Here is a 72089-nt window from a genome sequence, read left to right as displayed (position 1 = left end):
ACTAAAAATGTCATGCTCATCAAAACCAGCTTCCCCAAGCTTAGAATTTTCCATATCATTAACAACAATGGTGTTCAAAGCGTTCATACTAATATCATTGCTACTAGCATGCAAATAAGATTCCATAGGTTTTTTAATTTTCGCCGCAAACAATCCATGTCTTAACTCAGAAATAGAATAAGAAGCTCATTGTTACTTTCCATTATGCCTAACTAGTGTAAACAAGAAACCAAAAGATGCAATTGCAGGATCTAAAGGAAATAGCTTCGAGTACTTACAATGGCGCCGGAAAATAGCTTAGTAGCCGAGATCCGGAGTGTGAGTACCTTTTACCTTTCCTCCCCGGCAACGGCGCCGTGAAAATAGCTTGATGTCTACGGGTGCTTCTATTCTTGTAGACAATGTTGGGCCTCCAAGAGCGAGAGGTTTGTAGAACAGCAGCAAGTTTTCCCTTAAGTGGATCACCCAAGGTTTATCGAACTCGAGGAGGAAGAGGTCAAAGATATCCCTCTCAAGCAACCCCGCAATCACGATACAAGAAGTCTCTTGTGTCCCCAACACACCTAATACACTTGTCAGATGTATAGGTGCACTAGTTCGGCGAAGAGATAGTGAAATACAAGTAGTATGGATGTATATGAGTGGTAATAGTAATCTGAATAAAATATGGCAGCGAGTAAACATGCAATAGAACAATAAGTAAGCGGTGTTTGCAGTATTGGAAACAAGGCCTAGGGATCATACTTTCACTAGTGGACACTCTCAACATTGATCGCATAATAAATAATAACTTCTCTCATTTGTGCTACATACACTCTTGTTTGATAATGAACACCACTAATTGTGTAGGATTACACGAACCCTCAATGCCGGAGTTAACAAGCTCCACAACATTCGATATTCATGTTTAAGTAACCTTAGAGCATAATAGATCTTTGCAAATTAGACCGAGTACTAACATAGCATACACACTCGTCACCTTTACACTATGAAGGGGGAATAGATCACATCAATACTATCATAGCGATAATCAACTCCATAACCTACAAGAGATTATGATCATAGCCTACAACAAGAACTACACGATGCACACACTGTCACCATTACACCATGCAAGAGGAATAGACTACTTTAATAACATCACATGAGTAGCACATAGACTAGTAGCGATACAAAGCACATTGCAATCATAAAGGGATATAAATAAGCACTTCACTATGCCATTCATAACAGTGAATAAGTATTCTGTGAAATATAGCCTAAGAGACCCACACGGTGCACACACTGTAACCTTTACACACGTGGGACAAGGAGTCTCCGGAGATCACATAAGTAAAACCCACTTGACTAGCATAATGACATCTAGATTACAAGCATCATCATATGAATCTCAATCATGTAAGGCAGCTCATGAGATTATTGTATTGAAGTACATAGGAGAGAGATGAACCACATAGCTACCGATACAGCCCCGAGCCTCGATGGAGAACTACTCCCTCCTCATGGGAGACAGCAGCGGTGATGAAGATGGCGGTGGAGTCGATGGGGAAGCCTTTCGGGGGCACTTCCCCGTCCCGGCGGCGTGCCGGAACAGAGACTCATGTCCCCCAGATCTTGGCTTCGCGCTGGCGGCGGCTCTGGAAGGTTTCTCGTACCGTGGCTTATTCATATCGGGGTTTTAGGTCAGAGAGCTTATATAGGCGAAAGGGGAGCCTCGGAGGGGCCTCGGAGCCACCGGACAACGAGGGCGCCCCCTCGGGCCGCGCCGCCACCATGTGTGGGGCCCACGGGCCTCCCCTGCGGTGTCTCTCGGGTGTTCGGAAGCTCCCGATGAAAATAGGGTGCCGGGCGTTGATTTCGTCCGATTCCGAGAATATTTCCTTACTAGGATTTCTGAAACCAAAAACAGCGTAAAACAGAACTGGCACTTCAGCATCTCGTCAATAGGTTAGTTCCGGAAAACGCATCAAAACATCATAAAGTGTGAACAAAACATGTAGGTATTGTCATAAAACAAGCATGGAACATCAGAAATTATAGATACGTTGGAGACGTATCAATGACACAACCACTGCCATGGTTTGGCTGACAAGACGTGACCTGAAGGGCCCACCCTAGTTCTGCGCGGGCAGTTTTTAGGAAATGACCAGTGCATGCGCATTAACCGAGGTGCCTTCTCGATTTCCGCACATCGTGGGAATAATGGGCCGCTGGTTCTGTTCTCTTCATAGCGACACGTGTACGACCAGATCTCATCCACCTCCCACGATGGCTTTAAGGTTACGGCCACGATCTCCAACAGTCTTGCGGTATAAATAGAGTGCCTTTGCCATTTTCACTTTTTACGCCTCTGTACTGCTCATCTTCCTCCCAACCTTTCTCTGTGAATCTGTTCCTTTCCTCGAAAGCTCCTGACGCCATGGGCAAGAAGAAGAGCATCAGCACCTCAGGCTCCTCCAAGGTCAGCCGTGACTGGGGCGCCTCCACCATCACCAGTCGCGAGGTGAACAAGCTGCGCACGCTTGGCTTCATCTCCTCATCCGACGGTGACATCCGTCTTCCAGGTCCTGCCTCTCGCCTAAATCCTCCAAAAGGTTTTACCGTCATGTTTGTAGCTTTTCTTTTTCGTGGGCTTTTGCTTCCAGCCCACGAATTTCTTCGTTCTCTCCTATTTTTCTATGGGATCCAGCTCTGGCAACTGACCCCAAACTCCATTCTCCACCTTTCCATTTTCATCACTGTTTGCGAGGCTTTCCTTGGCATTGATCCCCACTGGGGTCTTTGGAGGAAAATCTTCTACGTCAAACGCCATAACGACAACCACGCCCCCCCGTCATTGGCGGCGTTGGTTTTGTTGTTAGAAAGGAGGTTGACTACCTCAATTTCCCGATGAAAGAATCCGTCCAGGGCTGGCGCCACAAATGGTTTTACCTGCAAGACACTCCGGTGCCTGGGCGGCGTTCCAACCTTCCCCCCTTCGAGGATGTCTTAGTGGCTCAGCCGAAGAAATCCTGGCGAAACGTCCTGTCTCCCGAATAAAGCGCCCTAGCTGACAAGCTGTTCGAGCAAGTTGTAGACCTGAAGAACGCAGGAGGCTTGAAGAACGCAGGAGGCTTGACGATGTGCGGCACTGAAGTAGTTTCAGTGTTCCTGAAACGTCAGCTGCAGCCACTGAAGTCCCGCCCCACCAGTCGTGGATGTACACTGGAGAAGGCGACAAGTCCGAGTAAGCTCTGCCGACCTGTCGGATGATGAACTTCACGACAAAGTACGTCGCCTTACTCACTACAGCATGAGGGACACCATTGCCTTGACTTCGGCTCGCTCCCCATATGATTTATCACACCTTCCAGCTGAGGTAATTCTTACGGCATTTGCTTCTATTGCTAAGAGCTTGTTTCACTCCAACTTTCCACTGATTTTCTCTTATCAGCAGGCTTCTACCGTGGTCTGATGTTATCCTCCCACACCCGAAAGCGGTGTGGAGCCAGAGGATGATGATGATTCCGAAGAGACCGAGGATGCTCAACATGCCCTTGAAGACAACGATGTCCAAGAGGAAGAAGCCCTCGAGGACGACGCCCTTACCAGGAGCAGGCGACGTAGGAGGATAAGTGATGAATTGATCACGACGGCTGAATCGAGTCCCAGCGGGCGAGATGATGATGCCGATGAAGCTGCGTCGCCTCCCCCTGCTCCAAAAGGTTCAGCAAACCTCTTTGCTGCCGAAGATGACTTAGACACTGTAAGTAATCGCTTGTCCTTTATAAATTGCTTCCTTTATTCACGTATGATTGACATCATTGTTCTGCTATCAGCTCTGACGATGAGATTCCTCTCGCAAAGAGGGCTAAGTTCTCTTCTGGAAGACCTGAATCAGGCAAGGAATCAAATCCTTCGCCTGCCAAACGAACACCGCCCACAAGGACAACTGTGGAGAAGATCCCAGTGTCGAAGGTCATCCCTTCTGGCGATGTCTCCACTCCATCAACTGCTCGTGATCATGTAAGTGATTTATCCAGCTTGGTTTCTCTCTTTTTATGATGAATTTTAACATCCGACTGAGATTTCTTGGCTTCTTTGTTCTGCAGCCAATTTTCGTCACAGTTGACGCTGTGGCAGATTTTGCTGATCAATTCATTCGTCTAGAGTCTGAAAATGCTCAACTTCGGAAGACCATCAAGACTTCGGCTGATCAAGTCCTGGAAGCCAACAGGCTTGCTACCAATGCCCAGAATGAAAACACTTTGCTGAAGGATGAGCTGAAGAAGTTGAAGCAAAAGATGAAGGATGATCAAGACGCTAAACGCAAGGCGGCAGCTGCTGCTGACGAAAAGGAAGGCGTCCTCCGTGAATCTATTGTGAACTTGATGAGTAAGTTCCTCCAGATGCGTTTGTGTTCAGTACTTTTCCCTTCAAACTGCTTATCCACCTCCTTTCAGGTGCTGCCGATATAAACATCAACCGAGCCTGCAGGCTTCGAGAAGACTCTATGTCTGACGCCATGTCACTTGCTGCTGAATCCAATGTCCAAGTTCTTGGACTTCTGCAAAAGACTAAGGGAGAATTGTCGAGGCTGTACTCGATGATTTTCCCAAAGATGAAGCAAGTCAAGACCCTCGGCGAGATGGCAGAGAGCTTCCTCATCGACCCTTCTGAACCTGTGGAGGTACTTAAGCGTCGTTCCCATTTATTTGGGGCGGTACTTACTTTCCAGCTGTTGATGGGTCATGGGCTGGGCTCTGAGCTAGAAAGGTTTTCTAAAGCATTGCCCGTAGATGATAACGGTCGTCTGATCAACCTTGAGCCCTTCAAATAGTCAGCAGTAACATGCGCCAATCAACTTCTCAAGCTTGTTGACGAGGAAAAGACCAAGACTGCGCTCGAAGCTGCTCCAGGATCATCATCAGTCGCTCCTTAAATGATTTCTTGTTGTAACTAAGGCCCGATACAATTTTAGCTTTTAGCCCTGCTTTACTTTTGGCTTTGTTGCCGGCATCGACAGCTCCTTTTGATTGTAATATATTCATGCTTCAACGCTCCCGATGGGGGTATTTACTAATGTTGTTTCGAACTACGACTTATGCTGCAGATTCCTTCGCCTTCTTCTTATGCTGAACCTTCTTTGAATCCTTCGGCTAGTGACGAGTCCGACCTTGTTCGTCGTTTACGCGATCAGATATCCCGACCGAATAAGGACATAACCAATCTTAATGCGATGGCAGCATTGATAAAGAGAAAGGGTGAGATTGCAACCGCAGCTTGAGCGAGCATGCTCTAGATCGTCTCCATGTTGCTACCGAGAGCCCGAGTCGTAAGTGTTCGTCCATCCATTGATATTTGTCCGAACTTAAGTGTCTTGTAATTAATCCTCGCCTTTCAATAGTCGCATCTCCCGACGCGTCAGAAGAAAATAGAAGGATCCATGAGAAAATTAAAGCAATGACCGATGTTGCTCATCCGAAGCATGAACTGTGGTCCCATCGACCAAAGGCCGTTATCGTTGCCAAGTTTGAACATCGAGCGGATAAGGTGCATTATTACTTCGATAAGTTCCATAATCATCTCTCGATGGTTTGGAGAACCTTATTTCCTTTAGATCAAGCACCCGAAACTTTGTCTGCTTTGTTCACCCGATTCAAGACTCCGGAAAGGATTCGTCTCGTCGGTGCGGAAGAAACTCCTGGCTGGTTCTGAGCTTGCTTTTGCTTCAGTTTTGGCATGTCACCCGACCTTAGATTTGGAGGCCATAGCAAACACTGACAGGAGTTTGAACCAATACTATGATGCTGCTAGAAATCCTGCATACATCATCGTTTCTCGGATGGAAACAGGCATCGAGAAAGACCTGAAGGCCCGGGAGGAGCAAGAAAACCTGCCATAGAATTAAGCATATATATATGTATGTAACGACCTTATTTTCACAAGGGGTAATTTCGAATGTACGCTAATGCGTGTTTTATGCGTCTGATAGTTTCTGGTGAATTTGTTAATTCAGTTGATGATTGTTTTGTAGAGGGGGCTGAGTGATCAAGTCATCCTGCTCACTCGACGACTCTGTTATATTTGCAATTTCATTGCGGAGTCGATGCGCAAGTTTTGTAGGAGCGATACCCGCCGAGTTACCGAGGGATTTAGACGCCTGACTTCGTCGCTCGGTGCACCCAGAATAACCATCAAGAAAGCAGAAAATAGTATTTTTAGATAACCTTTCTAACATTTGATCAATAAAGAGTAAAGGGTAATGATCTTTCTTAGTAACTTTATTAACCTTACGAAAATCAATGCACATTCTATACCCTACAAATAGTCTTTGAGGGATGAGCTCATCATTATCATTAGGTACAACATTTATTCCTCCTTTCTTAGGAACACAATGCATAGGACTAACCCATCTACTATCAGCAATAGGATATATAATACCAGCTTCAAGAAGTTTCAATACCTCATTCCTTACCACATCCTTCATCTTAGGAATTAACCGACGCCGATGTTCAACAACGAGCTTTGCATCATCTTCCATATTGATGGCATGTTGGCAAATAGAGGGAGAAATCCCCTTCAAATCATCAAGAGTGTAGCCAATAGCTCCTCGGTGTTTCTTCAATATTTCCAATAATATTTCTTCCTCAAAATCTGAAAGCTTAGCACTAATAATAACAGGATATGTTTTCTTATCATCAATATAAGCATACATAAGATTATCAGGTAACGGTTTCAAATCAAAAACAGGATCTTCCTTTGGTGGTGGTGTTGTACCTAGATCTTCGACCGGTAAGTCATGCTTAAGAATGGGTTGACGAAGGAAGATTTCATCAAGCTCATTCATTTCTTCCCTAAAGACTTCACTCTCGTGATCCTCCAAATATTGCTCGCAAAGGATTAGTAGGAGCAAGAGCAATAGATGCAAGTTGTTCAACTCTAAAGTCATCATTAGGCAATTCAGCTTCATAAGGAGCTTTGGCAAATTTAGAGAAATTAAACTCATAAGATTCACCAGCAAATTTAGTCACAATTTTCTCTTTCTTGCAATCTATAATAGCTCCACAAGTATTTAGAAAAGGTCTACCAAAAATGATAGGACAAGTCTTACTAGCAACAGACCAAGTACCAAAAAGTCAGCAGGATATTTAATCTTACCACATAAAACTTCCACATCTCAAACAATACCAATAGGAGAGATAGTTTCTCTATTAGCTGGCCGAATAACCACATCAATATCTTCAAGTTCACAGGAACCAATTTCATGCATGATTTCCACGTAAAGCTCATAAGGAATGGCACTAGAACTAGCACCAATATCGCATAAACCATAATAACAATGATCACCAATTTTAACAGAGAGCATAGGAACGATGGCTTTCCTAGACTTACTAGGATGTGAAACAATATTAGAAGCATCTTCACGTGAAAATGATGTGACCATCTTCTACATTTTCAGATCACAAGGTCTCTAACTATTGCAACAGACAGAGTTCAACATTTATTTGCTCCTCAGGTTCTATAGGTTTCTTTGCACTTTTGCTAACCACACTAGTTATAACAGAATACTCCTTCATTTTAGCAGGAAAAGGAATTTTCTCGATATAAGCTTCAGGAAGAATGTGATCAACAGTTTTAACTTCAATACATCTACCTATAGGTGAATCAGTTTTATCTTTGTAAGGTTCATGATACTTATTAAAATTGTTCCTAGGCAATTCAAAATGAGAGGCAAAAGCTTTATAAAAATTTGCAACAACTTGAGAGTCAAGACCATAAGTAGCACTCATATTTCGAAATTTATCAGTATCCATAAAAGCTTCAATGCATTCATAATCATAATTTATACCTAACTCTCTACCTTTGTCGTTCTCCCATCCTTCAGTATTCTCCTAAATCCGATCAAGAAGGTCCCATTTAAACTCTTCTTTATTGCGCGTGAATGATCCAGAACAAGCAGTATCCAGCAAGGTTTATCTTGAAAAGAAAGTCTTGCATAGAAATTATCAATGATGATATTACCAGGAAGCTCATGAATGGGACATTTGAGCATTAAAGACTTCAATCTCCCCCATGCTTGGGCAATACTCCCTCCATCATGAGGCCGTAAATTATATATGCGGTTTCGGTCTTTGTGAATTTCACTTGGAGGATAGAATTTAGAATAAAATAGAGGTATAATATCCTCCCAATCAAGAGAATGCCCATTCCTCAGCAGTTTATACCAATGCGCCGCTTTACCAGATAGCGACATAGAGAATAGTTTCTTCCTAACTTCATCCATAGATATACCTGCACACTTGAATAACCCGCATAATTCATGTAAAAACAGTAAATGATCTCCAGGATGGACAGTTCCATCCCTTCATAGTGGTTATCCACAACACGTTCAATTATTTTCATAGGTATTTTATATGGAATCACTTTCTCACCTGGCGCCTCATCCACTACCTTTGTAGTAGTAGTAGATTTCCCAAATAGGAATTCAAGAGAAGATCTATCCATAATGAATTATAGCAGCAGGCAGAAATAAAAACAACACGTACAATAAAAGTTTTCCTTACCAATTCCACTTACCAATAGCGCTTCACTCCCCGGCAACGGCGCCAGAAAATAGTCTTGATGACCCACAAGTATAGGGGGTGTATCGTAGTACTTTTGATAAATAAGAGTGTCGAACCCAACAAGGAGCAGAAGGTGTTGACAAGCAGTTTCGATGAAGGATTCACTGTAAATGCTCACGTGACAAGTTTTCGGGAGGTTTTGATATAGCGGATAAATAAAATACAAGTAAGTAAAATGCGAGAGTAATAATTGCAGCGAGTGGCCCAATCCTTTTTAGCACAAAAGACAAGCCGGTTTGTTTACTTATGATGACCAAACGTTCTTGAGGACACACGGGAATTTAGTCTAGTGCTTTCTCTTCATATAGTTAATTAATCTTCATTGTTTTGATAAGTGTTGTGTGGGTGAACCTATGCTAATGCACCGCCCTTCCTAGGACTAATACATACTTGTGATTAAACCCCTTGCAAGCATCCGCAAATACAAGAAAGTAATTAAGATAAATCTAACCACGGCCTTAAACTCTGAGATCCTGCTATCCCTCATGCATCGATATACCAACGGGGGTTCAGGTTGCTGTCACTCCGGCAACCCCACAATTAGCAAACGAATACAAGATGCATTCCCTAGGCCCATAAAGGTGAAGTATCATGTAGTCGACGTTCACATGACACCACTAGAAGAATAACACCACAACTTAAATATCAAACCATTAAATATTACTCAACACTAGTTGAATGCCCGTGCGTTGCTACGGGCCCTCAAGTTTTATTTACGATGGTCATGCAAATGTCATTTGAATATAAAGAATTTAGCATTTTATTTTTACGTGCTTGTGCGATATATCCTCTACTACTACACATCTGGATTGTTTTGAAACGTATAAATAGGACTTTTGAAGTTTGGAACGGGATTGAACAAAAATTCCAGTGTTAGTCGAGGGCGCGGTCCCACGTTCTCGTTTGATAGCGCAGTGCAGCTTTGCCCGCCCCGACGAAACTTGTTGGCATTATGGATGTGTTTGGATTGTGACGAAACTATACCTTACCAACTTATTGGCTATGGCCAAAAGGTTGGTGTTTGTTTGGATGGCCAATTTTTTGGCATGACAATACCCAACTGTCAACTCTAGTTTTACTTTTTTATCTAACATTTGCCAATTCATGGGCAAGCAACACACCCTATGCCTTGCGTTGTTGAAGGACGTGTCCATCTTTTTTGCATGGAGCATACACGAAACTTTTCCATCAGGCATGGTTGATGGTTTGAACATGCACGTGTATTAGGTGGTTCGATAGTGCACAGCCCGAAGGTTGTGTCTTTGCCCACACTATCTGCTACTGCTCTTGAATATATTTGTACGCTGAGATATCCCTGCATGCCGAGCTGTAAGAGCATCTTCACCAGTGGCCTCCAAATAGATGCCGGTAGGGTTATCGGCACTGCTGTATGGAGGTGTCGGCAGAGCATTCTATATTTGGGAACGTTGTTCCCACGCCGGCGGCCCCATACGGCTACCCCAATAGAAATTCAAACTTAAAATGATATTTTGAAAACTATATTCATACGAAATTCAAACGAAATCTATAAAAAAATAGTCTAATTTAAACTAAAACTAAAAAAAAGCTAGCGGCGGCGTGCGTGCGTCAAAGGCGCTAAAGTCGAGGTTGTTGCTGTCGTCGCTGGATGTCCCGAAGGACCAGTCATCGTTGTCGTCCTCCTCCTCCTTTGGCGCCGGCTGCTCGGAAGGTCCGGCGAGATCGACGAAGTTGGCGCCGTGGTCCCTGGGGGACCACACCGCCGCATGCCGCGGGTCCATCGTCATCTGCCAGTAGTCCTCCTCGACGGGGCGGCCGACGATGAAGTTTTGGCCGGGGAACTCCTCCGGGTCGTCTCCGCCACGGAGGGCCGCCTGCGCCTCCGCCTCCTTCTCTCACCATTGCTTCTTCGCCGATGGAAGTGGTGGCGAGCCCGCGGCATCCTCCTCCTTGAGGCGGCAGCGTTGGCCCGACCCCGTCATCCGACGGGCCGGAGCCGAAGACGCTCGCCTCGCCCCGTCATGGATGACGACGCCACCCGAAGGAGGCGCGGCCGAGCGCGTGCGGTCGCCGGCTGCTCGACAGTCCGGTGTGCGAGCTCCCGGACGCCGTCATCCTTGCCGGCGTGCACCGTAGTGACGGCGCCTCTGGCGCCATGCACTCCGCATGCGGGAAGTACAGTGGGATGCGCAGCGGGTCGTTGCGGGCGCGCTGGCGGTAGCCGTACTGCTACATCGTGTCATTGATGTCGCGACCGTGCCACCAGACACGGCGGCCGATGCTGTTGAAGCGGTCGTTCGCGCGGCCGGCCGCCCGCGCGAGCTCGATGGCGCACTCCTCTTCAAAGCGCCGTGGCCACGCTGGGCTGTTGAGCGCGTTCGCCGGCAGGTTCCTCTCCGCCGGCGTCATACGCTTCCGCCGCTCGTTGATGAGGGCGCGCATCTCTGGTCCTGCCGCTAGCGGCGGTGGCACGGCGAAGCCGGTGTTGCAGACGTACCACCCGTGCGGTAGCTTGTATTGTACTGTCACGGGGATGCGTTGCCAATACAGTGCATCCGCTTCGTCGTAGGTCAGTTGCAGCGAGAGGAGCACGCCGTCGCCGCTGCCGTCGGCCTCGTCGTTGTGTGCCATCGCGTCGATGGGTTACGTGGGAGAGGTGGGTGTTTGCGCGGCGTCTATGACAATGGCGGTGGCGGCGGCTAGGGTTGAACGACGGGGAAGAAGAGAGGTGCGCGCTGGTGAGGTTTCAAGGGAGGCGGCGGACGCACATTGAAGGTGCGAGGGGAAGGTGGGTAGACATCGCGTGAACAGTCGCCGCCCTCGTTGCTGCTTCGGTTTCCATGCGGGTGGCCATTAACGCCGACGACCAACCTTCCCGTGTCGTTTCTAATGCGAACCGTCGCGTCCGCTCGCTGCCAAGGCGGCCCCACCCGCCAAAACCGTCGTGCCGCGAGATGCCGGCGCGCTCGATTCGCGCCCTTCGCGAAGGGGCCGACACAGGGTTGCCGGCGCTTCTATTAGGCTCGAAAAAGCGCCGGCGCTTTTTGAGCCGCGTTGGTAGGAGCCGATTTTCGATGTCGGCTCCTAAAATACTATCGGGGCCGCCGGCGTGGCTGATGCTCTAAGCTTGTATCTGTAGGCCGATGAAACACATCAGCTGATCAGCCTGACGAGGCATCCCGACGACCTGACTGATCAGAGTGCAGTATACGCTGGCATTATACCCGTTGATCCTAGCCTCTACCCTTCAGCCTCCGGCGAGCGACACACGAGCGACACATGAGCTACGTCATCGCCAGCGTAGACGGTGCCTTAGGTGTCGAGGTTGTGCTGGCGAAATTGGGGCTGTGCGTCCAAGTGTTTGCCTGGATGCGACACCATCTTTTTTTTGAAACAAATTGGCTGCGGCCATCTTTAATTATAGGCTAGATGATAATAATTAAACTCCGAGCTTAGAACGTGCCGGTAAAGACTCGGATTGGACTTGTATTTGAGTCGTGCCTATCAGCCTTTGCACCTTGAGCAAGAGTCACGTTCTAACCAAACCACATTGGATTCGATTAGGGACATCGGGCCTAAAAAAACTGGCCTATCTGTGACACCAGCCGGTCACCTATTGCAATTTAATAGTAAAGATAGTTCACTACTAACATTTAGACTTCACCCATGTCCTCAAGAACTCGACGAACTACTCACAAGACACCATATGGAACATAATCAGAGGTGATATGATGATGGATAACAATCTGAACATAAACCTTGATTCAACGGTTTCACTCAATAGCATCAATAACAAGAAGTAATCAACACCCGGAGAGTTCCCCTATGAAATACTCAAGATTCAACCCAAGATGTTACAGCGGAGACGAGGTGCAGCGGTGGAGATGACGGTGTCGGTGATGGAGATGATGATGATGATGATCCCAATGAAGTCCAGCTCGATGACGGTGACGATGGCGATGATTTCCCCTCCGGGAAGGAATTTCCCCGACAGATTTCTGCCTGCCGGGAGAGCTCTTTTCTCTCTGGTGTTTTTCCGCCTCGAGGAGGCGGCGCTAACTATCTAATATGTCCATTTTGCATCACTATTTTATATCATAATTTGCTGTTATTCATTGATATATTTCATATTTAGAGATGATACTTATGTTATTTCATCTATTTTGCATGATTCATGATTATTGGAGAATTATTCACCGGAGTCAGGATTCTGCTGGAAAAAGCACCGTCAGGACACCATATTTCTGAAGATCAACAATTGACGGAAATTATACAGAACATCTTATTTTTCCAGAAGACGAAGCCATCCAAAAGGAGGGACCGAGGAGGGCCGCCATGGGCCCCCCCATAGGCCGGCGCGGGCCCAGGCCTGGCCGCGCCGCCTTGTGGGGAGGGGGCCCACAACCCCCTTCGGCCGCCTCTCCTTCGCGTACTTCTTTGTCCCGAAAACCTAAGGCACGGGGGATAAGCCAGAATAGACACAGCCGCCTCTGCGGGGCGGAGAAACACCATAGAGAAAAGAGCTCTCCGGCTGGCAGGAATCCGCCGGGGAAATTCCCTCCCCGAGGGGGAAATCGTCGCCATCATCACCGTCATCGAGCTGGACATCATTGGGATCATCATCATCATCATCTCCACCATCTACACCGCCATCTCCACCGCTGCACCTCGTCACCGCTGTAACATCTAGGGTTGAATCTTGATTGTTTGATAGGGGAAACTCTCCCGGTGTTGTTTACTACTTGTTATTGATGCTATTGAGTGAAACCATTGGATCAAGGTTTATGTTCAGATTGTTATTCATCATCATATCACCTCTGAATATGTTCCATATGATGTCTCATGAGTAGTTCGTTTAGTTCTTGAGGACATGGGTGAAGTCTAAATGTTAGTAGTGAACTATGTTGAGTAATATTTAATGGTTTGATATTTAAGTTGTGGTGTTATTCTTCTAGTGGTGTCATGTGAACGTCGACTACATGATACTTCACCTTTATGGGCCTAGGGGAGTACATCTTGTATTCGTTTGCTAATTGTGGGGTTGCCAGAGTGACATCAACCTGAACCCCCGTTGGTATATCGATGCAGGAGGGATAGCAGGATCTCAGAGTTTAAGGTTGTGGTTAGATTTATCTTAATTACTTTCTTGTATTTGCGGATGCTTGCAAGGGGTATAATCACAAGTATGTATTAGTCCTAGGAAGGGCGGTGCATTAGCATAGGTTCACCCACACAACACTTATCAAAACAATGAAGATTAATCAACTATATGAAGCGAAAGCACTAGACTAAAATCCCCATGTGTCCTCAAGAACGTTTGGTCATTATAAGTAAACAAACCGGCTTGTCCTTTGTGCTAAAAAGGATTGGGCCACTCACTGCAATTATTACTCTCACATTTTATTTACTTGTACTTTATTTATCTGCTATATCAAAAACCCCTGAAAACTTGTCTGTGAGCATTTACAGTGAATCCTTCATCGAAACTACTTGTCAACACCTTCTACTCCTCGTTGGGTTCGACACTCTTATTTATCGAAAGTACTACGATACACCCCCTATACTTGTGGGACATCAAGACTATTTTCTGGCGCCGTTGCCGGGGAGTGAAGCGCTATTGGTAAGTGGAATTTCTAAGGAAAACTTTTATTGTACGTGCTGATTTTGTTTCTGCCTGCTGCTATAAGTCATTATGGAGAGATCCTCTCTTGAATTTCTATTTGGGAAATCTACTAGTACTGCAACGGTAGTGGATGAGGCGCTAGGTGAGGAAGTAATACCATATAAAATACCTATGAAAATTATTGAACGTGTTGTGGATAACCGCTATGAAGGGGATGGAATTGTTCATCCTGGAGATCATTTACTGTTTTTACATTAATTATGCGGGTTATTCAAGTGGGCAGGTATTTCAATGGATGAAGTTAGGAAGAAATTATTTGTTATGTCGCTGTCTGGTAAAGCGGCGCATTGGTATAAACTGCTGAAGGATGGGCGTTCTCTTGATTGGAAGGATATTGTGCCTCTATTTTATTCTAAATTCTATCCTCGAAGTGAAATTCACAAAGACCGAAACCGTATATATAATTTCTGGCCTCATGATGGAGAGAGTATTGCCCAAGCGTGGGGGAGATTGAAGTCTTTAATGCTCAAATGCCCCATTCATGAGCTTCCTGGTAATATTATCATTGATAATTTTTATGCAAGACTTTCTTTTCAAGATAAAACCTTGTTGGATACTACTTGTTCGGGATCATTCACACGCAATAAAGAAGAGTTTAAATGGGACCTTCTTGATCGAATCCAAGAAAATACTGAAGGATGGGAGAATGACAAAGGTAGAGTGTCAGGTATAAATTATGATTATGAATGCATTGAAACTTTTATGGATACTGATAAATTTCGTAATATGAGTGCTACATATGGTCTTGACTCTCAAGTTGTTGAAAATATTTATAAAGCCTTTGCCTCTCATTTTGAATTACCTAGGAAGAATTTTGATAAGTATCATGAACCTTATAAAGATAAAACTGATTCACCTATTGGTAAATGTATTGAAATTAAAACTGTTGATCATGTTCTTCCTGAAGCTTATATTGAAAAAACTCCTTTCCCTGCTAAAATGAAGGAGTATTCTGTTATAACTAGTGTAGTTAATAAAAGTGCAAAGAAACCTATAGAACCTGAGGAGCAAATAAAGGTTGAACCCGTCGTTGCAATAGTTAAAGATCTTGTGACTGAAAATGTAGAAGATGGTCATATTATTTTCTGTGAAGATGCTTCTAATATTGTTTCGCATCCTAATAAGTCTAGGAAAGCCAGTGTTCCTGTGCTCTCTGTTCAAATTGGTGATCATTGCTATTATGGTTTATGCGACATTGGTGCAGGTATTAGTGCCATTCCTTATGAGCTCTACACGGAAATCATGCATGAAATTGGTTCTTGTGAACTTGAAGATATTGATGTGGTTATTCGGCTAGCTAATAGAGAAACTATCTCTCCTATTGGTATTGTTCAAGATGTGGAAGTTCTATGTGGTAAGATTAAATATCCTGCTGACTTTTTGGTACTTGGTTCTCGTCGCTAGTAAGTCTTGTCCTATTATTTTTGGTAGACCTTTTTTGAATACTTGTGGAGCTATTATAGATTGCAAGAAAGAGAAAATTGTTACTAAATTTGCTGGTGAATCTTATGAGTTTAACTTCTCTAAATTTGCCAAAACTCCTTATAAAGCTGATTTGCCTAATGATGATTTTAGAGTTGAACAGTGTGCATCTATTGCTCTTGCTCCTAATAATCCTTTGCAGCAACATTTGGAGGATAGTGAGAGTGAAGTCTTTAGGGGAAGAAAGGGATGAGCTTGATGAAATTTGCCTTCGTTATCCTATTCTTAAACATGACTTACCGGTTGAAGATCTAGGTGTAACACCACCACCAAAGGAAGATCCTGTATTTGATTTGAAACCATTACCTGATAATCTTAAGTATGCTTATATTGATGATAAGAAAACATATCCTGTTATTATTAGTGCTAAGCTTTCAGATATTGATGAAGAAAGGTTATTGGAAATATTGAAGAAACACCGAGGAGCAATTGGCTATACTCTTGATGACTTGAAGGGGATTTCTCCCGCTATTTGCCAACATTCCATCAATATGGAAGATGATGCAAAACCTGTTGTTGAACATCAGCGTCGTCTAATTCCCAAGATGAAGGATGTGGTAAGGAATGAGGTATTAAAACTTCTTGAAGCAGGTATTATATATCCTATTGCTGATAGTAGATGGGTTAGTCATGTGCATTGTGTTCCTAAGAAAGGAGGAATAACTGTTGTACCTAATGATAATGATGAGCTCATTCCTCAAAGAGTAGTTGTAGGGTATAGAATGTGCATTGATTATCGTAAAGTTAATAAAGTTACTAAGATACATCATTACCCTTTACCTTTTATTGATCAAATGTTAGAAAGGTTGTCTAAAAATACTCATTTCTGCTTTCTTGATGGTTATTATGGGTTTTCACAAATTGCTGTTAGAGCTAAAGATCAAGAGAAAACCACTTTCACTTGTCCTTATGGAACTTATGCTTATAGGCGTATGCCTTTTGGTTTATGTAATGCTCCTGCTACTTTTCAAAGATGCATGTCTGCTATTTTTCATGGCTTTTGTGAAAAGATTGTAGAGGTATTCATGGATGATTTTTCTCGTCTATGGGAATTCTTTTGATAATTGTTTGCGAAACCTTGATAAAGTTTTGCGGAGATGTGAAGAAACTAACCTTGTTCTTAATTGGGAGAAATGCCACTTTATGGTTAATGAAGGAATTGTATTGGGACATAAAATTTCTGAGAGAGGTATTGAAGTTGATAGAGCTAAAGTTGAAGCAATTGAGAAGATGCCATATCCTAGGGATGTTAAAGGTATTCGTAGTATTCTTGGTCATGCTGGTTTTTATAGGAGATTTATTAAAGATTTCTCTAAAATTTCAAAGCCTCTTACTAATCTTCTTCAAAAAGATGTACCTTTTGTTTTTGATGATGATTGTAAGGAAGCCTTTGAAACTCTAAAGAAAGCCTTAACAACTGCTTCTGTAGTCGAACCTCCTGATTGGAATTTGCCTTTTGAAATTATGTGTGATGCTAGTGATTTTGATGTAGGTGCTGTCCTTGGACAGCGAGTAGATAAAAAATTGAATGTTATTCATTATGCTAGTAAAACTCTAGATGCTGCTCAAAGAAATTATGCTACAACCGAGAAAGAGTTATTAGCCGTAGTTTTTGCATGTGACAAGTTTAGATCCTATATTGTTGATTCAAAAGTCACAGTTCATACTGATCATGCTGCAATTAGGTACCTTATGGAAAAGAAAGATGCTAAGCCAAGGCTTATTAGATGGGTGCTTCTTTTGCAAGAATTTGATTTACAAATTGTAGATAGGAAAGGTGTTGATAATCCTGTTGCTGATAATTTGTCTAGATTGGAAAATATTGCTTATGATCCCGTTCTCGTTAATGATAGTTTTCCAAATGAACAATTGGCTATAATAAAGGTGAGCTCGCGAGATAGTCATTGGTATGTCGATTATGCTAACTTTATTGTTTCGAAGTACTTGCCTCCAACCTTTCCAGCTCAGCAAAGGAGGAAATTCTTTTATGATTTGAGGCATTATTTTTGGGATGACCCACACTTATATAGAGAAGGAGTGGATGGTATTATGCGAAGATGTGTCCCAGAATATGAACAACAAGAGATATTGAGTAAGTGTCATGGTAGTGTTTATGGAGGACATCACGCCGGAGATAGAACCGCACAAAAGGTTCTACAATCAGGTTTTTATTGGCCAACACTTTTCAAAGATGCGCAAGGAAGTTTATCTTATCTTGTGATGAATGTCAAAGAGTTGGTAATATCTCTAGACGCAATGAAATGCCTATGAATTATACTCTTGTTATTGAACCATTTGATTGTTGGGGATTTGACTTTATGGGTCCTTTCCCTTCTTCAGAAGGTAACACTCATATACTTGTCGCTGTGGATTATGTTACTAAATGGGTAGAAGCCATACCTACAAAAAGTGTTGATGGTGAGACCTCTTTAAAAATGCTTTTAGATGTTATTTTTCCTAGATTTGGAGTACCTAGATATATTATGACTGATGGAGGTTCTCACTTTATTCATGGTGGTTTTAGAAAAACTCTTGCTAAATATGGTATTAATCATAGAATTGCTTCAGCTTATCATCCTCAAACTAGTGGGCAAGTAGAATTATCAAATAGAGAAATTAAATCTATCTTGGGAAAGACTGTTAATAAATCTAGAAAGAATTGGGCTAGTAAGTTAAAGGAAGCATTGTGGGCTTATAGAACTGCTTATAAAAATCCTATGCGAATGTCTCCTTATAAAATGGTTTATGGAAAAGCTTGTCATCTACCTTTAGAATTAGAGCACAAAGCTTATTGGGCTGTAAGAGAACTTAATAAAGATTTTAAACTTGCCGGTAAGAAAAGGTTGCTACAATTGAGTTCTTTAGATGAATGGAGAAGTGAAGCTTATGATAATGCTAAACTTTTTAAAGAGAAAGTTAAGAAATGGCATGATAGAAGAATTATTAAAAGAGAATTTAATGTTGGAGATAAAGTCCTATTGTATCGGTCTCGTCTCAGATTTTTTGCAGGGAAATTACTCTCAAAATGGGAAGGACCATATGTCATTGAGGAAGTGTATCGTTCGGGAGCAATAAAAATTGCCTCGCTGAAAGATGATGCTACACAAGTGGTGAATGGACAAAGACTCAAGCATTATATTTCTGGAGATTCTTATAATGAAGATATTGATGTTATTCAAGTGATGACTCCGGAAGCTTTCATCAAAGACCAAATTGACAGTTCTGCAGAGTTCGACTTTGAATAGGTAACAGTTTTAGTAATAAAAAGTCCGCGTTTAACTTTCCGAACAATATTTCTGCTATTTTTGGAAAATATGAAAAATTACGAGATTGAAACGGAGTGGAGGCGACGCACGAGGGCGTGCCCCCATAGGCCAGCGCGGGCCCCACCCTGGCCGCACCGCCCTATGGGGACAGCCCCTCGGCGTCCCGTTTCCACTCGTTTTCGGCCTGGTACTTTCCTTTTGTCGTGAAAATATCTGCTATATAATCCCCCGGATCCCCAGAGGTCCGTATATCGTTTTCTCGTCGTGTTTTGTTTCGAGCTGTTTTCTGCCAGGATCTGTTTTTGATCTAGAAGCACCATGGTCTCCAACAACAAAGACAAGGGGCCTTTGGAGGAAGATATTCAAGACCCCGATTTGAAGGAAGAAGTCGAGAGCGAGGATGAAGGAGAAGTGGAGGAAATTCCGTGAGTATACCCGCGCGCCACCGTCACAAGCATTGGCGTGGTAGCAAATCCGTCCAACACCAAGAAAAGCGCACAGATCAGCACCGGAGGAGGAGTTCCACGTTGCTTCCTAGCTCCAAGGACATCTCCTCCAGGCATTGACAACCCTTTCCACACTCTAATCTATAGTCGTCAAATTGAAAGGACACCCAAGAGGTAGTATTGCCTAGTGGTTGGGATATAGATCGTTCTAACACTGCAGGAGAGATGAAACCTGAAGCTGAAGGGTGGGGAAACAACTCTAAGAGTTGGGACTCACCGTCTGACATACTTTATGAACCGTGTTGAGCACAACTCGGAGTTGATTCACAACCTCACTTATGAGATTGAGGACCTAAAGGAACTTGTTAAGAAGCTTGTCGAGAAGGATCAACCACCATCACCGCCGAAGGAGTAATTCATCATCGGTATTGGCATCCCCTTGGTTTGTTCTAAGCTTGGGGTGTGCCGCGGTATCACATCATCACTATCTTTATCTTTTTACTATCAAGTAGTGTCATATCATGAGTAGGGAAGTTATCATATAAGATGGTTTGCAGTGTGGAAGTATCTCTCTCTTAGTTGGTTATCTATGTATCCCTTGGTGTGAGTTATCGTTATGGAATATTAATGAGAAGCTAGTCTTATCATTTACTTTTAGCACACCTTATTTTAGTTTGCAATTTCTGTTATATGACTACTCTTGACATTAGTATTGATATCACTTTGGGAGCATCAAGTAAATCTATTTGGTTTTGGCAAACTTAGCATTGGTCAATAGCAACAATACTTTGATGTTTAAATAGAAAAGGGAAATACATGTAGATATATTACTTTATTATCTTTCTGCTAATGAGTTTAGTATTCTGAAGTTAAAATTGCTTGTGCTTACGAGAGAGATGCATGATTGTTTCTATCACATGTATATTTGTTTGCTTCCCTCAACTCTTATGCTTGCTACCCAACCTTGCTAGCCAAAGACCTGTATTGAGAGGGAATGCTTCTCATACATCCATAACCTTAGACCAAACCCATGCCATTTGTGTCCACCATAACTACCTACTATGTGGTATTTTGCGCCACTCCAAGTAAATACTTCATGTGCTACCTTTAAATAATTCAAACTATATTACTCCTTATTTGTGTCAATGTTTTATAGCTCATGAGGAAGTATGTGGTGTTTTATCTTTCAATCTTGTTGGGCGGACTTTCACCAATGGACTAGTGGCACATCCGCTTATCCAATAATTTTGCAAAAAGAGCTGGCAACGGGGTTCCCAGCCTCAATTAATAACTTTCATTAATAATTCTCTTCACATGTTTTGCCCTGATTTATCAGTAAGCAACTTAATTTTGCAATACACACTCCTCCATGGTATGAGAAATGTTGGAAGGCACCCGAGGATTCGGTTAGCCATGGCTTGTGAAAGCAAAGGTTGGGGGGAGTGTCATCCATAATAAAACTAAAATACATGTGTAAACAAAAGAGAAGGGGGATGATCTACCTTGCTGGTAGAGATGACGTCCTTCATGGGAGCCGCTCTTGGAAGGTCTGTTTGGCAAGGGGGTTAGAGTGCCCACTACCATTCGTTGACAACAACAAACACCGCTCAAAATCTAACTTTTATGCTCTTTATATGATTTCAAAACTTGAAAAGCTCTAGCACATGATTTAATCCCTGCTTCCCTCTGCGAAGGGCCTATCTTTTACTTTTATGTTGAGTCAGTAAACCTATTTCCCTCTATCTTAAGCAAGCAATTGAGTTGTTGTGATCCAACCATTTATGCTATGATCTAGTTAATCATGTCTTGTATTCTTCCTTGTTTAGTACAAATTTTATCTGAATGAATATGACTTTGAAAGCTATCAATGATTATGAGGAGATTGTTATGATTAAGGATGAAAGCCCTGCCATATAAATTCTAATATAAAGGCTTTGCTTAGAAGATAAGTACAATCCGTTAATAGTTCTCTGACCAAGAACAAAGTTTGCCATAACCAATTGTGATTTCCTATGCACCTTTATTTGTGATTTCTCTTTACTTATTTCAAGTTGAGTTATACGAGGAGGATGTTTACTAGAATGTCTTGTGTGAATCAATATGATGCTTCTTGTCCGTATTCTATTTACCGACTCTTCACTCCATAAACATGTGGTCTCGTTTATTGAGCTCAGTTTCGCTTGGGGACAAGCGAGGTCTAAGCTTGGGGGGAGTTGATACGTCCATTTTGCATCACTATTTTATATCATAATTTGTTGTTATTGATTGATATATTTCATATTTAGAGATGATACTTATGTTATTTCATCTATTTTGCATGATTCATGATTATTGGAGAATTATTCACCGGAGTCAGGATTCTGCTGGAAAAAGCACCGTCAGGACACCATATTTCTGAAGATCAACAATTGACGGAAATTATACAGAACATCTTATTTTTCCAGAAGACAAAGCCAACCAAAAGGAGGGACCGAGGAGGGCCGCCATGGGCCCCCATAGGTCGGCGCGGGCCCAGGCCTGGCCGCGCCGCCTTGTGGGGAGGGGGCCCACAGCCCCCTTCGGCCGCCTCTCCTTCGCGTACTTCTTCGTCCCGAAAACCTAAGGCACGGGGGATAAGCCAGAATAGACACAGCCGCCTCTGCGGGGCGGAGAAACACCAGAGAGGAAAGAGCTCTCCGGCGGGCAGGAATCCGCCGGGGAAATTCCCTCCCGGAGGGGGAAATCGTCGCCATCGTCACCGTCATCGAGCTGGACATCATTGGGATCATCATCATCATCATCATCATCTCCACCATCTACACCGCCATCTCCACCGCTGCACCTCGTCACCGCCGTAACATCTAGGGTTGAATCTTGATTGTTTGATAGGGGAAACTTTCCCGGTGTTGATTACTACTTGTTATTGATGCTATTGAGTGAAACCATTGGATCAAGGTTTATGTTCAGATTGTTATTCATCATCATATCACCTCTGAATATGTTCCATATGATGTCTCGTGAGTAGTTCGTTTAGTTCTTGAGGACATGGGTGAAGTCTAAATGTTAGTAGTGAACTATGTTGAGTAATATTTAATGGTTTGATATTTAAGTTGTGGTGTTATTCTTCTAGTGGTGTCATGTGAACGTCGACTACATGATACTTCACCTTTATGGGCCTAGGGGAGTACATCTTGTATTCGTTTGCTAATTGTTGGGTTGCCGGAGTGACAAGAACCTCGAACCCCCGTTGGTATATCGATGCAGGAGGGATAGCAGGATCTCATAGTTTAAGGCTGTGGTTAGATTTATCTTAATTACTTTCTTGTATTTGCGGATGCTTGCAAGGGGTATAATCACAAGTATGTATTAGTCCTAGGAAGGGCGGTGCATTAGCATAGGTTCACCCACACAACACTTATCAAAACAATGAAGATTAATCAACTATATGAAGCGAAAGCACTAGACTAAAATCCCCGTGTGTCCTCAAGAACGTTTGGTCATTATAAGTAAACAAACCGGCTTGTCCTTTGTGCTAAAAAGGATTGGGCCACTCGCTGCAATTATTACTCTCGCATTTTATTTACTTGTACTTTATTTATCGGCTATATCAAAACCCCCTGAAAACTTGTCTGTGAGCATTTACAGTGAATCCTTCATCGAAACTGCTTGTCAACACCTTCTGCTCCTCATTGGGTTCGACACTCTTATTTATCGAAAGTACTACGATACACCCCCTATACTTGTGGGTCATCACTATCCTCGATGCCCCCCTGCACCTTAGGGTTTTCGGGAGATGAAGTACGCGAAAGGGCGATGGCCGAGGGGGTCGTGGGCCCCCTCCCCACATGGCGGAGCGCCTGGCTTGGTGGCCGCGCCAGCCTATGGGGAGGGCCCATGGCGGCCCTCCTCGGCCTCCCCTTTTGGCTGGCTCCGTCATCTGGAGAAATAGGAGCTTCGGTATGTTTTCCGCCAATTGTTGATCTTCAGAAATATTGTATCCCGGCGGTGCTTTTTCCAGCGAGAATTCTGACTCCGGTGAATAATTCTCCAATAATCATGAAACATGCAAAATAGGTGAAATAACATAAGTATCATCTCTAAATATGAAATATATCAATGAATAACAGTAAATTATGATATAAAATAGTGATGCAAAATGGACGTATCAATGACCCTTAGGATATAGAGGATCCTGAGTAGAAACACCACCTCTAGTTGTTACTTCATAAGCATGTTTTTCTTTATGAGTATTTTTTAACAAGTCATTTTACACTTTAGTGAGTTGATCAATTTGAGTTTGAACCATATGAAAATGTTTAACAAGCATCTTAACATCATTGGAGGTTCTCTCCACAATATCATGCAATTTACTAATAGCTTGAGAATTTTCCATTAGATGATTCTCTACTCTCGTATTAAAGTTATCTTGCTTAACAACATAATTATCAAATTCATCTAAACATTGATCAGGAGGTTTTGAGTAAGGAATGTCTCCTTTATCAAAGCGTTGAAGAGAATGTACCTCAATCGTGGATGAAGGGGGAGTTATCTTACATAAATCTTCTATGGGAGGTAAATTCTACACATCTTCAGATTTAATACCTTTCTCTTTAAGAGATTTCTTGGTTTCCCTCATATCTTCACCATTTAGTTCAATCATACCCCTCTTCTTCAATATTGGTGTTGGGGTTGGTTCACGTGTAGTCCAATCATCGTGATTTTGGCCTATTCCTGAAAACACAACCAGCACAACTATCCAGGTAGTATGCCCTAGACTCAATGCTTAGTCCACTATAAAATATATCAAGTAAGTCATGCTTTTCCAAATCATGTCCAGGCTGAGCTCTAAGAAGAGAGCAAAACCTTGCCCAAGCTTCAGGCAATTTCTCCACATCTTCCTGGTCAAAATTATAAATTTTCTGCAAAGCAATATGTTGAGCACTAGCAGGAAAATATTTTTGAAAGAAAACATTAAGCAAGCAACTTGGACTATCAATAGAATCAGGAGGCAAACTATTATACCAAATTTTAGCATCATCCTTTAATGAGAAAGGAAAAAATTTAGCAACAAAATAAGTATGCTTCTTAATATCATCAGAAAACAAGCTACTCAAAGTAGAAAGCTCATTCATGTGCTCTACAACACTTTATTTTTCAGTACCACAAAAAGGTGTTTTCTCAACAATAGATATATGAGATAAATCAAGAGAAAAATCATAATCCTTATCCTTAATATTTATAGGAGATGTGGCAAATTTAGGATCAGGAGACAGTTTATATCTAACAGCATGTTGTGCAAGAAGCTTTTTAATGTTACTTACACTACTAGTAGCATTATATTTATCAATAAAATCATCATCAAGTTCCACATAATCTTCATCAGGATCATCACTAGAGTGTTCAACAGACTCAGGTGAATTAACAGGTGTAACCGTATTTTCATTAGGAATTTCAGTATTTTCAATTTGTCTAGACCTAGGAATTGTAGCATCTAGAAAAGGACCTAATGAACCATTATCATCAAGCACGGTAGAAGCATCATCAAAATTATCAGAGGAATTTTCAGATTCAGCAGAAGTACCAACACGTGAAGCTTGTGGTGGTGAAACAAGTTGACTTATCACAAATGGTGAATCAAGAGCAGCAGAGGTACTCAGAGTTGTACCTTTTTTTGTAGTGGACGGTAATATGGCAACTTTAGCATCGCGAGGTTTACCCATGATGGAGTATTTGCAGCGAACAATATCAATTCAGGTGAACTTGCAAATAAAGCTATGCTCCCCGGCAACGGCGCCAAAAAATAGTCTTGATGACCCACAAGTATAGGGGATCACAACAGTCTTCGAGGGAAGTAAAACCCAATTTATTGATTCGACACAAGGGGAGCCAAAGAATATTTGTAAGCCTTAACAGCGGAGTTGTCAATTCAGCTGCACCTGGAAACAGACTTGCTCGCAATAGTTTATCAGTAGCAACAGTTTTATGGCAGTAGCAGTGGTGAAATATAAGTAGCAGTGTAATAAAGACAGCAGTAGTTGTTGGGGGGATGACCCCCGGTATGCCAAAGGCAGGCCAAACCGGATGGTTTGGCATACCAAGATACCGGTTTACAGTTAAATCCGGACTGTGCACTTAGGCTTTTGGTTAAGGAAACCTATACCGGTATGCCCAAAGAGGGGTATGCCGGAAGGAGCTAAGAAGATATCGGACTACCGGTATATGAGCAAGGCTGGTCAAAGATTCTCTCAGGAGCTAGAAGACAAAGATGAGCTAAGCAAAGTAGCTTTAAACGAAGCCATGACGTAAAAGACGAAGGGTGACGCCTAAAGCAACCGGAAGACATCAGCCTCCCTGTTTAAAGAAGATACCGGCGTCACCTATGATTAAAGTAGCTTTGTAAAGTAGTTCGTCTGTTCAAAGATGCCATTAGGGTTTCTTCCCCTGTAAGCCACCCTCTCCCCTATATAAGGAGAGGGGGCATGCTCCTTCGCGAGCACGATGATCCTAGAGTAGAAAAACTTGTAACCTTGTTGTTCATGGAATAGAGAAGATCTGGAACGGAGTTCATCCTTGTGTCTCTCTTCTTCTACCTCTGGCCTTGGCCAAGTTCTTGAGGAAAGCCCCGGAAGTTCATCCTATCTGATCCAAAACCCTCCCCTGGATCCTCTAGCGTCCAACTCGGCCCCAACTTAAGCCATCCCATGGCATCTGTCTGTTCACCACGACGACAGTTGGCGCCCACCATGGGGCTGGAAGAGGCGCTTGCTGGAGTTCATATTTGGGCGGGCATCCTCGACGTCGACGGCCGACGGACCGTGTCAGCGCTCGTGCAGCGCATCTACTCCATGGACTTCATCAACGACAACGCAGGCTGCTTCGCCAACGGCGGCAAGTTCCCGCAGAACGGCCGCATCATCGAGTTCGGCAGCCACCGCGTCTACTTCGGCACCGTCCCTGTGCGCCAGTACCTCTCGCCGGTGCTGGTGGCGCCGGATCCGCCAAGGTGGCTATGTGCTGGCCGCGCCGCCGGCAGCGTGGAGGTCATGATGGCTGGCGCGGTCGGCGCTGGCAAAGAAGCTGTGGAAGAAGGAGCTGGGCGCGCGGCATCGACCCGTGCGGCAAAGCCACCGCTGGAGCGCGACGCAGGCGCTGCGGGTGCCTCTTCAGCGCCACCGGAAACTCCTCTCCAAGCAGCGATGAACGTGCTGGCGACGCCCATCGCGCAGAACATCGACCCGGCAACGGCACAAGCGGAGCTGGAGGCAACGCGCAAGAGGCTGCTTTCCGGGGGCGCGGACATCATCCGGGCTCAGCGCGAGCTGAACCTAACCCTACGTGAGTACAACGCTGCCCATGGCTTTGCTTCTGTTAGTGCTCAGGTCGCTAGGATACCGGAGAACCGGCTTAAGGCTCGCAACCTAGATCAGGATCTGCGTAAGGAAGTTCTTGCCGGCAAAAGTACCTCTGCATCTGTGAGCATCGTAGAGAAACCTAAGTACAGTAGTCCGGATAAAACTATAAAAGCTGCTAAGGCCACTATGGAAATGTGTGAATCGTTATCTGGAGATGCATTAGCAAAGCAACATGATAGAGTTAGAGAGTTGCTTGATGTGATACAGGCACAAAATGATGAGCTTGCTAGAATGAACAAAGCAGCGCTCGAATCAAAATCAGCCCGGTCGACAAAAGTTGCCGGAAGCAAATCCCATGCGGAGGCGTCGTCCCCCCATCCGGATAAAAGAAGGGAAAAAGAAATGAATGCGCGGCAAATGACCGTGTACGATCCGGTTCTTGCCGGAAAACAAAAAGCCGGGCCACATGATGCCGGAAGAAAAGGCTATGGAGCAGGTCGCGGTTATGACGGAAATGGCTACGCCGAAAACAATCATGCCGGTAGACACGAAACCGGGCAAAATTATCGAGCTGCAAGGGCAGCGTATGTTGAAGAGGAAATTCCACCACCAAGGTACCGGCAGGCAAGAGCCGCGGAACCGGAAAGATATGAAGAGGAGATTCTGAAGTGGAACGAACCAGAGCCTACCGGAACCCTTTGGGGGAACGTGTAGGGGAAAGATGCTTGCCAGGCCAGGATGCGAGGCACAGGCTGGACAGAGTGCATCCTTCCGAGATGATCGAATCTGAGGGTCCTCCTGGTCCAAAGTGCTTTGGCCCGCGGATCATGAGAGAAGAGCCACCGGTGCGCAATTTCCAATTGCCCCGGGATACAAAAACATATGACGACACGACTAAGCCGGAAGATTGGTTGGCGGACTATGTCACAGCCGTTATGTCACTGGTGGCGGAGTAAACTGGCGTTGGGCCGTGAGAATCATACCGTCCTTCCTAGTGGGACCTGCACGTATTTGGCTTAACAACTTGCCGGCAAGAAGCATAAATGGATGGTTGGACTTTGAGGAAGCCTTTGTGAGCAACTTCAGCAGTACCTACAAGAGGCCAAACAGGCCGCAACAGCTTGCTTTATGCCAGCAACGCTCGAATGAAACAAACCGGGATTATCTCACCCGGTGGAACTCAATGAGAAACACATGTGAAGGAGTGATTGAAGCACAAACCATTGCTTGGTTCAGTCAAGGATGCCGGAGAGGATCACCACTGTGGAAAAGGCTGCAGAGAAACATGCCAAGCACACTCGCTGAGATGATGCGTGTGGTGGAAAACTATGCGTTGGGAGACCCAATGCAACCGGCAGTGCAAGCTGAACCGGCGTAAACAAGTCAACCCCGGCAAGATCAACACCGGGATAACCGGCATAACAAAAGAAGGGAAGATTTCCCGGATAGAAGATATGGTCCACAACAAGTAGACGCGGTGCAGGAAAACTCCAGCCCCAGCGGAAGCCAGAGGCAAAAAACCGGATCGCAGCCGTGGGCAGATCCTAAAAAGAAGTGGGTTGAAAAGGAAAAGTGGGGACAGAAAAAAGATTGGCAAGAACATATGAGATACACAATGGAAGCGGCAATGGAGCAGCCGTGCAAGCTCCACACTCCACATCCATCAAAGCCGGCGAACCATTTGACAAAAGATTGCTCTTGGATCAAGCACTTGTTGTTGAGAGGCGCAGTGAAAGATGCGCAAGCACAGGGCTGTTCCACAATTCTGCAACCCTCGCATGACATGTTGCACCAGCACCCGTTACCACCACCACCGCTTACCGGAGCCAACACCATACCGGTACAACACCATGAAAGAGTAAAAAACGGCATGTTTGCAAAAAGAAGTTTGGAGTTTGGTGAAACTTACCACCACGTTGTTGGTGGCATCGTGCCACGCGGTGTCAAATTCTTTAACCGCGCGGCGCAGCCGGCTGAAGTGCTGCGAGGTGTTCCGGGGGCCAACGGGATCAACCACCGGCATCTTGTCCTTCCCCAGCCCGCGCGTTGCCACGGAAACATCCGCCTGATTCCAATTCTTAGCGTAATCAAGAAAATGCCCCAAGCTGGCCCCGCCGCGGTTCAGCTCGGTAATCCGGCCCACCGAGGCTGGGGCCGTTTCTCCGGCCACAATGGCAGCATGGCCGGCGTGCAGCACAATGGGCTACGCGCCAGAGACAAGGGAGCCGGTGGAGAAGGACGCAGACGCCTGCTTGGTTCAGGCCACAATGGGCTCTTGGCTTGGCGGCGGTGTTGGTGGCTTGGCCGCACCAGAACCTCCGGCTGATCTTGCCGGAGGAGGCATGGTGGTAGTCTTGGGTGGCGCAGAGGCATCAGGTGCGCCCGGCGCTGCAGTAGTTTTTGCCGGCTCGGACGTTTCCGGCACGGACTTAGAGGAGGAGGAAGCGGAAGTCTTCTTCTTCTTCTTGGGGGGCGGTAGAAACCAAAGTTTCCACCCGCCCGACATCTTCAGTATCGGCGCCGGTGTTGCTGGCGCCGGTATCTTGGTTCTCAGGAGGGGAGACGATGTCCTCCTCCGCGCGGTGATCTGGAAATTCCGGGGCCGTGCGCCCCACACTTGTTGTGCCCCCCAGAGGGGAGGCAGAAGAGTTGCCGGCACCAGAAGGTACCAGACTTTGACGAGGAGGAGGCGAAGACCTTGTGGCATCTTCGGAGCTTTCCGAAGGGATTCCGGAAGTGCTCTTGGAAATCTTAAGCGCTGGGCTGAGAAAGATAGAAAAAAAGAAGGTTGAAAAAACTATCCGGAAAAAGAAGTTCAAACAACAAAAGGAAAAGCGGAGTCTTACCCGTTAGAGGTCGGCATCTCCCGCCTCTTGTAATGCCTCTTAGAGGGCTTCTTTTGGCGCTTGGCGGGAGGAGCCTCGCTGGAGCCGGCTTCACGTGCCGGAGCCTTTTTCTTCTTGTCCTGAGAGGTGAGCTTCTCCAGGAACTCCTGGCCGACCTCGGCCTGCAGCGGAACCAAGTGTTCATGGACCTGCGGGTTGGCGCTGGCTGAGGGAGCGTCTACAAAAAGATAACCAGTGAGGAAACGAAAAGGCTAAGTACCTCGAGTATGACAACTTCGTCGTCCGAACCGGAGTCTTTGTTGAAAAAGTTACCGGGGCGTGAAGTATGAGTCCGGCCCATCTTGAGGTCGGTCCAGTGGATGTAAGGATCCGGGTCCACCTTGTCCAGAGCCCGGTTCCGGCAAGGGCCTCGCTGCTCCGCCGCAATGCCTGGGAAGCGCTGCTTGGCCTAAAAAGGAAGAGAAAGACAGTTAGTAATACATCGAAAAGCTACCGGAAAACAACCCGGATTGCCTAATCTCTTACTTCGTCAGTTGGAGGGTTGAGGGAGCTGAGAGGCAGAAGGCCCCACTCCCAATCCAGCGGCATGGCGCTTTGGCAGATGTGCCTAGCCTTAAGGACTACGTCCTCTTTGCTGAGAGGGAGGCCGGTGATCTTGGTAGGATCGCCAGGGCCGTACATTTCGCTCATTTTATGAGCCCGACGCTTAAGGGGAAGCACCCGGCGCGAGATAAACGTCCGAACAATGTCATCCGAACAGATGGCAGTGTCCTTCATAAGTTGCTTCATGAAGCGCACAATCCGGTTGGTTTCTATGTGAGATTCCTTCGGATTGTAGCTCCAGTTGGCCTTCGTAGGCAAGATCTGCGGCGCCAGTGTTCTTCACGTAGAAAAAGGTCCTTTCCCACGCCCGGCATGAGTCGAGACCGGCAAACTTAAAGAAGGGGCTCCCCTGGCGGGAGCCGATGATGCAAGACCCGCATTGAACGGAGTTAATCCAAAGGGAAAAGAAACGAGCAAAAGTCTCGCGAGTGGGGCGGAGACCCATGTAGGCCTCCATGAAGGTTGCGTAGCAAGAGAGATAGAAGATGGCATTGCCAGGAAGATGGTGAGGTTGGAGTTGGTAGAAATCAAGGAATCGGCGAAAGAAATCTGAGGCAGGAAGGCCGAAGCCGCGCTCGAAGTGGGCAAGAAAAACGACGAACTCACCAGATTTAAGATCCGGTTCGATCTCGTCGCCCAGAAGCCGGCAGGCCACTCCTTCTGGTATCCTTCTAGACCGGTACAGCCAGTCAATCTCGTGCTGGGTCACGTCGGAACCCTTCCATGCCCCACGAGTGACGCCGGAAAGATCTACTCCGGAAGCCTGGCTAGAACTGCCGGCATCTTGACCGGTTCCGGTATCAGTTTCCATCCGGATACGCTCAGCCGAGAGCTCGCCGGAAGCTTGACTTCCGTGGCTACTGGAGGAAGATTCGGAAAGATGGTCTCCGCTAGACATACGGGCCTACAGGATGCCGGACCCTACCCAAAAGCTGATTTCCCAAGATCTACTCTTGAGCGAAGATCTACGAGTAAGAGAAAAAGCGGAAGAAAAGGGAGAGTAAATATTCTACCAACCCAAGATCTGGAAAACGAGAAAAAGAAATCAAACGAGCATTGGTCTCACCTGAGGCTGCGGGAGACGCGAGGGAGAGGTTCCCAGAAGAAATGGCGAGCTCGTGGCCGTCGACGAAGGCCGACGACGAAGAGCGGAGAAGTCCGCCGGAGAAAACTTGAAGCGGCAGCGGGGAAGAGGCGCCGCAGAACCTCTGCGCGGTGAAAAGCTTCGGAGCAGCGGGAGCAACGGCGCAGGTTCGTCGAGAGCGACGCTCTGGCGGTGACCGGCGGCGGCGAAAATGCAGAGGGCGAGAAGCTCGAAGCGCGCTGGAAATGGGGGCAAATGCGAAGAAGGGGATGAAGAGGAACCGCACCCCTTTATATAGAGAGAAGAGGAAGTGGGCTGGCAACCGCTGGGCCGCGGCGGTTCGCCTCGTGGGCCGCCACGTGGCGCGAAGATACACGCGTAAAAATAAAGAGCCACAGGGTCGCCGCACGGATCCGGAATGGCTAGAAGGATCCGGTGTGGCACATTAAATGTTGGTGCGGGAGCCGAAGGGAAGTGACCACTGACACTGACGCGTCAGAAATAGTGCGCATGTCTCTGACAGGCACGGAACCCGAGAAATCCTCGACTTCACCGAGGAGGAGTTTAATGTCAAAGATGCCGGAGCAATCCGGAGAAAAAGAGGAAGTTTGGCGACGAAGCCGAAAAGTTCTATCCGGGTGCCGGAAAGTTTAAACCGGTACCTTGTGAGATAGGAACCTAGCATGGCCCGTTGGATAAAATCCACCGGACTATACCAGCTTCGGGGACTAATGTTGGGGGGATAACCCCCGGTATGCCAAAGGCAGGCCAAACCGGATGGTTTGGCATACCAAGATACCGGTTTACAGTTAAATCCGGACTGTGAACTTAGGCTTTTGGTTAAGGAAACCTATACCGGTATGCCCAAAGAGGGGTATTGTCAACACCCGGATTTTTAAGTCCAGATGCCTATTATGTCATTCATCGCAAACCCAGGAATATTGTTGTTGCGAGGCATAATAGTTAAGTATCACAGTCATCATTCATTACAAACCATATTGTCTTACAACTTGAATCACATGATCCATATTACACAAATAGTTGATCTATTGATCAACGATCAAACACAAGTTCATAGCGGAAGCGTAAAGATAAAGGGACTCTCTAGTCCACAGGCCAACGCTTGACGTCAGAAGACTCCTAGTTGTCATAGGCGTCCTGCTGATCATCACCTTGGTAGTTCTATTCATCTTCATATTCTGGCCATTTGAATAGCCAGGGACAAAGCCGTGAGTACTTTAAGTACTCGCAAACTAATACTAGTGTAAGTACTAACAACTCTAGTAAGGGGTGCTAAGCTCTAGTTTATTTGCATAAAGCAAATTTTAGTTCATAAGTATTTGATAAAAACTTATTCATGTGCTAACTAACTCAAGTAGGAACATTAGTGTCATTCCCACAACATTGTTGTGATTCAAATTCAAGTCACCATTTCACCATTCATTTTATCAACATTTTCAAGAATCTAACACTGGAAACTATATGGCCTTTCCAACTGTCTGTAACCGTGGACACGGCTATTCGAATAGGTTTACACTCTGCAGAGGTTGCACACTTGTGCCACAACAATTGATTTCATCCGTCGGGATAACCCCGAATCATCGTAACACAGTACGCGGATCATCAACCATAACCTTTCATTTACAAACCCTAGTATGAGCACCTCTCCCCATGAGCTTGGCCTCCCAGTGAAGACCAACTGTCAACCTGGGAACTGCACAGGGCTTGGCCATACAATTCACCTCAATTCACATCATTTCTCAACAACGGAGGCAGCCTCGGCATAACCCCTATGATGTGTGTTCAGAGGGAACCCATACTAAGATGCATAAACTTCTAGTTAAGCCCTTACCCATAATCAGGTATTGTGGGGGTACTTATGAATTGGAAAGGTATCGCATCCAAACCAATATTAGTTTTTAATCAAAAATCACTATCTTCTCTTGGTCATATTCACCTTCAAAATTCATTCAATGGAATGCATCATCATTCCCAAGTTTCAATTTCATTTCAAGTCACATGTTCCCATCAAGAGTAGTCAAGTTTTAATATTAGCACTAACATCTAGTCATGAGGGGTGCTAACTACTTGTAATGCTAGTTAGGCTAAGTTTGATACTCTTGTAGTATTCTAGACTTAGTGAATCATGAATCAAAAAGTACTTTGATAAAACCAAAGCAATAAAGCTTGTAAGTAAAGCTTGTAGTAAAACTTGGGATGGGTTCATGAATTATAAGAAAAGATGAGTGTGCCTTGTTCTTGGTAGAACTTTGCACTTTGCAAGAATATTAGCTTGCCTTGTTAGTTCTCAAAGTGTTCCTCCTCCTCCTCCTCTTGGTAGCAACCTTCTTCCTCCGGGTATTCTCCGGTACTAGCGTCTAAATTTGAATACGAGGTATAATCACTCCACTAATTCAATGACTATTCCAAACATCACATATATTCACACAAACTACTCTAGGCACACAATTAATATAATTAAGGTGCATGGGTTGTGTTGTTTGAGGAAAATAATTTCCTCTCATTACATATGTAAATGATAGTTTCCATAGGTTTCTTGAGAAATAATTTCCTTTCATTGAAATCATCTTAAGATTTAGTTTCTCAATAATCATACATGAATTTCATATTGACCTAAGTCAACCATTCATGATCATTAATTGGGAAATAATTTAAATGAGGTAGATCACCTCATACCATTTAATAATCCTACACATGAATTAAATCTCCAAGTATTTCATATAAGAGTGTTTGGACCAGAGGTGAAAACATCACATGAATTCTTTTGGGACAAGATTTAAATGAAGTATAATACTTCATATGATTTGCATAATAGTTTTGGACAATATCACTTTAATAAAATAGCCATCTTGTCCACTAATTTAACTAGGGCATGATCATGCAAAGTGACCACACCATTTTCTTGCAGAAACAATTAGTGTAAGTCAAATGTGAGCTATGAGAGTTGGAATTACTTAAATATCTATTTTGGTTGATTTTTAATAATTATTTGAATATGCAAAAGTCCCTGCCTTCTTCTTTTTATCAATTTATTTCTACAACAGATCTTGAGGTGGGACTAGTGGCATGTTGTATATATTTTTACTAGCTTTCCAACCATATAAAGTTTGCTAAACTTGGCCAAGCCAAACAGATTCTATGAATTATCCAAGTTGGGTCCAGTATTGAATTCAAACTAAATTATTTAAACGAGATTTGAATAAAAGGGCCGGCGGGAAAACTAGCTGGGCCTATTTGAATTAAAACGGCCCAAACCAGCCCACCACGCGTCCACGCACCCATGGGCTGCCTGACAGGGGGGCTCCACCCGTCAGTGGCCCTTAAACGCCGAATCGGTACGGGCTATCGTGGGGCGTAGGATTATAACCACATCGGACGGCTCACGTGCATCGTCGTCTCCGACGAGATGCCGTGGCTTCTCCGGCGAGCCTAGGGGGTCGGAGAGCTCACCGTGGCTCCAACTAGGGTGGGCAGTGTGCTCGACGAAGTTGTAGACGACGGCGAGTCGACTGGTAGCAGTGGCGTCGCTCGGGGAAGCTCCAGTCGACGGCGATTTCACCAGGGCTTCCGCGGCTCCGATCGCTCGATTGAACTTGCTCCGGCGACGATCGAGGCTGGGGTTGGGTCGTGGAGAAGCAGGGATGGGAGGAGAAGGTGGATGTGTGCTCAATGGCGTCCAGGGAACACCGTATTTATAGAGGGGTTGGGGTGCTGCGGGGCAGTGGTGGAGGCGACATGCGCGCGGCGGCTCCGGCGGGCTAGAAGGCTGGGCGACGACGCGAGGCTGTTCAGTGCATCATGGCGGTTCTCCTGGTGGCGACAGCAGGGTCGGGCGACGTCTGGTGAGCTCGCCTCGCTTGCGTGTCTGCCGCGGCCGTGGCGGAAGCATGTCGTCGTTTCCGGCGGCGGCGGGCAAGGGCCGCGGTCGTGCGCGTGTCTGGCGGCGTCGCGGTGGCGTGCTGAGGCTTGACGCGTCGAGAGAGGGGCCAGGGCATGCGTGAGGTGGCCGCGCGGCGCGTGTCCAGGGCGTGTCCGCGCGTGCCCATGTGCGACATCCACGGCATGGCCGTGCCGATTTGGGCGCGCGATTGCCGGCGGCTGTCGTCGTCGGCCGTGGCTGTGGCGGTGCTAGGGCGTCGTAGGAGAGTGAGGTGGTGTTGTTTGACAGCAGGGCCAGGGCTGAGGGTGAAGGAGAAGAGGGGGAGCACGGCATGGTGGCGACATGGCCGGCATGGCCATGTCTTTGCTTGCTAGCTTCCCCTCCTAGGGTTGCTATGCTGGTGGAGAGAGGAGAGGGGACAGGGGGACATGTAGGTTAGGTTTGGGGCAAGTTAGGGTTGAGTAGGATCACTATTTCAAATAGTGTCAAATAGTTCCATATTTGTATTTCACAAATTTTGTCCAAATTTGGTTGAGTTCAAATGGTTACAAAATTTGAAAATGCTGTGTTTAGTAGAGTTGTAAATGACCAGAGAGAATGAGAGCTGGTGGTGGAATTTTCAAATTTAAAGATTTGCCAAAAATTGCTAAGTGTGAGATTGTTTCACTTCATAAAAAGTTCCAACTTTGCATGAGCATAGATTTTGATCGAAAATGAATTTGGCCTGGTTGCCTTTACAAAAGTTGTTCATCTTGATGTCCTCTTGGATGACATGCAAAGAGTTGAGAAGGTGTAGTTTGAAAATATTGAGATACAAGGGCTCAAAGTGGTGACCAGATTATAGTTGGCATATTTGACCATTATTCTATGTGACCTCACTTTGCATTTGAATTTGATCTAATTAGTGTTTCTATGATTCAGCAAGTTGTAATAAATTTTTAGTAATGTATTACAACCAATGGTGGAGACCAAATTGGTCTAGGGTCAAATTTTTTAATAATGGCATAAAGCCTATGTGAGGGTTTTAGGGTTTTAGTATTTGATTTTATTCTCTTTTATTTTATTTGGTTTGTGATCTTCACTTGATCACATTAGGGTTTTAGGGTTTAGCACACACACAAGGTAACAAGCATCATGGCATATCACTCAAATGCACAAGTCCTATGCATGGCACTATATGTAAGAAAAAGTTTTTGTTGGTTTGAAATTTTGCTCTCTGGAATTCTTCTAATTTTCTTTTATTGAAAAATTGGGATGTTACAAACCCTTCCCCCTTACAAAAGATCTCGTCCCGAGATCTAAAAGAAAATTAGGTACTAAAGAGATCTGGGTATTCTTTCCTCATATCTTCTTCCCGCTCCCAAGTGGCTTCATCTTCGGTATGGTTACTCCACTGTATCTTCAGAAACTTGATACTCCGGGTGCGGGTGGTTCTGTAAGCTTCCTCCAATATGCGAATCGGCACTTCGCGGTATGTCAAGTGCGTGTGGATATCTACCGATCGGTGATCGATGTTCTTGAACACTTCGGTCTTCTCGGGGACTTCTAGGCACTTCCGGAGGTGTGAGATGTGAAATACGTCATGCTCAGCCGCCATTTCCTCTGGTAGCTCCAGTTTATAAGATACTTCACCTCGGCGACTGAGCACTTTGAAGGGTCCGACATATTGGGGTGCAAGCTTTCCTTTCAGCTGGAATCTCTGCATTCCTTTGAGGGGTGACACCTTGAGGTAGACAAAATCTCCGATCTCAAAGGTCATCTCTCGGCGTCTCTTGTTGGCGTAACTTTCTGTCTTGACTGAGCAGTCTTGAGGTACTCTCGGATCTTGTGCACCTTCTCTTCGGCTTCTCGAAGAACATCTGGTCCAAAGACTTGGCTTTCTCCAACTTCCGACCAATTCAGGGGGGTACGGCATTTCCTTCCGTACAGGGCTTCAAAGGGGGCCATCTGTAAGCTGGCTTGGTAACTGTTGTTGTATGAGAATTCTGCGTAAGGCAGGAAGTCTTCCCACTTAGATCCATACTCTAGCACACAGGCTCTCAACATATCCTCCAGTATTTGGTTGACTCTTTCAGTCTGTCCATCAGTCTGCGGGTGATAGGCTGTGCTGAAATTCAGCCGGGTTCCGAGTCCTTCATGCACTTTCTGCCAGAATCTTGAGGTGAATTGGGATCCTCTATCTGACACTATCGACTTTAGGGTTCCGTGCAGGGCTACTATTCTGGAGATATATAACTCAGCTAGCTTTGGGCCTTGGTAGGTGGTTTTGACAAGGATGAAATGGGCTACCTTGGTCAGTCTATCGACAACTACCCATATCGAATCATTTCCTTTGCTGGATTTGGGCAGTCCTGTGATAAAGTCCATTCCTACTGAGTCCCACTTCCATTCTGGAATCTGCAGTGGCTACAGCAATCCTGCGGGTCGTTGATGTTCTGCCTTGACTCGCTGACAGATGTCACACTTGGCGATGTAGCTTCCAATTTCTCTCTTCATTCCATGCCACCAAAATTGCTCCTTCAGGTCTTGGTACATCTTGGTACCTCCGGGGTGGATAGAATAAAGAGTATCATGGGCTTCCTGCAGGATGACTTGCTTCAACTCTGAGTCCGATGGTACGCACATGCGTCCTTTGTACCAAAGAACTTCTTCCTCATCTATGGTGAATCCTGGTGCTTTCCCTGCAGCTATCTGGTTCTTGATTCCGTCAATGCTGGCATTTCCCTTCTGGGCTTCCTTGATCTGACCAATGAAGGTGGGCTGAAGCTCTATGCTAGCTAGGAATCCTTCACTGACTAGTTCCATTCTGAACTGTTCAAACTCTTGGTGTAGGCTAGGTTGTTCTGCGGCTATCATGGAGTTTAACTGACAATGCAGTCTACTCAGGGCATCTGCCACTACATTGGCTTTGCCGGGGTGGTAATGAATTTCCATGTCATAATCCTTTATCAGTTCTAACCATCTCCTTTGCCTCATGTTGAGTTCTTTCTGGGTGAAGATGTACTTCAGGCTCTTGTGGTTAGAATAGATCTCGCATCGATTACCCATGAGGTAATGACGCCACACCTTTAAGGCTAAAACTACGGTACGCAAGCTCGAGGTCATGGGTTGGGTAGTTCTGCTCATGTTGCTTCAGTTGCCGAGACAGATAAGATATCACCTTGCCTTCATACATCAACACACATCCAAGACCAATCTTGGATGCATCACAGTAGACATCGAATGGTTTGGTGATATCCGACATGATTAGGATTGGGGCTGTGGTCAGTCTGGTTTTCAGTGTCTGGAAACTCTCTTCACACTTCTCCGTCCATTCAAACTTCTTGTCCTTCTTCAACAGTTGGGTCATTGGTCGGGCTATGCTGGAAAATCCTTCAACAAACCTACGGTAGTATCCGGCCAATCCGAGAAAGGCACGGACTTCGACTCCGAGTGGTTGGGGCTTTCCATTCTTCCACTCGTTTTGATCTTGGCGAGATCTACAGCTATTCCTCCTGCAGACAAGATATGTCCCAGGATTCCTACTTCCTTCAACCAAAACTCGCACTTGCTGAACTTGGCATACAACTTGTGCTGTCTAAGGGTTTCTAGGATGATTTCCAAATGTTGCTCATGTTCCTCTTCGGTTTTGGAGTAGATAAGTATGTCATCAATGAAAACAACGACAAACTTATCCAAAAAGTTCATGAAGATCTTATTCATGAGGTTCATGAAATAAGTCAGGGCATTGGTCAATCCAAATGACATGACGTTGTACTCATACAACCCATATCTGGAGGTGAAGGCAGTCTTTGGGATATCCGTGGCACGGATCTTCAGCTGAGGATAACCAGTCCTAAGATCAATCTTAGAGAACACAGTGGCACCAGTCAACTGGTCAAACAAGTCTTCTATCTTTGGCAAGGGGTATTTGTTTTTGATGGTGACATCGTTAAGCTTACGACAATCCATACATAAACGACTGGCACCATCTTTCTTATCCACAAACAAAACTGGGGATCTCCAAGGCGACGCACTTGGTCGGATCAGACCTTTGGCTAACAACTCTTCTAGTTGCTTCTTGAGTTCCACTAACTCTGCTGGGTTCATGCTATAGGCTCTCTGGGCTATGGGTCCTATTCCAGGGATTAACTCGATGATAAACTCGATATCCCGATCTGGGGGCATACCGGGTAGACCCTCAGGAAACACATCAGGGTATCGACAGACGACCCTGATCTGATCCAGAGTTGGCTTGGCTACACTTTGGTTGCAGGTAAATTTTCTGGGTAATCTTTCAGAGACGTGCTCTACTAGGATACCGGTGCTGCTAGTCATGGTGATGGCTTTCTTGGCACAGTCAATCAATCCATGGTGTTTTGACATCCAGTCCATTCCTAGTACAACTTCCAAACCTTTGGTTCCCAGAATAATCAGGTTGGCATAGAAATCTACTTCATGGATTTTGATGGGTACATTTTTGCAAAATTTTCTGGCTTTGGTGGTTGATCCGGGAATTTGAACTATCATAACATGTTTCAAACTGATAGGTTGAATTTTACTTGTGGATGCAAAATCTTCGGTGACAAAAGAATGAGATGCTCCGGAATCAAACAACACTCTGGCAAGTACTGAATTAACAGAAAACATACCCAGTACAACATCTGGTGCTTCCTGGGCTTCTTCAACATTCATGTGGAAGAGACAGCCACTATGGTTATTGGGGTTGTTGGGGGCGAACTTTTTGCCGGTGGAGACACGGCGTTGCTACTGAGCAGGTGCAGCGGTGTTGCCTGCGAGTTTGGCGAGCCTCTTGGGACACTCGTTGGAGTAGTACCCCACTACACCACACTCATAACAAGTGATAGTGGCCTTGTCCTTGGTCGCAACTGGAATGGCGTTGCTTCCGGTTCTGGGAGCGGTGTTGGTGTTGTTGTTGTTGTTGGGGGCTCGGGGCGGAGCACGGTTGAAGTTGTTGTTGTTGTAGTTGCTGTTGTTGTGGTGGCCTCCTGGCCTGGGGTTTCCTCCACTCCGGTTCTGATAACCGGGGCGTGAAGTCTGCATCAGGGGCTTGCTGTTGTTTCTGGGAGTGAAACCTCCGCTTGAGCTGGGGCGATACTTCAGGGCGTTGATGGGCCCACTCTGGTGCATCATGCGGAGTTTGCGGTTTTCATTGGCTTGGTTGAGTTTGCCTTCCATCTGGATGGCAGAGTCGACTAAGCTTCTAGGTCGGCGAAGGGAATGTTGACAAGGACAGTCTGCATCTCATCATGCAGTCCGTTCAGGAATCTCTCCTGCCTCTTCTCGGTGGTGTCGGTCTCGTCGGGGGCGTACCTTGACAGAGTAAGGAATCTGTCGCGGTATTCTACCACCGTCATCCTGCCTTGTTTGAGTTCACGGAACTCATCCCTCATCTTTTTGATAAGACCCGGGGGCACATGGTACTTGCTGAACTTGAGCTTGAAATCTGCCCAAGTCATGACTTGGCCTCCGTTCATGGCACGGGTGCTGGTCCACCAAGCTCTAGCTGGTCCGGCTAAGTAGTGCGTGGCAAACAGCACTTTCTGATTGGCCTCTACTCCAGCCACTTCTAAGTTGTTCTCCATGGTCTGTAACCAGTCATCCGCATCCAAGGGCTCTTCAGTCTTGCTGAAGACAGGGGGTTTGTGTTCTGGAAGTTCTTGAGTTTGGACCCAGGGTGATCATGGTTGCCATGGCCATAATTGTTGTTGGCCAGCTGCTACAGTGCTGCTATGTTGGCTTGACGTTCAGCTCTGTCCGTCTCCCTGTCTGCCATCAGGGTTTGCAGCAGCTGCATCATTGCATCCGGATTCGCATTGCGATTCGGACGAGCCATCTGAACAGGTAGACAGATCATGAGATAAGAGGGAAATTCTATGTCTTGTTTGGGTAAGTTTTGAAAACCTTTAACTTGTATACTTTTTGATGATAACACACAAACATTCATTCATTCATTCATTCATCACATATTACATACTAACACACCCAGGGTTTTAAGAACCCTTCTTCTCATGCTACGATACAAGGGACGGGATACAAACTCATACTCAGGGTTTTAAGAACCCTTCATGCTACGATACAAGGGACGGGATACAACTCACACCTACATAAGTGGTCTAGTGCAACTACTCCTCAACATCTACGTCCACATCGATGGGGATGATCCCATCCTCTGCGGCCTCCAGGAACTCGTAGTCCTCTTCCTCGGGATCCTCGTCCTCCTCAAAGTCATCGTCGTCACTCAAGAAGGCTCCTCCTCCCTGAAGGTCGATGCCTCCATCGTCATCCTCAATCTCTCTCAGCTGGTCCTCCTGTGCCTTGACAGTGATCTCCAAGGCTGCTATCTTGGCGCGAAGGCGCACTATGGTAGCATCCTTCTTGGCACGCTGCAAGCGGAGTGACTTGTGGTCCTTGTTGAGCATCCTGATGGCCTCACCATGCTGAGTCAGTGCAAAGTGAGTCTGGTTCGCGTAACCACGGGAGTTATCCAACTCCTTCTGGGTCTGGAACAGCATGTAGTCCACATGGTCCACATGGTGCCTCAGCTGGGGGTGCATCTGTACCTGCATGGGTACTCCAAAGGCATCACGCCTTGCATGGTGAGCAAAGCGAGACGCGAGCACATCTACCACGTTCTGTCCGCACAGACGCGCAAGTGCCTCCTGAAGGGCACGAGCGAGTCCGTCCATCCAGCTGCTTTCCCTGAAGGAAAAGAGGATCCTCTCAGAAGTAGGAGGCTCCACCTTGCCCCTCAAGTCAGCGGTGATAATCCACTGAAGCTCCCCTCCGTGCTGGTCGTTGACCTCGACTCCGTGAAACTCGGGGTGGGGGCGCCCAAGGTGCTCCGACAGACCGTTAAGGTCCCTCTCGAAGATCAAGTCCCCGCCGTTCCCGAGCTGGTAAAACTTCATGTTGGTCGGCTCCATCTGAAAGTGAATTGGATGAGTAAGTTAGAGAGTGAACAAATGTGTCAAAATTTTAAGTACTTTTATAAGGAAGAGCATGGCATATCATTTTTAAAAAAAGATCTCAAGGAAAAGAGGGGTATAAATTTTTGCAAGTATTCATTTCCTTTGTTTTTGTGAAACTAACTTTGTTAGAACGTCCATTCTAAACTAGGGTCTCCTAAGGTGAAACAATGGCTCTGATACCAACTTGTCAACACCTGGATTTTTAAGTCCAGATGCCTATTATGTCATTCATCGCAATCCCAGCAATATTGTTGTTGCAAGGCATAATAGTTAAGTATCACACTCATCATTCATTACAAACCATATTGTCTTACAACTTGAATCACATGATCCATATTACACAAATAGTTGATCTATTGATCAACGATCAAACACAAGTTCATAGCGGAAGCGTAAAGATAAAGGGACTCTCTAGTCCACAGGCCAACGCTTGACGTCAGAAGACTCCTAGTTGTCGTAGGCGTCCTGCTGATCATCACCTTGGTAGTTCTGTTCATCTTCATATTCTGGCCATTTGAATAGCCAGGGACAAAGCCGTGAGTACTTTAAGTACTCGCAAACTAATACTAGTGTAAGTACTAACAACTCTAGTAAGGGGTGCTAAGCTCTAGTTTATTTGCATAAAGCCAATTTTAGTTCATAAGTATTTGATAAAGACTTATTCATGTGCTAACTAACTCAAGTAGGAACATTAGTGTCATTCCCACAACATTGTTGTGATTCAAATTCAAGTCACCATTTCACCATTCATTTTATCAACATTTTCAAGAATATAACACTGGAAACTGTATGGCCTTTCCAACTGTCCGTAACCGTGGACACGGCTATTCGAATAGGTTTACACTCTGCAGAGGTTGCACACTTGTGCCACAACAATTGATTTCATCCGTCGGGATAACCCCAAATCATCGTAACACAGTACGCGGATCATCAACCATAACCTTTCATTTACAAACCCTGGTATGAGCACCTCTCCCCATGAGCTTGGCCTCCCAGTGAAGACCAACTGTCAACCTGGGAACTGCACAGGGCTTGGCCGTACAATTCACCTCAATTCACGTCATTTCTCAACAACGGAGGCAGCCTCGGCATAACCTCTATGATGTGCGTTCAGAGGGAACCCATACTAAGATGCATAAACTTCTAGTTAAGCCCTTACTCATAATCAGGTATTGTGGGGGTACTTATGAATTGGAAAGGTATCGCATCCAAACCAATATTAGTTTTTAATCAAAAATCACTATCTTCTCTTGGTCATATTCACCTTCAAAATTCATTCAATGGAATGCATCATCATTCCCAAGTTTCAATTTCATTTCAAGTCACATGTTCCCATCTAGAGTAGTCAAGTTTTAATATTAGCACTAGCATCTAGTCATGAGGGGTGCTAACTACTTGTAATGCTAGTTAGGATAAGTTTGATACTCTTGTAGTATTCTAGACTTAGTGAATCATGAATCAAAAAGTACTTTGATAAAACCAAAGCAATAAAGCTTGTAAGTAAAGCTTGTAGTAAAACTTGGGATGGGTTCATGAATTATAAGAAAAGATGAGTGTGCCTTGTTCTTGGTAGAACTTTGCACTTTGCAAGAATATTAGCTTGCCTTGGTAGTTCTCAAAGTGTTCCTCCTCCTCTTGGTAGCAACCTTCTTCCTCCGGGTATTCTCCGGTACTAGCGTCTAAATTTGAATACGAGGTATAATCACTCCACTAATTCAATGACTATTCCAAACATCACATATATTCACACAAACTACTCTAGGCACACAATTAATATAATTAAGGTGCATGGGTTGTGTTGTTTGAGGAAAATAATTTCCTCTCATTACATATGTAAATGATAGTTTCCATAGGTTTCTTGAGAAATAATTTCCTTTCATTGAAATCATCTTAAGATTTAATTTCTCAATAATCATACATGAATTTCATATTGACCTAAGTCAACCATTCATGATCATTAATTGGGAAATAATTTAAATGAGGTAGATCACCTCGTACCATTTAATAATCCTACACATGAATTAAATCTCCAAGTATTTCATATAAGAGTGTTTGGACCAGAGGTGCAAACATCACATGAATTCTTTTGGGACAAGATTTAAATGAAGTATAATACTTCATATGATTTGCATAATAGTTTTGGACAATATCACTTTAATAAAATAGCCATCTTGTCCACTAATTTAACTAGGGCATGATCATGCAAAGTGACCACACCATTTTCTTGCAGAAACAACTAGTGTAAGTCAAATGTGAGCTATGAGAGTTGGAATTACTTAAATATCTATTTTGGTTGATTTTTAATAATTATTTGAATATGCAAAAGTCCCTGCCTTCTTCTTTTTATCCATTTATTTCTACAACAGATCTTGAGGTGGGACCAGTGGCATGTTGTAGATATTTTTACTAGCTTTCCAACCATATAAAGTTTTCTAAACTTGGCCAAGCCAAACAGATTCTATGAATTATCCAAGTTGGGTCCAGTATTGAATTCAAACTAAATTATTTAAACGAGATTTGAATAAAAGGGCCGGCGGGAAAACTAGTTGGGCCTATTTGAATTAAAACGGCCCAAACCAGCCCACCACGCGTCCACGCACGCGTGGGCTGCCTGACAGGGGGGCTCCACCCGTCAGTGGCCCTTAAACGCCGAATCGATACGGGCTATCGCGGGGCGTAGGATTAGAACCACATCGGACGGCTCACGTGCATCGTCGTCTCCGACCAGATGTCGTGGCTTCTTCGGCGAGCCTAGGGGGTCGGAGAGCTCACCGTGGCTCCAGCAAGGGTGGGAAGTGTGCTCGACGAAGTTGTAGACGACGGCGAGTCGACTGGTAGCAGTGGCGTCGCTCGGGGAAGCTCCAGTCGACACCGATTTCACCAGTGCTTCCGCGGCTCCGATCGCTCGATTGAGCTTGCTCCGGCGACGATCGAGGCTAGGGTTGGGTCGTGGAGAAGCAGGGATGGGAGGAGAAGGTGGCTGTGTGCTCAATGGCGTCCAGGGAACGTCGTATTTATAGAGGGGTTGGGGTGCTGCGGGGCAGTGGTGGTGGCGACATGCGCGCGGCGGCTCCGGCGGGCTAGAAGGCTGGGCGACGACGCGAGGCTGTTCAGTGCGTCATGGCGGTTCTCCTGGTGGCGACAGCAGGGTCGGACGACGTCTGGTGAGCTCGCCTCGCTTGCGTGTCTGCCGCGGCCGTGGCGGAAGCATGTCGTCGTTTCCGGCGGCGGCGGGCAAGGGCAGCGGTCGTGCGCGTGTACCGGCGGCGTCGCGGTGGCGTGCTGAGGCTTGACGCGTCGAGAGAGGGGCCAGGGCATGCGTGAGGTGGCCGCGCGGCGCGTGTCCAGGGCGTGTCCGCGCGTGCCCATGTGCGACATCCACGGCATGGCCGTGCCGATTTGGGCGCGCGATTGACGGCGGCTGTCGTCGTCGGCCGTGGCTGTGGCGGTGCTAGGGCGTCGTAGGAGAGTGAGGTGGTGTTGTTTGACAGCAGGGCCAGGGCTGAGGGTGAAGGAGAAGAGGGGGAGCACGGCATGGTGGCGACATGGCCGGCATGGCCATGTCTTTGCTTGCTAGCTTCCCTCCTAGGGTTGCTATGCTGGTGGAGAGAGGAGAGGGGACAGGGGGACATGTAGGTTAGGTTTGGGGCAAGTTAGGGTTGAGTAGGATCACTATTTCAAATAGTGTCAAATAGTTCCATATTTGTATTTCACAAATTTTGTCCAAATTTGGTTGAGTTCAAATGGTTACAAAATTTGAAAATGGTGTGTTTAGTAGAGTTGTAAATGACCAGAGAGAATGAGAGGTGGTGGTGGAATTTTCAAATTTAAAGATTTGCCAAAAATTGCTAAGTGTGAGATTGTTTCACTTGATAATAAGTTCCAACTTTGCATGAGCATAGATTTTGATCAAAAATGAATTTGGCCTGGTTGTCTTTACAAAAGTTGTCCATCTTGATGTCCTCTTGGATGACATGCAAAGAGTTGAGAAGGTGTAGTTTGAAAATATTGAGATACAAGGGCTCAAAGTGGTGACCAGATTATAGTTAGAAGATTTGACCATTATTCTATGTGACCTCACTTTGCATTTGAATTTGATTTGATTAGTGTTTCTATGATTCAGCAAGTTGTAATAAATGTTTAGTAATGTATTACAACCAATGGTGGAGACCAAATTGGTCTAGGGTCAAAATTTTTAATAATGGCATAAAGCCTATGTGAGGGTTTTAGGGTTTTAGTATTTGATTTTATTCTCTTTTATTTTATTTGGTTTGTGATCTTCACTTGATCACATTAGGGTTTTAGGGTTTAGCACACACACAAGGTAACAAGCATCATGGCATATCACTCAAATGCACAAGTCCTATGCATGGCACTATATGTAAGAAAAAGTTTTTGTTGGTTTGAAATTTTGCTCTCTGGAATTCTTCTAATTTTCTTTTATTGAAAAATTGGGATGTTACAGGTATGCCGGAAGGAGCTAAGAAGATACCGGACTACCCCGGTATGAGCAAGGCTGGTCAAAAATTCTCTCAGGAGCTAGAAGACAAAGATGAGCTAAGCAAAGTAGCTTTAAACGAAGCCATGACGTAAAAGACGAAGGGTGACGCCTAAAGCAACCGAAAGACATCAGCCTCCCTGTTTAAAGAAGATACCGGCGTCACCTATGATTAAAGTAGCTTTGTAAAGTAGTTCGTCTGTTCAAAGATGCCATTAGGGTTTCTTCCCCTGTATGCCACCCTCTCCCCTATATAAGGAGAGGGGGCATGCTCCTTCGCGGGCACGATGATCCTAGAGTAGAAAAACTTGTAACCTTGTTGTTCATGGAATAGAGAAGATCTGGAACGGAGTTCATCCTTGTGTCTCTCTTCTTCTACCTCTGGCCTTGGCCAAGTTCTTGAGGAAAGCAACCGGAAGTTCATCCTATCTGATCCAAAACCCTCCCCCGAATCCTCTAGCGTCCAACTCGGCCCCAACTTAAGCCATCCCATGGCATCTGTCTGTTCACCACGACGATAGTAGTGATTATAGTAAACAGCAGGATTAAAATACTGTAGGCATAGGGATGGATGAACGGGCGCTGCATGGATAAGATAACTCATATAATAATCAAGACTAGGAATTTGCAGATAATAATAAAACTGTATCCAAGTACTAAACAACCATAGGCATGTGTTCCGTATATAGTCGTACGTGCTCGCAATGAGAAACTTGCACAACATCTTTTGTCCTACCAGCCGGTGGCAGCCGGGCCTCTAGGGAAACTACTGGTAATTAAGGTACTCCTTTTAATAGAGTACCGGAGCAAAGCATTAACACTCCATGAACACATGTGATCCTCATATCACAGCCTTCCCCTCCGGTTGTCCCAATTTCTGTAACTTTGGGGTCTCGGGTTCCGGACAGCAATATGTGTATACAACTTGCAGGTAAGATCATAAAACAATGAATATCATCATGAATCAATAACATGTTCAGATCTGAAATCATGGCACTCGGGCCCTAAGTGACAAGCATTAAGCATAAAAAGTTGCAACAATATCATAAAAGTACCAACAACGGATACTAGGCACCATGCCCTAACAATATTATGGCTATTACATGAACAATCTCATCCAATCCCTACCATCCCCTTCAGCCTACAGCGGGGGATTTACTCACACATGGATGGGGAATCATAAATGGTCGATGGAGAGGCGTCGGTGGCAATGATGGCGATGATCTCCTCCAATTCCCCGTCCCGGCAGGGTGCCAGAACGGAGTTTCTGATCCCGAGATTGGGTTTTCGGTGGCGGCGGACACTACAAGAAAAGTTCCCATGGCCGACGAAGTTGAAGTCGCGCCGTGGTTGCTGGTGTACCATGGCCGACGATTTTTGGTCCCTCCGTGGTGCATGTCAAAACTTTTTTTTTCTTGTTTTTGAGGCCACCTAGCCCGATGAAAGCGGCCAAAATGTCGCGTATGGTGGCCCGGGACGTGGTGCATCTCGAAATCTCGGGTTCGCCGGCCGAGTCAACGCAAATCCGCACCGCCGAGGGATGTAGGGCCCAGATGGCAGCCTCTGCGGCATTGTTTTTTTTCTAGATCGCGCCATCTCGTTCAACGTTCTCCGATCGAGCCGTTTACGATGCGGGATCATGGGTCCCGCATGTCATCCTCTATGAACCAAAATTCTTTCTATTCTTGGATTTTTTTTGACCCCCGATTTCCGGCTACTTCCTTTTTCTTTTGATCCCTTGCCGCCTTGGAAACGTTGAGACCGCTGCTTGCTAAATGGGACCCGCATGTCATCCTCTATGTGCAATCAACTTTATTTTCTTGGAGTTTTTTTTGGCACCTCAAATTTGGTCACTTGCCTTTTTCTTTCGATCCCCTGCCGCCTCTCAAACGGTGATACCGCTGCTGCTAACTGGGACCCACATGTCATCCTCTATGTACTATAAAACTTTCTTTTCTTGAATTATTTTTGGCACCTCATATTTGGTCACTTACCTTTTTCTTTCGATCCCTGCCGCCTCTCAAACGGTGATACCGCTCGCTAAATGGGACCCGCATGTCATCCTCTATGTACTATAAAACTTTCTTTTCTTGAATTATTTTTGGCACCTCATATTTGGTCACTTACCTTTTTCTTTCGATCCCCTGCCGCCTCTCAAACGGTGATACCGCTGCTGCTAAATGGGACCCGCATGTCATCCTCTATGTACTATAAAACTTTCTTTTCTTGGATTTTTTTGGCACCTCATATTTGGTCACTTGACTTTTTCTTTCGATCCCCTGCTGCCTCTCAAACGGTGATACCGCTGTCGCTAAATGGGACCCGCATGTCATCCTCTATGTACTATAAAACTTTCTTTTCTTGGATTTTTTGGCACCTCATATTTGGTAACTTGACTTTTTCTTTCGATCCCCTGCTTGCCTCTCAAACGGTGATACCGCTGCTGCTAAATGGGACCCGCATGTCATCCTCTATGTACTATAAAACTTTCTTTTTTTGGATTATTTTTGGCACCTCATATTTGGTCACTTGACTTTTCTTTCGATCCCCGCCGCCTCTCAAACGGTGATACCGCTGCAGCTAAATGGGACCCGCATGTCATCCTCTATGAGCAATCAACTTTCTTTTCTTGGAGTTTTTTTTTGGCACCTCATATTTGGTCACTTGCCTTTTTCTTTCGATCTCATGCCACGTTTGAAACGTTGAGGTACCTGCTGGCTCATGGGACCCGCATGTCATCCTCTGTGTGCTATAAAAGTTTCCTTTGTTGGATTTTTTTTCACCCTCTGATTTTTGGCTTGCCTTTTACTTTTGATCTCCTGCCCCCTTTGAAACGTTGAGTAAGCTGTTGGTTCAAGGGACCCGCATGTCATCCTCTATGTCCATCAACTTTATTTTCTTGGATTTTTTCTCACCCCCTAATTACTAGCTACTTTCTTTTTCTTTTGATCTCAAGCCGCATTACAAACATTGAGACCGCTGTCTGCAAAATGGGACCCACATGTCATCCTCTATGTACAATAAATCTTGGATTATTTTTGGCTCCGATATTTGGTCACTTGCCTTTTTCTTTCGATCTCATGCCGCCTTTGAAACGTTGAGTAAGCTGCTGGCTCATGGGTCCCGCATGTCATCCTCTACGAACAATAAAAGTTTCCTTTCTTGGAGTTATTTTTTACCCCTAATTTCTGGCTATTTGCCTTTTTCTTTTGATCCCCTGCCCCCGTTGAAACGATGAGGACGCTGTTGGCAGGTCGGTCCCACATGTCATCCTCTATGAACAATAAAAGTTTCCTTTGGTGGATTTATTTTTTGTCACACCCCAATTTTGAAACCTTGATTTATTGTCCTTAGTGCAAAAATTAGGGGGAACAAAAACTTTTTCTATAAACTAATTGGATGAATTGCCTTGATCTGTTTGTTATAATGAATTGCTTTGACCTGTTGGTAGATGTATTGTCTTGTTTTACTTGTTGAGTTTTGTCTTGAGCTATCCCAAAACACAACACCCCTAGTGGTAAAACAAAACAATTTACCAAATAAAATACATGTGTGTGCCTACTTAAAATTCCTCTTTGTGTTATAATCTTGCTCAACTCATCCTTGTTTCAAAACTTGGGATCATCTACCTCTTACTACATCATTCTCTTATACCCTAGTCAAAACTCCTAAGACATCACAAATTTGGCTAAGTCCTAAATCTATTTCCAGGTTCCATTTTGGAGTCCCTGGATTAAACTACCCCTTGACATCTAAGGCAATGCACTTGGTCCAATACCTACCTTATCATGAGAACTTCCCAACCATGTCCTGGCCTTGAATCAGATCACTCATACACCCACTTATCCTTGTTGGTTTTGAAGCCAAGTCAATAAGATGTTTTGGCAGGATTAAAATGTCCAAACTTTGGCAGTTGATCTCCAAGCACCCTCAACTGTTATAGGTGACCTCAATGCATGGATCTCATCTTTGCGACACCCTCCACAACTTCGACGTCTTGCATGTCCCATAACACCTTTGCAACCTATATTTTCCACTTGATCTTATACCCTATCCAATGTTGCACCACTAGATCCCATTTCCAACTTTTACCCCTTGGTTTTTCTTCATTTCAAGTTTAACCTCCACAAAACGAAGAGTGAAGATGATAGCTACATTATGTAGCCATCCTCTACCCTTGAGATCACTTCTCCCAAAATATTTTATTTACCAAAAACCCTATGTAAGATTCTTCTCTATTTTCACTACAAAACTAATCTTAGTTTTATCAAAACTTTTCAAATATTTATAAAAGTGGAATGTGGGTGGTGTTTTACTTCATACCATCCCTTTTCAACCCTAAAAATGTTTCTATCAAATCATTTCACTTTATTATATTTTCTTTAAACAAAGTGCTTGTTTATGGCACTTATGTTAGATATTTCTTTTTCTTGCTTATCTTAAAAGGGAGAGTTTTATACCTAGACTATTTTAAGCAACTAAAACCTCTTCTTAAATCTTCTTCTTTCAAATGCAAGTTCAAATAAAATTCCTTCAATTAGAGCCATACTCTTCTTAAGTGATCCAAACCCTTACCAAATAAATTACTTTTTGGCATGACATCTTCTTTACATCAAACACTCCTTTCCAACCTATGTTCTACAAATATCACTTTGGAAAAAGAAGGTTTTTGAGCCAATGCAAACATGGTTGGCCGGCCATAGCATGCATGAATGCATTTAGTGAAAATATCTCTTCCTCTCTCTCTCCTATCTTGACCCATCTTTAAGCTACCACAAACCTTCACCCCACCCTCTCTCTCTGGTCGAGCTCACCAAGTGCTAGAGTGTGCCTCTTGACTTTGCATGGTAGTAGAAGAAGGGAGAGACACATACTCATGCACTTGGACAATATCTTGAGGAGATCCTTGCTTGCAACCTACCCCTCCTCCCTCCACACAATGTCAGCAAGCAGCCAGCCCTCACACTACCCCAAGACATCATGAGAGCCTACCTAGTTAGCCCTAGCATCTCCCTCTCTTCTAGCCTTCCTTGGGTGGTCACCCATTCTTGGTCAAGAAGGAAGCCAGCACCCCAGCCCTCTAGGCTGCGCCATGATAGTGCCCTGGCATCCCTCTACCCAACGTGCATGCTCCCAAGGCCAGCCCCACCCTGCAAGAGCCTCTCCCATGCTCGCCATCGACGTGGTCACCCTGCTCTGGACGTGCTCGTGCGTTCCCAAGCAACCTTGCCGTCTCAGCCTTCTCCACTTCTTTAGGCCTACAAGGCGCCGTGTCTTGACCCTATCCAGCACCCTAGATCCCTCCCTAACCCCCGTTACATCATTTGGTTCGTATCGAACACCTGCGTCCAGCCTCGGAAACCACCACGTTGTGACCTACTCAGCACGCGTATATCCGGGATTCTTGTTGCACTAGATCCCCCACTGGATGCCGTGCAAGATGCCACCACCCAGCCGCCCAATCGCATGCAGCCCACACACCCCGATCTTGTGCTCCATCGGCCTACACCATGTCCACCATACACCCTTGCTCGCCTATAAAACCCCACCCCCAGCTCGCTCCTCTCCACAAACAACACTTCCTTCCCAGCCCAGACACCACCCAGAGAGAGCCCCGACGTTGCTCTGCCCGCTGCTCACCGAAGGATCTCAGGCCGGCATGTTCACCACCATCTGTGTGGTCACCGTGGTGGTGACGGGCGACGTGGACGTCACCCTTGGCCCTTTTCCCTCCCCCTCTTCTCCTTCCCGCTCGCCATCCTCTGCATGCCCTAACACGCACCTCCGCTTCCTCCAGAACCGCCGGGAGCCGCCGCCGTCGAGCTTGGCCGGGAGCTGCTGCGCGGAGAATCCCGTCGGGGCAAGGCCGCTGCAGGGAGGAGGGTCGCCGCCGAGCCCGCGCCTGGAAGCCCTCGACCCGCCCAGCCTCCGCCGGCCACTCCCGCTCACCGCCGGTAAGCCCCTGGAGCGCCCGCCCGTCGTCTTCTGTTTCTTCCGAGCGTGCGTAGTCGAAGGAGGGAGACGATGGCCGATCCTCCCGATCGTGCGTGCACTGCATGGCCCGACCGGCCACATCGGCCATACAGGCCTGGCCCACCTGGGCCCTCTCCCCCCCTTCTTTTTCTTTTTTAGCAAACGCCACCTGGAAAAGCACCTGGGCCGGCCCAAGTCCTCAAACCCGCACGGCCCAGATCTCTTCCCGCCCTTTTATTTCGTTTAAATTTTTGAGTTGGCTGTTTAAATGGGTGAAAAACCAGTGGCAATCGTTTGTGAATAACTCCAGATCCACACACCCAAATCGAGCGAAACAAATTGCAGTAGTTCACAAATTAAAATATCTTTCCAATGCCACTGGTCCCGTATTTTTAGGATTTTTGTACGATTTTTAGTGTATTTAACATGAACACTGTATTCTGGTTAGTATTTATACTGCCAAAATTTGGAAAATTAATATTTTTGGGTGAATCCAATTAGGTTAGTCTTGTTTTAGTACTGGCCATCTAGGAAAAATATTGTTAGTCTCTGATCATGCATATTGTGTACTGTTAGTAATAGTGTTTGTATCACATGAATTGTGGAAATAAAACTTAGTGTTTATTAAAAATCTTTGACCACCTCTTTTATTAAAATTGGACAACCTTTGTTACATTCTTGCAAAACAAAACCTACTGATACTTAAACCAAGTTCTATTGTTTTGCTTAAGTTTCAAATAGTGTGGTGTATTGCTTACTTGCTTTTATTGGTAGTGTTTTATAAGCAAAATAAAATAGGAAGGATAATTTTATTTTATTTTCCAAAAATATTTGAAAATAAAATATGAATGTTTCCGATGCCAAATCAATGCGCTTGACTTCTTTGTGTTGTTATCTAACAGGGAATAACTAGTTATGCCATGGTAATAACCAGAGAGGCAATTGCTATTTTGTGATGCCCTCATGCCTATGTTAAGTAAGATAATTTGGTTTTCTTTTAAAATGATTTGAAGTAACTATAGTTCTTTGTGTGTTAGCTCTTAGTTGAATGGTTAAATTATGATTGTTGAATGTTGTTTTGTTGGTGCTATGTGTTGATTGTGTTCCTTTTATATATTTTGCGGCGATAGATGCGAACAATTCCGGAGAAGGAGAAGAAGTGGTTCGGACAAGGATTTTATTTATATTGTTGGTATTATTATATTGATGGAATTGAAGAAGTTCGGGGACAAATAATCCAAGGCAAGCCATCTCTTGATCTCTGATTGATGTGTCTCATATTGTTGTCACCTTATTATTACTCTTGTCTCTTGATCTTGTGTGTGTTAGTCTCTTTATCTTGTCGATGCATGCTTTGTCTTAAGCATGATGATCCTCTTGGTCATACTTCATGATCATCTTAGTAATTGTTGGTATACTTGTTGATCATAGCTATGCCATCCTACCTTGTTGAGTTACATGCTTACCTTAAGCATGTGACACTTCTTGTCGATTCACTCCTACACCCCTTGTGAGTGTAGTAGTAACAACATCATGATCTTGGTGTACTCTCATTTTGAGATGAGTATGCCTACCTATCTTAGGTATGTCAAATATCGTTGACCACCCTCACTTCTATTAGTGTTGGTTGGTTAACACTGATACGTCCAATTTGCATCACTATTTTGTATCATAATTTGCTGTTATTCATTGATATATTTCATATTGGGACACAATACTTATGTTATTTCATCTATTTTGCATGTTTCATCATCATTGGAGGATCAAGCACCGGAGCCAGGATTCTGCTGGAAAAAGCACCGTCAGAACGCAATATTTCGGAAGATCAACTGTGGAAGGGAATTTCACGTAAATTCCTATTTTTCCAGATGACGGAGGGAGCCAGAAGGGGAAGAGGAGAAGAGCCACTGTGGGCCCAGACCACAGGGCGGCGCGGCCCATGGCCTGGCCGCGCCACCCTATGCTGCAGGGGCCCCACGGCCTCTTTCGCTTCTTTTTCTTCGCGTACTCCTTCGTCCCGAAAACCTAAGCCACGAGAGGGATCCTCACGAAGGGTTACGGCCGCCTCGCAGGGCGGAGAACACCCGGAGAGAAAAGAGCTCTCCGGCGGGCGAGGAATCCGCTGGGGAAATTCCCTCCCGGAGGGGAAATCGACGCCATCGCCATCGTCATCGAGCGGGACATCATCTCCATCATCATCATCATCATCTCCACCATCTACACCGTCATCACCACCGCTGCACCTCGTCACCGCTGTAGCAATTCGGGTTAAATCTTGATTGTTTGATAGGGAAACTCTCCCGGTGTTATTCTATACTTGTTGTAGATGCTATTGAGTGAAACCATTGAACCAAGGTTTATGTTCAGATTGTTATTCATCATCATATCACCTCTGATTGTATTCCATATGATGTCTCGTGAGTAGTTCGTTTAGTTCTTGAGGACATGGGTGAAGTCTAAATGCTAGTAGTGAATTATGGTTGAGTAATATTCAATGTTATGATATTTAAGTTGTGGTGTCATTCTTCTAGTGGTGTCGTGTGAATGTCGACTACACGACACTTCACCATTTATGGGCCTAGGGGAGTGCATCTTGTATTCGGTTGCTAATTGCGGGGTTGCCGGAGTGACGAAACACTGAGCCCCGTTAGTGTATAGATGCGGGGAGGGATCGCGAGGATCTCGGAGTTTAAGGCTGTGGTTAGATTTATCTTAATTACTTTCTTGTAGTTGCGGATGCTTGCAAGGGGTATAATCACAAGTATGTATTAGTCCTAGGAAGGGCGGTGCATTAGCATAGGTTCACCCACACAACACTTATCAAAACAATGAAGATTAATCAGTTGTATGTAGCGAAAGCACTAGACTAAAATCCCCATGTGTCCTCAGGAACGTTTGGTCATTATAAGTAAACAAACCGGCTTGTCCTTTGTGCTAAAAAGGATTGGGCCACTCGCTGCAATTATTTCTCTCGCATTTTATTTACTTGTACTTTATTTATACTGCAATATCAAAACCCCCGAATACTTGTACTGCTGAGCATTTACAGTAAATCCTTCATCGAAATTGCTGCCAACACCTTCTGCTCCTCGTTGGGATCGACATTCTTACTTATCGAAGATACTACGATACACCCCCTATACTTGTGGGTCATCAAGACTATTTTCTGGCGCCGTTGCCGGGGAGTGAAGCGCTATTGGTAAGCGGAATTGGTAAGGAAATTTACTTGTTTGTGCTGATTTTATTTACTGCTCGCTGCTATAAATCATTATGGAGAGATCTTCTCTTCAATTTCTATTTGGGAAATCCACTACTACTGCAATGGTAGTGGATGAAGCGCAATGTGAGGAAGTAGTACCATATAAAATACCTATGAAAATTATTGAACGTGTTATGGATAACCGCTATGAAGGGGATGGAACTATTCATCCTGGTGATCATTTACTGTTTTTGCATGAATTATGCGGGTTATTCAAATGTGCAGGTATTTCTTTGAATGAAGTTAGGAAGAAACTATTCACTATATCGATGTCTGGTAAAGCGGCGCACTGGTATAAATTGCTGAAGAATGGTGATTCTATTGATTGGGAGGACATTGTGCCTTTATTCTATTCCAAATTTTATCCTCCAAGTGAAATTCACAAAGATCGGAACCGCATATATAATTTCTGGCCTCATGATGGAGAGAGTATCGCCCAAGCTTGGGGGAGATTGAAGTCTTTAATGCTCAAATGCCCCATTCATGAGCTTCCTGGTAATGTTATTATTGATAATTTCTATGCAAGACTTTCTTTTCAAGACAAGACCTTGTTGGATACTTCTTGCTCTGGATCATTTACACGCAAGAATGAAGAGTTTAAAAGGGACCTTCTTGATCGGATCCAAGAAAATACTGAAGGATGGGAGAACGACAAAGATAGAGAATCAGGTAAAACTTATGATTATAAATGCATTGAAGCTTTTATGAATACTGATAAATTTCGTAATATGAGTGCTACATATGGTCTTGATTCCCAAGTTGTTGCAAATCTTTATAAAGCTTTTGCCTCTCATTATGAACTGCCTAAGAAGAATTTTGATAAGTATCATGAACCGTATAAAGATAAAATTGATTCATCTGTAAACAAATGTGTAGTGGTTGAAGCTGTTGATAATGTTATTCCTGAAGCTTATATTGAAAAAACTCCTTTCCCTGCTAAAATGAAGGAGTACTCTGTCATATCTAGTGCGGTTAATAAAAGTGAAAAGAAACCTAAAGAACCTGAAGAACAAATTAAAATTGAACCTCTTTGTTGCTATAGTTAAAGATCTTGTGACTGAAAATGTGGAGGATGGTCATATTATTTTCACGTGAAGATGCTTCTAATATTGTTTCACATCCTAATAAATCCAAACAAGTTAGTGTTCCTATGCTATCTGTTAGAATTGGTGATCATTGCTATTATGGTTTATGTGATATTGGTGCAAGTGTTAGTGCTATTCCTTATGAGCTTTACACGGAGATTATGCACGAAATTGGTTCTTGTGAACTTGAAGATATTGATGTGGTTATTCATTTGGCTAATAGAGAAACTATTTCTCCAATTGGTATTGTTCGAGATGTGGAAGTTCTATGTGGTAAGATTAAATATCATGCTGACTTTTTGGTACTTGGTTACTGCTTGCTAGTGATCATTGTCCTATCATTTTTGGTAGACCTTTTCTAAATACTTGTGGAGCTATTATAGATTGTAAGAAAGAGAAAATTTTGACTAGATTTGCTGGTGAACCTTATGAATTTAACTTTTCTAAATTTACCAAAACTCCTTATAAAGCTGACTTGCCTAGTAATGATTTTAAAATGGAGCAGTGTGCATCTATTGTTCTTGTTCCTAATAATCCTTTGCGGCAACATTTGGAGAATAGTGAAAGTGAAGCTTTTAGGAAAGAAAGAGATGAGCTTGAGGAAATTTTTCGTCGCCAACCTATTCTCAAGCATGATTTACCGGTGGAAGATTTGGGTACAACACCGCCACCAAAGGAAGATCCTATTTTTGATTTAAAGCCTTTACCTGATAATCTTAAATATGCTCATATTGATGATAAGAAAATATATCCTGTTATTATTAGTTCTAAGCTTTCAGAGATTGAGGAAGAAAGGTTATTGGAAATATTGAAGAAACACCGAGGAGCTATTGGCTATACTCTTGATGATTTGAAAGGGATTTCTCCTTCTATTTGCCAACATGCTATTAATATGGAAGATGATGCAAAGCCTGTTGTTGAACATCAACGTCGTCTAATTCCGAAGATGAAGGAAGTGGTAAGGAACGAGGTATTAAAACTCCTTGAAGCTGGTATTATATATCCTATTGCTGATAGTAGATGGGTTAGTCCTGTGCATTGTGTTCCTAAGAAAGGAGGAATGACAGTTGTGCCTAATGATAATGATGAGCTTATTCCTCAAAGAATAGTTGTAGGTTATAGAATGTGCATTGATTTTCGAAAAGTTAATAAAGTTACTAAGAAAGATCATTACCCTTTACCCTTTATTGATCAAATGCTAGAGAGGTTGTCTAAAAATACTCATTTTTGCTTTCTTGATGGTTATTACGGGTTTTCACAAATTGCTGTTAAAGCTAAAGATCAAGAGAAAACCACTTTTACTTGTCCTTATGGAACTTATGCTTATAGGCGTATGCCTTTTGGTTTATGTAATGCTCCTGCTACTTTTCAAAGATGCATGTCTGCTATTTTTCATGGTTTTTGCGAAAGTATTGTAGAGGTGTTCATGGATGATTTTTTCTGTCTATGGGAATTCTTTTGATAATTGCCTGCGAAACCTCGATAAAGTTTTGCAGAGATGTGAAGAAACTAACCTTGTTCTTAATTGGGAGAAATGCCACTTTATGGTTAATGAAGGAATTGTATTGGGACATAAAATTTCCGGGAGAGGTATTGAAGTTGACAGAGCTAAAGTTGAAGCAATCAAGAAGATGCCCTATCCAAGGGATGTTAAAGGTATTCGTAGTGTTCTTGGTCATGCCGGGTTTTATAGGAGATTTATTAAAGATTTCTCTAAAATTTCAAAGCCTCTTACTAATCTTCTTCAAAAAGATGTACCTTTTGTTTTTGATGATGATTGTAAGGAAGCTTTTGAAACTCTAAAGAAAGCCTTAACAAGCTGCTCCTGTAGTTGAACCTCCTGATTGGAATTTGCCTTTTGAAATTATGTGTGATGCTAGTGATTTTGCTGTAGGCGCTGTCCTTGGACAGCGGGTAGATAAAAAATTAAATGTTATTCATTATGCTAGTAAGACTCTTGATGCTGCTCAAAGAAATTATGCTACAACTGAAAAGGAATTGTTAGCTGTAGTCTTTGCTTGTGATAAGTTTAGACCCTATATTGTTGATTCTAAAGTTACAATTCATACTGATCATGCCGCAATTAGATACCTTATGACAAAGAAAGATGCTAAGCCAAGGCTTATTAGATGGGTACTTCTGTTGCAAGAATTTGATTTACATATTATAGATAGGAAAGGTGCTTGATAATCCTGTTCTTGATAATTTGTCTAGATTGGAAAATATTGCTTATGATCCTGTTCCTGTTAATGATAGTTTTCCAAATGAACAATTGGCTGTAATAAAGGTGAGCTCGCGAGAGAGCCCTTGGTATGCGGATTATGCTAACTTTATTGTTTCGAAGTATTTGCCTCCAACCTTTTCAGCTCGACAAAGGAGGAAATTCTTTTACGACTTGAGGCATTATTTTTGGGATGACCCACACTTATATAAAGAAGGAGTGGATGGTATTATGCGAAGATGTGTTCCCGAATCTGAACAACAGGAGATATTGAATAAATGTCATGGAAGTGTTTATGGAGGACACCACGCTGGAGATAGGACCGCGCAGAAGGTTCTACAATCAGGTTTTTATTGGCCAACACTCTTCAAAGATGCAAGGAAATTTATTTTATCTTGTGATGAATGTCAAAGAGTTGGTAATATCTCTAGACGCAATGAGATGCCTATGAATTATACTCTTGTTATTGAACCATTCGATTGTTGGGGATTCGACTTTATGGGACCTTTCCTTTCTTCAGACGGTAACACTCATATACTTGTCGCTGTTGATTATGTTACTAAATGGGTAGAAGCTATACCTACAAAAAGCGCTGATGGTGAGACCTCTATAAAAATGCTTGTAGATATTATATTTCCTAGATTTGGAGTACCTAGATATATTATGACTGATGGAGGTTCTCATTTTATTCATGGAGGTTTTAGAAAAACTCTTGCTAAATATGGTATTAATCATAGAATTGCTTACGCTTATCACCCTCAAACTAGCGGTCAAGTAGAATTATCAAATAGAGAGATTAAAGCTATCTTGGGTAAGACTGTTAATAAATCTAGAAAGAATTGGCCTAGCAAATTGAAAGAAGCGTTATGGGCTTATAGAACTGCTTATAAAAATCCTATGGGAATGTCACCTTATAAAATGGTTTATGGAAAAGCTTGTCATTTACCTCTAGAACTAGAGCACAAAGCTTATTGGGCTGTTAGAGAACTAAATAAAGATCCTAAATTAGCCGGTAATAAGAGGTTGTTGCAATTAAGTTCTCTAGATGAATGGAGAAGTGAAGCTTATGAAAATGCTAAACTCTTTAAAGAAAAAGTTAAGAAATGGCATGATAGAAGGATTATCAAAAGAGAGTTTAATGTTGGAGATCAAGTTCTATTGTATCGGTCTCGTCTCAGATTCTTTGCAGGGAAATTACTCTCGAAGTGGGAAGGACCATATGTTGTTGAGGAGGTGTATCGTTCGGGAGCAATTAAAATTAGCTCTCTCCAAGGCAATGCCACACAAGTGGTGAATGGACAAAGACTCAAGCATTATATCTCGGGTGATTCTTATAATGTTGATGTTGATATTATTCAAGTGGAAACACCGGAGGCTTTCATCAAAGGACAAACTGACAGTCCGCCGGAGCTGGAGTTTGAATAGGTAACCAGTATAGGTAATAAAAAGTCCGCGTTTACCTTTCCGAACATTATTTTTGCTGTTTTTGGAAAATATGAAAAATTACGGAATCGAAACGGAGTGGAAAAGACGCGCGAGGGCGTGCCACCATAGGCCGGCGCGGGCCCCACCCTGGCCGCGCCGACCTATGGTCTGGCCGCCTCGGCGTCCCGTTTCCACTCGTTTTCGGCTCGGAACCTTCCTTTTGTCGTAAAAATATTTGCTATATAATCCCCGGACCCCCGGAGGTCCGTAATATCGTTTTCTCGTCGTGTTTTGTTTCGAGCTGTTTTCGCCGGGATGCTGCTTCGGATCTAGATCCATCATGTCTTCGTCGGGAACTCGGAAGGACGGCTTCTTTGAGGACGTCGTCAACCCGTACATGAACGAGCTGAAGATGCACCCCAAAGAGTTGCAGCTCGTGGATGGAGAGTTGCGGATCAAAGATGTCCGGGGTCCTAAGGGAGAAGGGAGCTTGGAAGACGGGATGGAGAAGGCTGGAACAAGAGGTTTTCAACTACAAGAAGATGGCTGAGCGTGAAGTGGATATCTTTCACAAGATTGTGTACGAACTCATTGATGGACACAAGAAGGAGACTGCGAAGGCTGTGGGACGATATCTTCTCACTTCACGACACCACCAACAAACTCCAAGCTCAACTCTATGATGTCCATAATCGGAGCTGTGAGTATGAAAACAGGTTTAAGCGCATAAGTCATGCTTGCTAGTTTCGGGTTTCCGGAAACCAAGATGTCTTTTGTTGATGGAGGGCCTCTTCCATGGAAGTCTGATGACGACAAAGATTCACCATCATCGCTGAAGGAGTAATTCATCATCGGTATTGGCATCCCCTTGGTTTGTTCCAAGCTTGGGGGAGTGTCGCGGTATCACATCACCACCACCTTTATCTTTTACTATCAAGTAGTGTCATATCATGAGTAGGGAAGTTATCATATGGAATAGTATGCAATGTGGAAGTATCTCTCTTAGTTAGTTATCTATGTATCCGTTGGTGTGAGTTATCGTTATGGAATATTAATGAGAAGTCTTATCATTTACTTCTTGCACACCTTATTTTAGTTTGCAATCTCCATTATATGATTACTCTTGACATGAGTATTGATATCACTTTGGGAGCATCAAGTAAATCTATTTGGTTTTGGCAAACTTAGCATTGGTCAATAGCAACAACATCTTGATGTTTAATAGAAGAGAGAAATACACTTAGATACATTACTCTATTATCTCTATGCTTATGAGCTTAGTATTCTTAAGTTAAAATTGCTTGTGCTTATGAGAAAGATGCATGATTGTTTCTATCATATGTATATTTGTTTGTTTCCCTCAACCTTTATGCTTGCTATCAAACCTTGCTAGCCAAAGACTTGTATCGAGAGGGAATGCTTCTCATACATCCATAACCTTAGACCAAACCTTTGCCATTTGTGTCCACCATATCTACCTACTACATGGTATTTTCTGCCATTCCAAGTAAATACTTCATGTGCTACCTTTAAATTATTCAAACTATACTACTCCTTATTTGTGTCAATGTTTTATAGCTCATGAGGAAGTATGTGGTGTTTTATCTTTCAATCTTGTTGGGCGGACTTTCACCAATGGACTAGCGGCACATCCGCTTATCCAATAACTTTGCAATAAGAGCTGGCAACGGGGTTCCCAGCCCCAATTAATAACCTTCATTAATAATTCTCTTCACATGTTTTGCTCTGATTCATCAGTAAGCAACTTAATTTTGCAATAGACACTCCTCCATGGTATGTGAATGTTGGAAGGCACCCGAGGATTCGGTTAGCCATGGATTGAGAAAGCCAAGGTTGGGGGAGTGTCATCCTTAATAAAACTAAAACACATGTGTAAACAAAAGAGAAGGGGGATGATCTACCTTGCTCGGTAGAGATACGCAGTCCCTCATGGGAGCCGCTCTTTGAAGGTTCGTTTGGCAAGGGGGTTAGAGTGCCCGCTACCATTCGTTGACAACAACAAACACCTCTAAAAATATTACTTTTATGCTCTTTATATGATTTCAAAACTTGAAAAGCTCTAGCACATGATTTAATCCCTGCTTCCCTCTACGAAGGGCCTGTCTTTTACTTTTATGTTGAGTCAGTAAACCTATTTCCCTCTATCTCAAGCAAGCAATTGAGTTGTTGTGAACCAATCATTTATGCTGTGATCCAGTTAATCATGTCTTTTATACTTTCTTGTTTAGTACCAATTTTATCTGAATGAATATGACTTTGAAGTTATCAATGATTATGAGGAGATTGTTATGCTTAAATATGAAAGCTCAGCTATAAAATCTAATATGAAAGCTTTGCTTAAAAGTACAATCCGTTAGTAGTTCTCTGACCAAGAACAAAGTTTGCCATCACCAATTATGATTTCTTATGCACCTTTACTTGTGATTTCTCTTTACTTATTTCGAGATGAGTTATATGAGGAAGTTGTTTACTAGAATGTCTTGTGTGAATGAATATGATGCTTCTTGTCCGTATTTTATTTATCGACTCTTCACTCCATAAACATGTGGTCTCGTTTATCGAGCTCAGTTTCGCTTGGGGACAAGCGAGGTCTAAGCTTGGGGGAGTTGATACGTCCAATTTGCATCACTATTTTGTATCATAATTTGCTGTTATTCATTGATATATTTCATATTGGGACACAATACTTATGTTATTTCATCTATTTTGCATGTTTCATCATCATTGGAGGATCAAGCACCGGAGCCGAGGATTCTGCTGGAAAAAGCACCGTCGAACGCAATATTTCGGAAGATCAAGCTGTGGAAGGGAATTTCACGTAAATTCCTATTTTTCCAGATGACGGAGGGAGCCAAAAGGGGAAGAGGAGAAGAGCCACTGTGGGCCCAGACCATAGGGCGGCGCGGCCCATGGCCTGGCCGCGCCACCCTATGCTCTGGGGGCCCCACAGCCTCTTTCGCTTCTTTTTCTTCGCGTACTCCTTCGTCCCGAAAACCTAAGCCACAGAGGGATCCTCACGAAGGGTTACAGCCGCCTCTGCGGGGCGGAGAACACCAGAGAGAAAAGAGCTCTCCGGCGGGCAGGAATCCGCCGGGGAAATTCCCTCCCGGAGGGGGAAATCGACGCCATCGCCATCGTCATCGAGCGGGACATCATCTCCATCATCATCATCATCATCTCCACCATCTACACCGTCATCACCACCGCTGCACCTCGTCACCGCTGTAGCAATTCGGGTTAAATCTTGATTGTTTGATAGGGGAAACTCTCCCGGTGTTATTCTATACTTGTTGTAGATGCTATTGAGTGAAACCATTGAACCAAGGTTTATGTTCAGATTGTTATTCATCATCATATCACCTCTGATTGTATTCCATATGATGTCTCGTGAGTAGTTCGTTTAGTTCTTGAGGACATGGGTGAAGTCTAAATGCTAGTAGTGAATTATGGTTGAGTAATATTCAATGTTATGATATTTAAGTTGTGGTGTCATTCTTCTAGTGGTGTCGTGTGAACGTCGACTACACGACACTTCACCATTTATGGGCCTAGGGGAGTGCATCTTGTATTCGGTTGCTAATTGCGGGGTTGCCGGAGTGACGAAACCCGAGCCCCCGTTAGTGTATCGATGCGGGAGGGATCGCGGGATCTCGCAGTTTAAGGCTGTGGTTAGATTTATCTTAATTACTTTCTTGTAGTTGCGGATGCTTGCAAGGGGTATAATCACAAGTATGTATTAGTCCTAGGAAGGGCGGTGCATTAGCATAGGTTCACCCACACAACACTTATCAAAACAATGAAGATTAATCAGCTCGTATGTAGCGAAAGCACTAGACTAAAATCCCCATGTGTCCTCAGGAACGTTTGGTCATTATAAGTAAACAAACCGGCTTGTCCTTTGTGCTAAAAAGGATTGGGCCACTCGCTGCAATTATTTCTCTCGCATTTTATTTACTTGTACTTTATTTATCTGCAATATCAAAACCCCCTGAATACTTGTCTGTGAGCATTTACAGTAAATCCTTCATCGAAATTGCTGCCAACACCTTCTGCTCCTCGTTGGGATCGACATTCTTACTTATCGAAGATACTACGATACACCCCCTATACTTGTGGGTCATCAAACACCACAAATCTGAAAGTATTTTCCCTCTTATGTTGACAACATGCATGCTTACCCTAAGCATGTATGCCCCCTTGACCACCTATATTAGCATCTTCTTAGTGGCATGATGATTAACATCATGACCCTTGTTTAATCATACTACTTATGTTGTCCCTATGCATGCTTATCCTAAGTATGTATGATCCCCTTGACACCTTATTTATCACCTCCTTAGTGGTATGATGGTTGGCATCATGCCACTGTTGTCTCTTAGTTCTTACATGAAACCATAGGTTGGGAACCCCTTGGAAAAATACCTTGTTGAAAAGAATTTTTGGAAAACCTTGGGTAAGTTGGACTTACCTAAGTGTGTGTTTATGAAAGAAAAGGATCTTGGCAAAGATGGTTGGAAAGAGAATCTTGTTTATGAAAACTTTGGCGTCTAAGTATTCACCCGTGACAATTAACCCGCGCAACCACAACTACTCCAACGTGGGCACGGAGCTTAGCTTGACGTTTGTTCTTCTTAGCATGAGGCACCGCACAACTATACAAGGGTACGGTTACCCCCGAGTCCGGGTTGTCATGGTTGGGACAATAGTATAACGGGAGGCCTTCGGGGCTGACCCGTCCTGTCAACACCCGGATTTTTAAGTCCGGATGCCTATTATGTCATACATCGCAATCCCAGGAATATTGTTGTTGCGAGGCATAATAGTTAAGTATCACAGTCATCATTCATTACAACTCATAAGTCTTACAAATTGGAATCACATGATCCATATTACACAAATAGTTGATCTAATGATCAACGAACTGATCAACGAACAAACACAAGTTCATAGCGGAAGCGTAAGATACAAGGACTCTATAGTCCACAGGCCAACGCTTGACGTTAGCGGACTCCTAGTTGTTGTAGACTTCCTGCTGACCGTCCTCCTCGTACTGCTGCTCCTCTTCATAGTCTGGCCATTTGAATAGCCAGGGACACAGCCGTGAGTACTTTACGTACTCGCAAATTAATACTAATGTAAGTGCTAACATTTCTAGTAAGGGGGTGCTAAGCTCTAGTTTCTTTGCATAAAGCTAGTTTTAGTTCACAAGTATTTACTAAAGACTTATTCATGTGCTAACTAACTCAAGTGGGAACATTAGTGTCATTCCCACAACTCTGTTGTGTTTTCAATATAATCAAGTCACCATTCACCATTCATTTCAACAACATGATCAAAGTCTAATACTGGAAACTGTATGGCCTTTCCAACCGTCCGTAACCAGTGGACACGGCTATTCGAATAGATTTACACTCTGCAGAGGTTGCACACTTGTGCCACAACATTTGATTTCATCCGTCGGGATTTCCCCGAATCATCGTAACACGAGTACGCGGATCATCAACCATAACCTTTCATTTACTAACCCTAGTATGAGCACCTCTCCCCATGAGCTTGGCCTCCCAGTGATGACCAACTGTCATCCTGGGAACTGCACAGGGCTTGGCCGTACAATTCACCTTCAATTCACATCATTCACCAGTAACGGAGGCAGCCTCGGCATAACCCCTATGATGTGTGTTCAGAGGGAACCCATACTAAGATACATAAACTTCTAGTTAAGCCCTTACCCATAATCAGGTATTGTGGGGGTACTCAATAATTGGAAAGGTATCGCATCCAAACCAATACTAATTTTTAATCAAAAATCACCATCTTCTCTTGGTCATATTCACCTTCAAAAGTCATTCATTATTTCACCACACATGTTCCCATCTAGAGTAGTCATATTTAATTTAGCACTAGCATCTAAGGATGAGGGGTGCTAAGTACTTTGCTTTGCTCCTAGGCTAACTTTGATACTCTTGTACTAATCTAACATTAACCCTATGGAATTATGAAACAATAGTACAAAATAACAGTAAGTAAAACTTAAAATAAAACTGGGAATTTGGCTCATAATATAAAGTAACTCGGGTGGTGCTTGGCTCAGGATGAGCTAACACTTTGCAAGAGTATTATCTTGCCTTGGTTGGGAAACTGGTCAAAGTGGTCTTCTTCTCCTTGACAGTAGACCTCCTCCTCCTCTGGATACTCCTCGGTACTAGCGTCTAAAATACGAATACGGGATACACAATCATCACACCAATTTATATACTAAACTAAGCACACACATGATTCACACAAATTAAACTAGCATCACATATCACTATTATGTTGGTGGATGGGTTTTTCTTCTTAATTAGGAAAAATAATTTCCTCTCATAATAATCTTAAATGTTGCTTTGAATTATTCAGAGAAATAATTTCCTCTCATTATCTTTTTAAGATTTAAGTTCTCTTATGTATAATATGTGACCTAGGTTGACCCAAGTCAACCTCTTCACACTTATCATTTTGAGAAAATGATTTAAATGGGGTGTAGCACCCCATACAATTTAATTCTAGCATGGTAATGATTTAATATCATCAACAAACCACATGAGATTTTTATGACCAGAGTCTTCACCTCATATTGGATTGTTCATGACAAGATTTAAATGGAAGAAAAGCTCCCATATGATTTACTAATATTTTTGGACAATAGTTTTGACTAGAAATAGTCCTATAGTCCTTTAATGTAACTAGGCCATGATCATACACAGTCAGCATGGCATATTTTTGTAGAAACAATTAGTATAAGTGAAATGTGAATTATAGGAGTTGGAATTAACTTAAAAGCATGTTTGGTTGATTTTCAATAATTATTCTAAGGCAGAAAAGTCCCTGCCTTGTTTATTTTCTTAGTTTAATTCTATAATAGATCTATAGTTAATTCCAGTGGCATTGTATAGATAAATTCCTAAGGTTTCCAAATATATAAAGTTTGTAAAATTTGACTGAGTAGATTTGTCTCTATTAATTTTCAAAGTTTGCATCAGATTGCCAATTCTATTTATCTGAGAAATTCGAATTTGAACTGGTGGGCTCGCGCGGGAAAACCAGCTGGGCTGCAGAGGAAAAAGAAGTTGGGCCGGCCCACTTCGCGTCCAGCGCGAGCAGGCCGTCTGACGGCGGGGGCCACACGTCAGCGGGGCTTGGCGCCCGAAGCGGTACGGGGAAGGGGAGCCGTGCGATTAGAACACGATCGCACGGTCCACGCGCGTCGTCGTCGACGGCGGGCGAGGAACTCACCGGCGGCTGCAGTAGGGGGTCGGAGGGCGCCTGAGGGCTCCGGCGATCGCCGGCGGGGTGCGCCGCGACGTTGGTGTAGATGAGGAGGCGTCTGGAAGCAGTTGCGTCTCCAATGGCGGCCTCCTGCTCCGGCGGACTCCGTGTACTGGCGGCGGCGTCGATCTTGCGATTGGAGCAGTGGGGTGGCTAGATGGTGAAATTGAGCGGGCGAGGAGAGCTGTGAGGATGAGTGGAAGCGATTGGTGTGCTCGGATTGAGAGGAGGCGTCCTCCTTTTATAGCGGTGAGAGGTGGCCGAAGGGCGGAGCGGGGTCATCGTCGTCGTCGCCGTTCCAAGGTCGCGAAGAGGCAAGGGATGGGCGCGGCGTGTTACTGGTGTCCTGGAGAAGCTGACGCGCGCGATCGTGGCGCGGCAGGGGCTCTGTGGCGCTGGCGCGCTTGATGGGAGTGCTCGGGCCATGGCGGGCTGTCGTGGATGCTCGCGTCATCGTCGGCGTTCCCGCGGGCTAGTGGACGTGTCCAGGCGGTGCAGGGAGCCGTTGTGCGTCTACTGGCGTTGAGAGCGAGTGTGGAGGGGACGCAGGGCCGTGGGCGTCGTCACGCCCTGGCGTGTCCAGGGTTGGCGCCAGGCGCGCTCTGGCGCGGCATGGACGCGTTCTGGGCGCCACTGGGCGCGCGTGTGCTGACGCGTGCGAGCTCGGTCTCGGTCAAGGGATGGCATGAGCTTGTCCAGGGAGGTGAGAGGGAGCCAGTGGACATGGCGGTGCAGGCCAGAGGTGACCAGGTGAGGAGATGGCATGAGGGTGGCATGCCATGCCACGGCATGGTATGGTTTAGTTGATTTGATCAAACAATGGCCAGTGCAAGTGGTGGAATTGATGTTGTGAAGTGAGAGGAGGGTCCAGAGGTTGCTGTGGTGGCTCAGGTTGGACCAAGTCATCTCCATTTTCCAGCATGGGCATCATTTGATACCCTGCCTGCCAAGTGTTTGTGGAAATGCCCGAAAGAAAATAATTTTCGAATTTTGCAAATCTTTTTGGTGGGTTGTAATAATATATTCAATAGAGTATATTGGTGGTGGTGGTGGTCAAAATGGAATTGAAATGCAAAAATTTATTTTGCATATGATCTTACATATGTGCGTTTGTCCCAACTTTGCATGCTTCTCATTTGAAATTGGTACAGAATTTGGGGTGGTGGATTTGGGCAAAGTTGTAGTGCTTGATGTTGTCTTGGATGAGGTGAAAAGATTTGACCAAGTGTAGAAGTGAAAAGTGAAAATACAGGGGCCCAAAGTGAGTACCAGATTATAAATGTCACATATGACCATATCACATGTGAGCTCATATTTGTTGCTATTTTGATTTAAATTGGGTTTGATTGTTTCCAAAGTTGTTAATATATGTTTAGTAACCAAATACACCTAATGGTGCAAACCAAAATGGTCTCTAACAAAGATTTGTAAAAATGGCCTAAGCCTTATGTGTGGGTGAGATTGATTTTTATTATTTCTTTTCCCTTTTCTTTTTATTTGACTTTGGATGATCAAGTGATCATTGCTAGGGTTTTAGAGTGAGAGAGAACACATAAGCAAGCATCATGGCAATTGCACACTCAAATTAATTAATAAGGTGATCTATATGCATAAACCTATATGATGAGAAAAAGTTTTTGTTAACCCTAATTTTTGGGTTCTTTGAATTTCTCTCTTGTTCCTTTTATTGAAATTTGGGATGTTACAAACCCTTCCCCCTTAAAAAAGATCTCGTCCCGAGATCGAGAGAAAACTAGGTACTAAAGAGATCGGGGTATTCTTTCTTCATGTCTTCTTCGCGTTCCCAAGTGGCTTCGTCTTCAGTGTGATTGCTCCATCGAATCTTCAAGAACTTGATACTCCTGGTGCGGGTGGTTCGCGTATGCTTCCTCCGGGATGCGAATAGGTACTTCGCGGTATGTCAAGTCTGTGTTGATATCCACCGAACGATGATCTGTATTCTTGAATACTTCAGTCTTCTCCGGTACTTCAAGGCACTTCCGGAGCAGTGAGATGTGAAACACATTGTGCACAGCTGCCATTTCTTCAGGTAGTTCCAGTTGATAAGACACCTCGCCTCGGCGGCTCAGAACTTTGAAGGGTCCGACATATCGGGGTGCGAGTTTTCCTTTCAGCTGGAATCTCTGCATTCCTTTGAGGGGTGACACCTTGAGGTAGACAAAATCTCCAATTTCAAAGGTCATCTCTCGGCGTCTTTTGTCAGCGTAGCTCTTCTGTCGGGATTGTGCAGTCTTGAGGTACTCGCGGATCTTGTGCACCTTCTCTTCGGCTTCTCGAAGAACATCTGGTCCAAAGACTTGGCTTTCTCCGACTTCTGACCAGTTCAGAGGGGTACGGCATTTCCTTCCGTACAGGGCTTCAAAGGGGGCCATTTGTAGGCTGGCTTGTTCATTTGCTATCATGGAGTTTAACTGACAAGGCAGTCTACTCAGGGCATCTGCTACTACATTGGCCTTGCCGGGGTGATAGTGGATCTCCATATCATAATCCTTGATTAACTCTAACCATCTGCGTTGCCTCATGTTCAGCTCTTTCTGGGTGAAGATATACTTCAGGCTCTTGTGATCCGAATAGATCTCGCATCGATTACCCATGAGGTAATGACGCCAAACCTTCAGGGCTAACACTACGGCTGCGAGTTCGAGGTCATGGGTTGGGTAGTTCTGCTCATGCTTGTTTCGAGTTGCCGGGACAGGTATGATATCACCTTGCCTCCTTGCATCAACACACATCCAAGACCAATCTTGGACGCATCACAGTAGACATCAAATGGCTTGGTGATATCCGGCATGATCAGTATTGGGGCTGTGGTCAATCTGTTCTTGAGCTGTTGGAAACTTTCTTCACATTTGGCAGTCCATTCAAACTTCTTGTCCTTCTTCAGCAGTTGAGTCATGGGTCGGGCTATGCTGGAAAATCCTTCAACGAATCGGCGGTAATATCCCGCTAATCCGAGAAATGCGCGGACCTCGGTCTGAGTGGTTGGGGCTTTCCATTCTGTGACAGTCTTGATCTTGGCGGGATCTACAGCAATTCCTCCTGCGGACAATATATGTCCCGAGGAATCCTACCTCCTTCAACCAAAACTCACACTTACTGAACTTGGCATATAACTTGTGCTGCCTCAGGGTTTCTAGGATTATTTCCAAGTGTTGTTCATGTTCCTCTTCGGTTTTGGAGTAGATAAGAATGTCATCGATGAAAACAACGACAAACTTATCCAAAAAGTTCATGAAGACCTTGTTCATGAGGTTCATGAAATAGGCGGGGGCATTGGTTAATCCAAATGACATGACATTATACTCATACAGTCCATATCTGGTGGTGAAAGCAGTCTTTGGGATATCCGTTGCACGGATCTTCAGTTGATGGTAGCCAGTCCTAAGGTCAATCTTGGAGAATACGGTGGCACCGGCTAGCTGGTCAAACAGATCTTCTATCTTTGGCAAGGGGTATTTGTTTTTGATGGTGACATCGTTAAGTTTACGATAATCCATACATAACCGATTGGCACCATCTTTCTTATCCACAAATAAAACTGGTGATCTCCAAGGTGACGAACTTGGTCGAATCAGACCTTTATGCAACATATCATCCGAGTTGCTTCTTCAGCTCTCTCAATTCTGCCGGGTTCATGCTATAGGCTCTTCGGGCTATAGGTCCTGTTCCAGGAATTAACTCGATGATAAACTCGATATCCCGATCCGGGGGCATACCGGGTAGATCATCCGGAAACACATCAGCGTATCGACAAACGACCCTGATCTGATCCAGAGTTGGTTTGGCTACTCCTTGGTTGCAAGTGAAATTTCGGGGAGTTTTTCAGACACATGTTCTATTGTTATTCCGGTGCTACTAGTCATGGTGATGGCCTTCTTGGCGCAGTCTATCAATCCATGATGTTTCGCCATCCAATCCATTCCTAGTACTACTTCCAGTCCTTTTGTTCCCAGAACAATTAAGTTTGCAAAAAACATTATTTCTTGAATTCGGATGGGTACTTCTTTGCAAAATTTTCTAGCTTTAGTTGTTGATCCAGGTATTTGAACTATCATGACATGTTTCAAGCTGATTGGTTGAATC

This window comes from Lolium rigidum, chromosome 3 (genome assembly GCF_022539505.1).
Source record: "Lolium rigidum isolate FL_2022 chromosome 3, APGP_CSIRO_Lrig_0.1, whole genome shotgun sequence".
NCBI classification, from domain to species: Eukaryota; Viridiplantae; Streptophyta; class Magnoliopsida; order Poales; family Poaceae; genus Lolium; species Lolium rigidum.
The sequence above is the reverse complement of the archived record's forward strand: the minus strand, read 5'-3'. Positions refer to the sequence as shown.